Genomic DNA, 72,089 nt, shown 5'->3' on the forward strand with positions numbered 1-72,089 from the left:
TGCTCCTCATGGACCTAGGAGTCCGGAGGCGCGATGCTTCCTCCCTGTACGTGTGGATACCTCGGAGGTGCTGTATCTGGAGCACAAGGATGAACCGCACAAAGGGGACGGACGTACAGATGACCTTGCAACTACATGGCACTGCTATGATGCGTTCAACTACATTGAGTCACTTCCGTTGCACCTACGCGTCTAGTGGTAATCCCATGATCTATAACTAGCAGTAGATCCTGGTTTATGAGGTCAAATTTTTATTTTCCGGCTAGCGTAGCATCCTCATAACCCTTCAGGAACCTCCTCCATCGCGTGCTTGCCTCGGTTGTCCTCGTCAGCCATAGGGTTTGGTTCGATCTACGGAAAGGAGGAAGAAAACTGCTATAGGGTTTGTGAAGACGGAGAAGTGCGAAGAACAGAGGCGATTGTAGGTGTAGATGTGCTTGAAGCCAGAGCCCTTAGCCGGTGTTTATAGCCTTGGAGATGGGATGGTCAATGTCTCAGGATATGCAAAGGCAAGCCCAATTAATGGAATAGGGAGCACCGTTCTACCAGTACTGAGGGAAAATGCGGCGATTAATGACCGGGGAGAAATTTGAAAAGTTTTACCATGAGAGCCGTTTTAGATTTAATCGAGTCAGATTGAATCACAAGTCAAAATTGGCTAATCCGAAATGGCTATTCTACTGAGCCTTGAAGAGACACGCAATAGGCCAGATAACTGCTTACAAATTGGTACATGGAACATGAGTATAGGGCAAAAGAGGAGTCACTTAAAACATAGAAATTGTTTGCTAGCTTCTCCTATTACAAACTAAGGGCCGGAGAACACTTTGTTCACTATGTCTTCGGTCTAGGAAGCGAGGGCTACGGAGTTGGCGGTGTTGAAGAAATCATTGACCAGACGCTCATGGTCCTCAGGGTGTTCGGTGGCTGGGAAACCATGGGGAAGAAGTCAAAGCTCATGACCAGAGTGAGCTTGCGCAACAGCCAATGCCATGGCAGCACCATGATGAACACTATGAAGGGCAACTTCTCTGATGTGGTTTGGGATATCGTACAACCGAACCACCAGCACGACACCCCTGGCATTGACGAATCCTACCGCATACTTTGTAGCTGATCGAAGGCTTTCCAACTAGGCCAATAGGTCTAGAAAGATTCAAGGAAGGGATGATCAAGATCATGAAGACAACACTAAAAGAAACAGAGAATTGTGGTGGATATCTCACCCATAATTCTAGCCTCAACCTCGGCCAACCTCGCTTGAGTGGAGTTGGCCCCATGTTTTGAGATGATGAGAGTTTCCTACAGCGCATTCAGATGAAAGTCTATCCGCCCAAGATCACGGGTTGAATTCTCCTAGTGAAAAAGATGCTAGTGTGATGGCACAGCCTTGTCAAGGGCCTCTTCAGCAGGCCTCTTACTGCTCTCCATATCTTTTAGCCTATTAGAAAGCAAATCGCACCAAAGGCACAGAAGGTTTGGGACAAAGCAGGTTGTTTTTCGATCCACAACCATGGCTCGTATATATAGCCCAAGAGATGAGAAGATAGACTTCATCAGGAGTATGGAATTGAAGTCAGTTATGAAAATGGATCAACACTCCAGAAAATTCAGGGAACGGTTCATGGAAGCATAATAGATTTAGACTTATTGTTTCCCATAAATCATAGATACTGTAGGATTGATACAAAAAATTTACATTAACCAACGATCAACCCACTACGACTTCCTTGGATTGAAGGGAGTCTAGGTCCCCACAAGGCTGAAGGTCATCATGGACCAAGTCATATCAGCCCGCTAATAGAAGTAGCATCAGGGGAGAGAAAAGGCCACCGGCTAAAAAGATGCCCATATATCCAACCGATTTCTCGGCATGAGCACTTGATAGAGTGAACAAGGGGAAGGTGTCTACACATTTGAGCGCTTGCAAACACTAGAATAGCTCTACGCTGATGGTGAGAAAACTCAGGTGACATCACAAGAATTCTTCTAACCACAGCAGCTAATCCTCTTGCTCAACAAGGCACTGAAATGAGCGACACAATCGCCCTATGCACAAGAATTCTTCTAACCACTCAAGACCCTCATAGTAAGGAATTAGACCATAGAGGGTCTAGCATAGCCAAGGGCACTAGTGGAGGCAAGCAGAATGGAAACATAACTAAGCCATTGGGTTGCTCTCGCCAGGGTTGGATAAGCATTTATAGTCGGTTTGGAAGATTGAATCCAAGCGCCCGTGAAGCAATAGTGCTCTCATGAAGCTTTAAAATGTAGGCTTATAAGCAGGCAAGGGCATTGCTAGGCCCTAGATCAAGGTTCTCTACCCATGACTATGGACCCTTAGGAATTTGTAGGCTACGTTGAAGCCAGGCAGACCACCAGATCGTTCTAGCTTGCTGCATGTCCACCCAATGTGGCAAACATGTTTTCACGCCAATAGCTGCTCTGTTTTGGTGGCTCATTTCTCAACATGTATTTCTCAGAAGGCGTGCTCCCCTGAGATCGTAGAGATGTGGCCTCGCCTTACCTCCTACTATCGCTCGGCATCTGCTGGAATTCGGGTCCAACTGCCATGCGCATCCCCTACTATAAAAACAGAGGAAAAATAGGGGAGTCAGTACAGTTGCCTTGTAACCATGTGAACTCAACTTTCCTGCTCACCGCCTCCTCCCTAGGACCTCGTTCTTCAAGCTTGAACCATGTCAGTGGAGAAGCATCCAAGGGAGGAGATGATGTGCGGGACCTGTACGTGACCAGGTAGGCTCTCCGCATGGAGAACTAGGAGGTAGAGCGGCTACGGTCGTGCCTCTCCACTGTGAAGACAACACTTGCCAGAGCTGATAGGGAGACGGCCGTGGCTGAAGCCACAATGGGTTAAGCACAGGCATAGCTTGCTGGTAAGGCATTGTCATTACCATATCTTCTTGTTTTGTATGGCACCATACCTTATTAATTAGTACAATTTTCTTGTTCTTGCTCTTTCAGCCATCATGGAGCAGCTGAACACCACGTCCGTGCTGCCGCATGGGGCTAAACTTCCTTGAGCGCGTCCATGCTCTACTGGCAAGGATCCGGGAGGTAGTGATGCATGGCCTTCACCACGGGGCTACGTTAGCCCTGGCCGCCGCCCACCTCCATTTAGACATGGACTTGCATGCGGTGGAGTCGGGGTTCCCACCGGAGCTATCGGTCCAAAGGGCTTCATAGGATTTTTTTCCTATATGATTTGGATCCTTTGAAATTTGTGTTTCTCCTATGTTCCTAAGGAGCCATAAGTTTTTGAGTTTCTTTTATCCATTTCTTAGGATTCCATTTTGTAATGTTGGTGGGCCACGAACAGACGAGGAGATCTACCCGCACAAAAATTTGATTTTCGACGAAAATTTCACACCGCGCCGAGCAGTGCCGCCAACATGCATCGAAAATTAGATGTTTCTCTTTTGCCCTCCATGCAAAAATTAGGTTTACCATGCCATCGATTTTAGACAAGGGCATTTGTGGTACTGTGATGGCTACATAAAAGCACAAGGAGTCATTGTCTCTGCCTCCATCTCCATCCTCTAGCCACCACCGTCTCTCCTCCTGCTCCAAATTCTAGCCCCATGGCCTTCCTCTCCACTCTCTAGCCACCCCCCTCTACAACCCCTCTTCGAACCCTAGGCGCCATCGGCACAGCATCTCGACTCATCAATCCCCACTCTCCAGCCGCACCCTCTCTCATAGCTTTCCAAACCCTAGCCGGAGCTAGATCCCCTTTGATTCGTCGATAGCAGGTTAGCTGATGGTGGAAGGACCGTCTTGATGGTGGTTAGGCCAGATCTGGATCCCATACTTTGGCACCAGTCACGACCAACCGGATCCAAACCCTAGCTAGAGCCAGATCTGGTACCCCTTCGCTAACGCCAGTCGCACTAGTTCCACGACCACGATGACAAGATGGTTGTGCCAATGACGAAGTGTAGCTAGGGTACACAGAGGAAGAGATACCCAAATTTGTTTTATGATGTGTGCTGTATTATAGTGGTTCAACCTAGGATATGTAGATAGCGATGGGGTTGCATATTTTCTATAGTTGAGTGTAGCTGACATGTGCTTTATTGGATTAATGACTTTCGTATAAGCTGTAGTTACTAGTTAGGCACTTATTTGCATACTCTTGCTCTCTGTTATGTTGACATTTGCTAGAAGCTTTAGTTAATAAATACCTTTGTAATCTAGATGAATAGCCACTAATTGCTTTTGAACAAGAGCGGGAGGCACAAGTCACAAAAGAATCATAGGTAGATAGAAGAACCAGGGGTGGTTGTTGAGGGATTTGGTGATACAGATGAAACATATTTAGATTTACAAGATGAGCTAGTGGCCCTTGTAGTTGAGGTGCTTATTCTACCTTGTATTGAGTTCAAATGGGAGGGGCCAAAGGGTGTGAAAGCTCTAGTTTGGTTTTGGTGAATTGATGAAACCCATAGTGCTAACCTAGTTTATCAAAGTGGTCATGAGATAGGTAGCACATTCCAAGTGGTGAAGCAAATGAAGATCATGACATTATGGTGGTGATGCCATGGGGATGATCAAGTGCTTGGACTTGAAAAGAAGAAAGAGAAAAACAAAAGGCTCAAGGCAAAGGTATAAGTGGTAGGAGCCATTTTATTTCGGTGATCAAGACACTTAGCGAGTGTGATCACATTTAGGTTCGATAGTCGTACTATTAAGAGGGGTGAAAATCGTATTGAAATATGGTTATCAAAGTGCCACTAGATGCTCTAACTCATTGCATATGCATTTAGGATCTAGTGGAGTGCTAACACCCTTGAAAATGTTTGTGAAAATATGCTAACACACATGCACAAAGGTGATACACATTGTGTTTAGCACTTGGGAGCAAGGGTTTGAAACTTCTCCAGAGGAGTGTCTGCCCAAAGAGTGCGGACAGTCTCATGGTGTCACCGGTGCCCTATACAGAAAAGACTAGGTCTCACAGTGTGCACCGGACGTTGGCCTCAACTAGATCGGTGCGTACCGTCAGTGGAAGCAGTGAAGATACTGGCATCGGTCTTCGACCAGACGCTAGCTAACTATGTCTAGTCCCACTGACATGGCAGCGCACAGTGAAGATGCTAGCATCGGTCTTTGATCGAACGCTGGGTCACTACATGACCGGACGCTGGCTGACTACGTCCGGTCCCGCTAATGTGGCAGCGCACAGAGAAGACAGTGAGTGACCGGACGCTGGGCGAGTCTGGTAAGGCATAACCGGACGTGTCTAGTCATGAATTTCCACCTCTAGAAGCTTACTGGAAGTGACCGAACGCTGGGGTCCTACGTCCGGTCATGATCAACCGGACGTGTCCGGTCATGAGTGGAACCTTACTGGAAATGCTCAGACGCTGATGTTGGTGCGTCCGGTCACTTCGAGCAGCGCGTCCGGTCACAACTTAAGTGCACTGATGACCGTTGAGATCAGATGATCAGCATTTGAAGCAGGGGCCACGTCGGTGCATCGCATGATCGGATGCTAGGGTCCTACGTCCGATCGATCTACCGGAGCGTCCGGTCACCTCGAGCAGTGCCCAGTCAAGGGGTACAACGACTCTATTTCATGGGGGCTTCTATTTAAGCCCCATTGCGGACTCTAGCTCACTCTCTTGACCATTTGCATTGACATAGCAACCTTGTGAGCTTAGCCAAAGCCCTCCCACTCATCTCCATCATTGATTCATCATCTTTGTGAGATTGGGAGAGAATCCAAGTGCATTGCTTGAGTGTTTGTATCTAGAGGCACTTGGTGTTTGTGTTTTATTGCAGGATTCGCTTATTACTCTTGGTGGTTGCTGCCACCTAGATGGCTTGAAGCAGCGAGGATCATCGAGCGGAGGTTGGTGATTGTCTCCGGCTCCGATCCTGGTGATTGTGGGGGTTCTTGACCTTTCTCCGGCGGAGAGCGAAAAGGTACTCTAGTAAATTGCTCGTGGCTTGTGTGATCCTCATCTTGTGTTGGTTGTGCGACACCATATTGAGGGTTTGGCGGGTGATGCCAATCAGCTCATGCACCTCCAAGTGAGGGAATTGCCACAACGAGGACTAGCTTGCAAGCAAGCAAGTGAACCTCGGTAAAAAATTATTATGTCATCATTTGATTTCGAGGTGATTGGTATTCATTCTTGTGATTGATTGGTTCATTCCTTGACTCGGCGGTATAACCATCTTGCTCACTTTCTCTTTACATTACCGCAAACTAGTTGTCAAGCTCTTTAGTGTAGCTAGTCGTGAGAGCTTGTAGTTTGGTTAGTGTGGCTCTTTAGTTAGCCTTTGAGAGCACACTAACTTAGTGTAGGGACATAGCCATTATGTGGATAGAGACTATATAAACTAGAATTGTGGTAGGTGGCTTGCATTTTTAGTAGGCTAGCGCAACACTCGCTTCGCCTCATATTTGTCTAACCGGTTTGCTAAGTGTTGTTGTAGAAATTTTTAATAGGCTATTCACCCCCTCTAGCCATTAGGACCTTTCAGGGTGGGGTGTAGATAGCAATGCAATGCTTTGTTGTCTGGATAACAATGCAATTTGTACATGCTTCCTACTTAAATTTGTTTCTCCAATTTCAGCATCCGGTTCGAAGAAGCCATAGAGGAGGCTCCACTAGCAGAACAAAAGGCAGCGCTGATATCTGTCCTAGAGGAAGGTAGTCCAAGAGAGTGAAGTCAACACGACATGGACAGTTGACTCATGGATCTAAGAAGAACGAGCAAAACCGTGCAAAAGTGAAGTGCCACCAAGCTATAGGATCTCGCTCCTATGCTATATATCCACAATCATTTGTAAGTGATGGTTGTGTTTTATTGTTATTCTAGCCTTTGTATAAACAGAAACTTATGTGCACTGTTAATAGAAGCAATAGTGACTGGAGCCTAAGGCCCCCTTTGGAACGCATGATCGGAAAAACGTAGAAATAGGAAAAATACAGGAATATGATTGGAATGCATGTGAAAATAGAGGAATGAAAAATAGAGGAATTTTGTTACAAGGGGTGTTTGGTTTTGTACAGGAAAAAACATAGAAAACCAATACAATGAGGTTTCACTAGATGTTTGTGGGGTGTACGACCCTAGATACCCACGGCAGACCACATGGGTTGCGCTCCTAGGGGTGGCCCAGCCCATAAGAAGAAGCCTTGCGAGGCACGACTCTGCTCGGCGCCTTCCACAAGACATTGGGAAGATATTCTGAAGATATTACGAAATCTGTTAGGATATGTATGATCCCAAGATTCCTGTAATCAGTTATTACTTTCTGGTTATCTCTTAGATCTAACCAACTTGTAACCCTGCCTCCCAGACTATATAAGGCGGGCAGAGACCCCCTCTAAAATCATGGCATATCATATGACAGCTAATACAAACCAACAGACCACAGGAGTAGGGTATTACGTCATACTGATGGCCTGAACCTGTCTAACTCATGTGTCTCTATTGCCTTCTTGTTCTTGATCTCACGCTCCTCTATCGATCAATCTACCTTCATGGGATACCCCTCGGAGGACTGCCAACGATATTCTGTCAACAGTTAGCGCGCCAGGTAGGGGTGTGCGTGATGTTTCCTTGTCGAACAAGATGGCTTTTTCCGTAGGCTCTTCGTCCCTTTCGTAGCCTAGCTAGATCTTCATGGTCGGATCCATCTCGTGGGTCATCAACGCTGATGGAGTCGGAGAGCTCCTCGAGCCGGAGCAGATCGGTTCTACGCCGGCCACCCCTGCACCTGCAACTACAGATCCGATCTCGAAGGCAATTTCGAGGTCTCTTTTGGCAACAACTCGCTGTCCGCTTCCTCGCTACCAGAGGAGGCCGATCAACAACAATGATCTGATTGAATCCATTGATCGGGTCAAACTAAAGCTCGCCGATTGTCTCTCCGTCGTTGAATCGGCACTAGACACTTTGGTTCAACACCGACCACCCTCTGATCTAGATCTATCAGAGGGGCTTAGGAAACTGCAGGGGCTACGGCCCTACCCTTCAGATTCTCCAACGCCGCCGCTTACCAACACGCCCTAAGGGGCAAACTCGCCGACCAGGTCGCCGTCCAGCTCCCGTCGGCTGTCAACACGCTACACTTAGGCCGGAGCCCCGGGGCGCACCTCCAGACCATCCTGGAAGAAACTCCAGGCTCCGAGTCTCAGGGCTCTACGGAGACCCTCGCCGAAACCTTCTCCGATCAATTTCTTCTTCCACCCTTCCGGGGTAGTGCGATCTTCAACGTCAGCATCGACAGCCCTCCTCGGAATGGCGAAACCGAGGAGGAGCGCACTGCTTGGGAGAACCGAAACGTCAACCGTGCGTAGCGGCGAGAAAATGAGGCAGCCATCACGAGGGCCGAGGCTACTTAGAATAATCGGCTTGACTCTCAAGGAAGACCGCTCCCACTCTACCGCGACCTCAATGAAGAATTTCTCCTCGTCGACGGCCACGACGTCTTCAAGACTCCAAGCGCCAATTTGGCAGTAGCTGCTAACGAGCTCGCTCATTTCCCTCAAACTCCTGAGCTCACCAAGATCGTCGCCATGCTTAAAGCGGCTCACTGTCAGGTCAATGAGATCCGCGAGGATCAAAGACCTTCGTGCTCTATGAGCACGATTCACCGATCAGCTATGCCGAGGTCCAATCGCCGCCCCAGTCAAAGTCATTTCGCCGACCAGTCGATACCTCTCCAAGGGGGACCTAGGGGCCATCGCACCGAACACCATCAATAGCACGACTAGGAGGTCGAATAGGATGCTAGAGTACATCTTAGCAACCTTCGGGATGCGCGGCAGCGTATCGAGCAGCGTCGCTTTGATTCCATGAAGACGAAGTGCGTCACCGCCAGGATTACGAAAAGGAGTACGGCAACCTAGACTCAGCCCTCGAGCCTATCCCCGACCACAACACTGTAGACGATGGTGTCGACAACCCTAAAGGGCCTCTGGCTTTCACAAGGGCATTCCGAACGCTTCGATGGCCCCATGGTTTTAAGATCACCGAGGTCGAGCCCTACGAAGGAAGAATGAACCCAACTCAGTGGCTGCAAGCTTACGCCACTGCCATTCGTGCCACGGGAGGAGACACCAGCGTCATGGCAAATTATCTCCCCATCATGCTCACGCCACCCGCCATGAGTTGGTTCACCAGCCTTGCGCCGGACTCCATCAGCTCATGGGAAGAGTTGAAGAAAGTCTTCACCAACACCTATATGGCCACGTGTACTCGACCCAGCACGAAGCATGATCTCAGCCGCATCAACCAGAAGCCATCCGAGCTCCTCTGTAGCTACATCCAGCGTTTCTCCGAGATGAGGAACTCTATCCCCAACATCACGGAAGCTGAAGTCATCACCGCCTTTATCCGAGGACTCCACCATCGCGAGCTTCGCTCCAAATTCAATCGTAAGCCGCCGACCGGTATCGGTGAAATGATAACTACTACCAACCAGTACGCCGATGCAGAGGAAGCCGAGGTGCGCTTCAACGAGGATGTAGGCACTCAGCGACCACCTCACCGATACGATGATCGCCCCGACGACTGACATCACAGCGACTGTCGTCCCGACGACCGCAGCTATCATCATGATAGCGGCCGTGATCGAACAATAGGACATAGGCCTGGCCAAAATCGCCGTCGCCGGCCAGAACACATCTTCGCCGCCGTTAGTCAACCTCGCACCAAGCGTAACTACGACGAGTGGTACCAAAAGATCCTCAATGGCCCGTGCCCTCTTCACAAGAACGCCAAACACAAGATGAAGGACTACATTGGTCTGGTCAGGGAGTTCCAGGACAAGAGGCTCGATGACGACGCTAACGATGGAGCCGGAGGTCGTCGACCACCTAGGAACAACAACAACGCCTTTTAGGACCATGATAAGGTGGTCGCCACCATCTTTGGGGGCCTCGCCTCCACTGAGAGTCAAAGGGGATGGAAGCTTGCCGCTCGACGAGTGCTCGCCGTCGCTTCAAAAGAAACTACCGCCGACCCCAGCTATCGCCCATGGTCCGAGGTCCCCATCACCTTCAGCAGGGCCGATCAGTGGGTAGACATACCATATACAGGGCATTTCCCCCTTGTCCTCGACGTAACCGTCCAGAAGGTGCTCTTCAGAAAAGTCCTTGTTGATGGTGGCAGTGCTTTGAACCTACTCTTCGCCGAAGCCCTAAGGGAGTTGGGCCTTGCGATATCAGATCTCACACCCTCGGACTCCTCCTTCTGGGGTGTGGTATCTGGAAGGGCATCTAGACCACTTGGAGAGATCACCCTACCAGTACAGTTCGGCGCGGCAAGCAACTACCGCGTCGAGCATATCAACTTCTACGTCACCAACTTCAACACCGCCTAGCACGCCATACTTGGCCGGCCAGCTCTGGCCAAATTCATGGCCGTATCACACTATGCATATCTGGTGTTGAAGATGCCTTCGCCTGCATGAGTCCTAGCTCTACGGGCCAACCTTTCCGTTGCCTACGCCTGCGAAACAGAGAGTCTCGCTCTTGCCAAAGCCACCGACCTCTCCATCCAGATGGCTAGCGTGGTCACCAAAGCCAAGACAGTACCCGCCGATGACATGGAGATTCCAGAGCTAGAGCTTCTCCGCGCCTCCGCCAATGTTTTTTCCTTTGTTTTTCTTATGAAAGTTGAAGGATAGGAAACTTTCCTATGGTTTTCCTTCCCCCATTTCTTCCTGTGAACCCAAGGCCTCTATGGTGCTGATTCCATAGGATTACTGATTCCTATATTTTTTCTTTGAAAATCCTATGAACCAAAGGGGCCCTAAATTTGGCATCATCATTTAATTTTGAAGTTGCAATACCTATACATTGTGCTTATGTAATCCATATCTGTAACCTATTGTTTATTGCTTGAATTTTACAATATGTAATCCATATCAGTACCTGTGTGTTGTGCTTATGTAGAGGGTGTTTGGTTGAGGGCCATCGACCGCCATGCCACAAACTGTGGCTCGCCACGGGAATCGGAGCAGCTGTTTGGTTGCTGACTTAAATGAGGCTGCCATAGCTTTACTTAGTAAAGAATGAGCCACAAGAGTGTGGCGGATGAAAACCCCACCACCGCCACAACTCGCCACAACGTGGCTATGTGTGGCCAAGATCCAAACAGTCCCGTAATCCATATCAATATAAAACATGTGTTACTTGTTATGAGCTAATCTCCTAGGTTTTTAATTAAAGTCATCTTTCACTATCTGTAACCTAATATTTACTGCTAGAATTTCATAGGAAGCTATGGAAACTATGCTAGCAAGACATGTTGCTGATGGGCACGAACCAATGACAAGTGCTGATGTTGTTCCCACAATCCTTTGCCTCTCCCATGGCTAGGTCCACTCCTAGGTCAGCGGCAACACCCTTTTTTTGAAGAATGCTGGTATCCTAACAAGCTCCGCCAAAACAGAGACATCAACGGAGAGAATGCTTCGGGAACAACTTGTTGCTGAACAGGAAAGTTCCTCTAACCTCGTCGAACAAGTGGATGAACTGAAGAGAAAGATAGAAAAGACTGAAAGAGAGTTTGAGGAGTTCAAGGTACATCAATAGGAGGAGTACAATAAGCTACGTGAGGATATCATGCGCTTCAACTCTTTTTCTAGTAACTCATAGTCGTCAACTCTATTGGCTTGATGCAGTGAACATTTGTGGTTTGATATGGGTACTCGTGTGCTGGTTTGATGTGGTGAAACTATCATCGGGTTGCTGCTGATGTGTAAATAGTAATTTATTGTATTTGATTGTCATGCTGAATAATTATGTAGACATCGTCGAATAATTATGTAGTCAATCTGTGCAGCAGTGACGATCTTGAATTACTTTTACGATGAACTGATTGTTAGGCACGTGGTAGAACCTAGACATGCCACGTGATCAAATAAAAATGAGACACGTGGACGAACCAGTGCATGACACGTGAAATAGCCATGGCACGACACGTGAGGTAATAAAAATCCAACACGTGGAAGGAAGCCGTTCAGCCACGTGGCCGAATAAAAAAACAAAACATGGACGAATAGCACCGTGACACGTGGTCTAATATGAAACGGTTACGTGGACCAATACAAATACAACACATGGTCCAGTGAAGAAATGGCACGTGACCTAACCGCAACACAACATGTGTGCCAAAAGAAAATAGACATGTGGAACAACAGGGGCTCGACACGTGGTCTAATAAAAACCTGAAACTTACAAGAACCAGAGATAACCACGTTGTCCAATAACATGGTGACACGTACCCGAACCATCTCTAATGCAACCGGCTACAACAGGTACACGTGGAAAGCATCTCCAACAGAAGCAACTGCCAGCATGGCTGCCCCCCTGCTATGCATGCCAAAGCAGTTCTATGATGATCAGTTTTTGTCATAGATCTATCCAATTCAATGATGATTTTCTAGAATCGTCATAGAATTGCAAGAATGACATGACTTCCATGACGAACCGTTTTTTGTCATAAATTTGTCATAAAACTAAAATTATGACGAATTTAGCTCCTTCAGTGACGAAAACTGATCGCCATAGAAATGGATATTCCTAGTAGTGCCCCCACGTCCGACACAGTAGCACCACACCACACCTTACAATGATGTGGACACAAGACATGACGACAACCATGCCCGAACGTGCGCCACAAGACGGCATAGCTTGCAAGCCAAGTTAGCTAGGACCCTCCCTCAGGTTCACAACGCCTCGGTCGGAAGAACCTTCTTCTTTGTACCTGCCCTGACCCCGAGCTCTATATAAGTGCAACCAGGACACCATCCCGAGATATTCTCATTATGATTCATTCCACACACCACCGAACTCCTGAAGCTTTCCTTCAGGCAGTTCATCTCTTAGCTCTAGCTCTCCTACCTCTTTCACCATTCTTGCACTCCCCATTGTAAGAACTTCAGAGCATTTAAGCAAGGAACACGCACTCGATCATCTCTAGGACTGGACGTAGGGCTCCGGCCTGAACCAATATAAATCCTTGTGTCTTTTAGATGATACCATTGTCTTCCTAGAGCAGCGCGACAATCATATAAATTTACTAGTCCGGTTTACAAAACACCGACATGTTCTTTATCTTACCGACCACTAAAGTGCTGGTAGACGTATTCGCTGGTGAGGATGGCCTTGCCGCTCCATGGCACCATCGACGGCGGCCCGAGAACCTGATGATCCATGGTTGTACCCATTCAACGTTATCCACCGGGGATGGATAACCTGCGGTGTCCAACGGCATCGTTAGGTTCTACCAATCAAAATACTATTATACCCTTTGGATAAATATAGAAATCAATTCCTAACCCACTAAATTTTAGTTCCGCCCTGCGACTTAAGTTCCTCTCATTAGGTTCCTTTACATTTTTAACCATTAGATCTAGACGAACGAAAACCTCTCATTATTAGTAGGAATGATCTTGGAATCTAGTTTTTTAATAAATTTATTTGGAGATACAAATGTTGCGCGTATTTTTTATAAATCAAGTTAAACTTATAGCATATACACCAACAGCGACAGTTATTTAGAGATGAAGAAAATATATATGATAAAAGTTAGTACTATTGAGAAAGTTAGGTTAGAGGTAGCATTGGGGGCCTTGCGGGTGTCCTGAGGAGCGCAGCATGTGACGCTAAAATTGGCGCACAGCCTGCCTGCCGGTGGACGAACGAGTCCGCAAGCAAGCTGCTGGGTGGTTGGGTTGGTGCAGTCCCCGTCCGTTTCCCCGCTGCCCCCTTTTCCTGCGGCCTGCTCCCTCCCCGCCTCAGCTTCCCCGCCGGCGACCAGTCCGGCGACGGAGAACGCATGGCACCCATTAATCCATTATTGTTTAATAACGCGGAGTACTATAGTTTAGCTGCAATAATGGAGCGTAGATTATTGTCGCAGCCTTTGTTTAGTTGGAGAATTAACTAATCACGGGGCGGCAGGGAGAGGTAAAGCTACCCAGCTAATTGGCGCCGGTTATTCTAATGCCCTAAAGCTTCCCTGCACTTGACCTGTGACCAGGATCCACGTTCTCTGACGACTTGGGATCACTTTTTTTTATTGTAACAAACCGTCACAGCAACTTGCAAGGTGTGGTTAACTATAACTGCGGTAACTTTTCTAACCCAGATGCATGCTGCACTGCATACTGCAGGTGGTGAGCCGTCGGATCTCTTCACGCGATCAACGTGCACCGGTCGGTAGCACCTAGTACTCCTAGAAGACGTCACGTCAGGGTCGCCAAGATGGCCACATGCATAAACTCACATGACGAAAATTGATAAGTGCCTGGGCTTGCCTTGCTAAAAAGAACAGAGGACGAATATTAACTACTTGCCCTGTCTTAAATTATAAGTCATTTTAAAAATATTGAAGGTCCTAACATCTAAAGTTTGACCAAAATTATAGAAAAATTATAAAAATTTATAACATCAAATAAATATTACTATAAAAATATAATTAATAAAGAACCTAACGATACTAAGTTAGTATCATGAATGTTATTATTTTATCATATAAATTTGGTTAAACTTGGACACTTTGGGTTCACTTATAATTTGAGATGGACACTACTACAGATGAGACAGCAACCGACCGCTGCCAAAAACCAAACCTAAAGCCGTCGCTTTCGCTCTCGTTTTCTGCTCGGGAATCAATCGGCAGGGGGAAAGGAAACGCACGCGAAACACCGCGAGGCCGTTGTCGTGGGGTCGGGTCGACAGGGACGCGCCCGCTGCTGCGCCCACTTTGGCACTATCCCCTGTTCCCGTTGCTTTTTTTTTTCCTCCTCCTCCGTCCACTGTGACCCGCGCCTCGTATTCTCGACCACGTTAATTGCTGCTAGAGACCGTTTTCGTGGAATCGTATCGAATTGTCGATTGAAGGGTGTTTAGATGTGTCAGACACATAATTTTGTCCGACGGCGAGAATACACGTAACAAATCGGAAGGATCCGCTCGATGAAGCTGAAGATTCGCTTAGCTTCAGCACAAGGGTGGTCGATCCTGCGCACTTCTTTCGAGACGTGTCAGTCAATTTGACCCTACAATTAACAATGAGAGAAAGTTTATCAGTAATTAAGGGAGAAACATGCCGGTGTTGCCAAACAGCCCCAAATGTGCGGCTCTGAGAGTCGATATGAAAGAAGATCGACTAACTAACCGATTCCAGCATATTCATAAGAATAAATCGGTTAAAACTCATTGGGTTGTGTAAGAAGAATCAATTATCATTATGAATGTCGTTGTTTAAACAAATACTGGTCACTAGTAAAAAGATATTAACAGTAATTAGTTTATGCTAAGCCAATGACTACGAGTAACCGAACACCTTTATAAAAGAAATAGTTCATCATCATTCAACCATTTAATAGAAATAAATATAATGAACATATTAGATCTCATCTATTGCTATGACCAGTAGGGCATGAAACAGAATCATGCAGGCCATAGAAACAACAATAGACTCGACAACCCTAACTTATTACTAATATCAGTGGAGCATGAGGCAGAATCATGCAGATCGTAATACAATAATAAGATTATGGGGCTAACACATCTTTCAACCTATCGCTACTTCAACGATCTCATGATGCGAACTGTTCGTGAAAGCGCTCGATATCGGCTAAAACAGCCGATTCAGACATAGCGCACAGTTAAGGTCATGCCCTCTCAAGAACAGATCTACCAAATAACAATCCATACTCCACGGTGCTAACAATGGGAAGTGAGGCAGAATCACACAGGCCATGATAACGGGCCATGAAATAGTTTTCGCTAACCAATAGATCTACTCAAGATCAAACACGCCTTAACCGCACGCTATGCATGATCAAGATTGATGTAAAACAGCCGATAAAAATATAACTCATCGTTTAAAGTACAGATTAGATCAGTTTTAAATTAACAAACGATGGGTTAAAAAGGATATAAGGCCGATCTAGATCAATCCCAATCGGACGAAGTGATATTACTGTAATTAAATAAATAATAAAAGCAATAAGCAATATCGGTAACTTAATAAATCTATCTGAAGGAACGCCACCCTTAGATAGAGCCGATAACTTGACCTTGATCTAGTTTATGCAGTGGGGGTCGACTGAATCGATACAGCCATACTTGAACTAGGCAAGAATCGATAACTAACTTATACCAGAGTCGTAGTGGAGGTCGACCAGATCGATACAGCCGTACGAACAGAGCTATAAGCTATGGCGGTACTTACAACAAGCAGTGGAGGTCGACCAGATCGATGCAGCCGTACTTGCTGAAGAACTCACCAAGATCTACTCTACTCCTACTCCTAAGAGGTGGCCAGAGCCGAAAAAGTAAATGACTTGTATATTGGATTGATTGTGTCTTTTACAATAGTCGGGGTTTGGTATTTATACCCGGAACCTACGCATAACTCCTATCTAAGCACGACTCATCACAATCTTTGGCCCTACGAGAAAATATTCCTAATTTAAGATAACTTGGACTCTAATCTTTCCCTTTTTGTAAAGTTCAACATGTTTTCTCCTGGCGCCGATCGTAGCCCTTGTCGTCATCTGCTGGCGTTACCTGAAGAAAGCCGATACCAGTGTTGCATTCGAATCAGTTAATTTTGATCTGCACGCAATTGCTTGTTTGATGACATGATCTTGGGAGCTTTCAACTCCCTATGAGACTCCTTCTAAATTTTGGTGCAAACACATGTCCCCTAATTTTTGGATAAAAGTAATTTTATTCCAAAATTATCATGTTTGTATTTTTAATTGGTCCACAGTCACGAGTAGAGAATCTTGATCTGGGGTCTACTGTTTGTCGCCGCCTGTGTCAGCCCATAAGCCTATGCTTCAAAACTTTTATAGGAGCGTCACTACTTCACAGGTCACTTGGATTCACCTTCCCGGGCCGGCTATAAAATGTCTATCCGACTCTGGTGAGAGCAACTCAACAATCTAGCCATGTTTTTCTTCCATCTGCTCTCTCAAGTGCTTTTAGCTCCACCGGACCCTCTATGGTCTATTCTTTTGTTATGAAGATCTTGAGTGGTTAGAAGAATTCTTGTGCATAGGATGATTGTATTGCTCATTCTAGTGTCTTGTCTAGCAAAAGGATCAGCTATTGTGACTAGGAGAAGTCTTATGATATCACCTGTGTCTTCTCACCATGCTCGCAGAGCTATTCTAGTGTTTGTAAGGGCTAAAATGTATGGACACTTTTCCCTTGTTCGTTCCACCAAATACCCACCGGGAAAACCACATGCTTCTTTCCCATAGTTTCCCAGCCACCGAGGAATCAGCTGAGCATCTGTTGGGCGGCCTTTCCTCTTTTTCTTGCACAATTCTATCAACGGGCCAACGTGACTCAGTTCATGATGACCTTCAGCCTTGTGGGGATCCGGACTGCCTTCAATCCAAAGATGTCTTGGTGGGTCGGTTTCTGGTCAATGTAAATTCTTCGTATCTGCCCCACGATATTTTGTAACTCGATGAAGCAATAAGTCCGAAATTATTATCTCTTTGTTATCTGTCTCCTGAATTGCTGGAGTGTCGATCCATTTCTGTTCCTGATTTCAATTTTACACCCCGGCGAAGTCTATCTTCTTGCCTTCCCGGGCTATATATACGGGCTCGATAACTAACTTATACCAGAGTCATAGTGAAGGTTGACCGGATCGATGCAGCCGTACAAACAGATGTATAAGCCACGACGGTACTTACAACAAGCAGTGGAGGTCGACCGGATTGATGCAGCCATACTTGCTGAAGAACTCGCCGAGATCTACTCTACTCCTACTCCTAAGGGGTGGCCGAAGCCAAAAAAGTAAATGACTTGTATATTGAATTGATCGTGTCTTTTACAATAGCCGGGGTTTGGTATTTATACCCGGAACCTACGTATGACTCCTATCTAAGCACGACTCATCACAATCTTTGGCCCTACGAGAAAACATTCCTAATTTAAGATAACTTGGACTCTAATCTTTCCCTTTTTGTAGAGTCCAACATGTTTTCTCCTGACGTCGATCGTAGCCCTCGCCATCATCTGCTGGCGTTACCTGAAGAAAGCCGATACCAGTGCTGCATTCGAATCAGCTAATTTCGATCTGTACGCAATTGCTTCTTTGATGACATGACCTTGGGAGCTTTCAAACCCCCTACGAGACTCCTTCCAAATTTTGTTGTAAATAAGATGCTTTTGAAATCGCAAAACTTTTGTCTTTAATTTTCTCCGTAAAACTTTTTGCCATTCAAACTTTATATCTTGATGTTTAGATGCGTGATAAATGTTTAGCACTGTACCAAACAAGTTCAGTCTGCTTATGTCCCAAGGCATTTTTGCTCAGTTTCAGGCCTCTTAGGTAGCAAATGACAAAAGTTTAGCAGCCTAGGTTTTGTTCTTTTTTGCCTATGCTGTTTAGATCTATTTTGCCAAAAATAAACTAAAAGTGCTAAAATTTTGGTAAAAGATGGGAAATAAATAGGGCCTGAGTAAACAAAACTCTGTATATTTGGTATACGGAGTACGTACCAGGTACTTTGGGGAGACTGGACGAAATTTCGATGGGGGAGACTCTGTCTCTTGCCAGCATTTTCTCTATCTTGTCGACCAATGCTTGTCGCTGTTCCTGTCGCTGTTGGGCGGGCGCGGGAGGGAGGCGTGAGAGAAAAGAGGCGGGCACGCTTTGCCTTCCGCAACATGACGGCTGGCTTTCTTGGTGGTGGGGGACGCGGTTGCATGCCGGGTCGGCGAGGAACACGCTGATGCGCCCTACTAGTCAGCTAGACAGCCTAGTGAATTAGGCCTCGTCGCGCGGGCCTACCTGCCAGCGGGCACGAGTCGGCGCTCGTTTGAGCCTGAGGCAGCGGACGACGCCTGCCGCCTGCCGGAGTGCCGCTGCCCGGCCCTGGTACGCGTCGTCGAGCGCAGCGCCGTCGGGGGCCACCACCGGCCACGCATGCTGCGCCGTGCCGCCGTCACTGTTACCAGCCACCAGCGGCTACACGGCTCGTCGTAGTACAGTACTCCTACTCCGTACTCCTACTTGGAGTAACAGGGGTCAGTCGAGCCGTCGAGGAGTAGCCCCAGCCCCCCGTGCTCCTCTGGCTACATCTCAGAACACGAGGCTCAGGTCCAGTTTAGTTTCAAAAATTTTTGACAAAATTAGCATTTTTGTTGTTATTTGGTAAATAGTGTCCAATCATAATCTAATTAGGCTTAAAAGATTCGTCTCGTGAATTTCGTCTAAACTGTGTAATTAGTTTTATTTTTTATTTATATTTAATGCTTCATGCATACGTCAAAGATTCGATGTGACAAAAAATGTAAAAAATTTTGCAAAATTTTTTACAAACTAAACTGGGCCCCAGGCTGTGCGGCAAGCGCCGGGGATCCCGAGTACCCGACGGGACAACACGTAAAAGACAGGCCGGATTGGCGTGGCCTGCGTCGGCCCCTTCCGGGCACCGTCGGACGCAGGAGGTGACAGCACGAGACGGGGCGGGGGGCGGGGGGCGCGCCACGCTCGCCCGTACGGATACGTACCAGTCCCACACCGCTGGCCGGCCAGGAAAGATTCGCGCTCGCGACGTGGGGGCACCCTGCAGCAGCAGCCCGCGTACGGCAGTGCGTGCATCGGTCTGGGGGGTCCGGCCTCCGGGTGGGGGCCACCCGGAGCCAGCCACTCGCCCGTGAAAGCTTTTACTTCTACGGAAAGAACCGAGCAGCGCCAACCTGTTCCCAAGTAGCCACCCCGTACACCCACCCACCTCGCGCAGAGGCTTTGGCATTTCACACGTGATCCAAAACTGGTTTCGTATTTTTATCATCCCATCAAGCGGTTTCGTTCGTTTATCATTATGAAACTAGTATAACCCGCTAAAATATACTTTAGATAGTTTTAATTCATGGAAAAAAGAAGAAGACATGTCCTTCATGTTCTACCCTGCCTGCTTTCTCCTTATACGACAGTCACCGTTCCCCGTTCGTGGTCAAAACGGATCGACGCACAGGTGCCGCATCCCGCCTCTGCCCAGCCATCTAAGCGCCGCCACCGCCCCAGGCCATACAAGCGCCGCGATGGGTGCCGCGAGCCGGCCGTGGGAGGGCCGCGCAGCGCCCACAGGAAGTGCCACGAGCCGGCCACGGGAGGGCCTCGCGCGGCGTCAAACCAGCCCAGGCTCCCGGAGACCCGGACCCGAAGCAGAGGAACACCACCGACGCCCGCAGCTGCACGTCGAACCACGGACGCACGCCGACGCAGTCCACGAGGGGCTCCAAGGCCGTGAGGTGGTTGAACCGGACACCAATGCCTGACGCCGCACGCGCCGGACGTGCGCGCCACCTCGGATGCCGACTCTGGCGTCGGCGGCTGCACGACGAGGACGGTCACCGTGAACTCTCGGCCGAGGTGGTCGTCTCCACAGCCGGTGCCGTGGGCAACCAGGTGGTTCCCCGCTTCGATGAGCGACCTGAGGTGGCCAGAGCCGAGCGCATGGAGGAGCAGCACGTTGAGGCTCATCGTTCCACCCTCCTGTCCTGACAAAAAGCTCGACGGCTGCTCGCGCACAGGCACGCGGCAGCTCGAACAGCCCGACCCGACGGTGACTCGCATAACGCCGCTCGTGGGTCTGCTCCTTGCGCAGCCTCCTCCACCGGCGTCGTGCCCTCCGCCCCCGACGCCGGCAGCGGCCCTTGCTCCCCGCCCCACAGCGCCCATCACGGAGACCGACCTCCTGCTTTTCATGCTGCTCGTCCGACCCAGACCCGAAGCAGAGGAACACCATCGACGCCCGCGGCTGCACGTCGAACCACGGACGCACGCCGACGCAGTCCACGAGGGGCTCCAAGGCCGTGAGGTGGTTGAACCGGACACCAATGCCCGACGCCGCACGCGCCGGACGTGCGCGCCACCTCGGATGCCGACTCTGGCGTCGGCGGCTGTACGACGAGGACGGTCACCGTGAACTCTCGGCCGAGGTGGTCGTCTCCACAGCCGGTGCCGTGGGCAACCAGGTGGTTCCCCGCTTCGATGAGCGACCTGAGGTGGCCAGAGCCGAGCGCATGGAGGAGCAGCACGTTGAGGCTCATCGTTCCACCCTCCTGTCCTGACAAAAAGCTCGACGGCTGCTCGCGCACAGGCGCGCGGCAGCTCGAACAGCCCGACCCGACGGTGACTCGCACAACGCCGCTCGTGGGTCTGCTCCTTGCGCAGCCTCCTCCACCGGTGTCGTGCCCTCCACCCCTGACGCCGGCAGCGGCCCTTGCTCCCCGCCCCACAGCGCCCATCACGGAGACCGACCTCCTGTTTTTCATGCTGCTCGTCCGGGCCTCCTCCCTGCTGCGTCTCATTGGCGGTGTGCGGAGCAGCGCTGTGAGCATACGCGGCCGGACACGGCATGCGGTGAGAAAGCAGGCATGGGTAGAACCGGAACGATGTGCCTTCTTTTTTTTTTTTCTATGAATTAAAACTACTCGAAGTATATTTCAGTGGATTACACTAGTCTTATAATGATAAACGAGCGAAACCATAAAAATGCAAAACCATTTTTGGAGCCAAAATCAATTTTGGACCCAAAGTCTCCCGCAGTTTTGGAGGATGGGTGAAATGTCTCAGTCTCCCGCAGTTTTGGAGCACGGGTGAAATGCCAAAGTCTCCCGCGGGCAGGCCACCCATCCACTGATCCATCCAATTCCACTCGTCTCTCTCGGCGCCCTCACCCTCCACTCCGCTGCTGCCTCCTGCCTCCTCCTTGCCGCCGCGACCGCGACCGCCGCTCGCTGTCGAGGCCAGCCAGAGGAGAGGAGTACAGTCAAGTCCGCGGCCACCTCACCTGCCCAGGCTCAGACCTCCCCCCGCCTCCCTCAACGCAAGCCGCCTCGTCTCCTCCACGCCACACACGCCGCGCTCGCTCACCCCCGCCTTCCCTTCCCTTCGACCCTTCCCCGGCGACCCGGATCCCACCACGCCCGCGGCGCCAGCGAGCTCCCCCGACGAGTCGTCAGCCTCCCGGAGCTCAGCACGCAGGTGGGGCCAGTGAGCTGTGCAGAAGGTCTGGTCTGGTTGTGCGTGTTCCCGCGGCCGTCGTCGGGGCAGATCCATGGAGCTCAGCCGCCCGCAGCGCGGATAGTGCTGCACGTCTGCACCAGCGGGTAGCGAGGACTGCCCACCTCCTGCTGTTTGGTCTCGCTAGCCATTTTTGAGGCGTCTGGCTTGTAAGATATGGCCACGGCGATGGACGCGCCCAACCCTGGAGCGGCTGCTGGCTCAGGTTGGGATTCCTGTCTCTAGCAGTCTAGCTGAATTTCTCGTTCCTATACTATTGTCCTGTACTTGGAAGCTACAGTATGCCTTCTTTGGATTTGCTGCGGTTCCGCTAAATTGGCTTGTGCGAAACTACTGAGGCACTGGGGCCTGGATAGGGTCGAGTTCGTTGGGTGGACTTCGATAGTTGACTAATTTGTGTGGAAAACGTCGCAGAATTCTCGTAATTTCAGTTGGTATCGGTAAACGAAAATTCTAGGCGGGGACCAACAATTTTCCTAATTTGGCTTTCCAACTCTCGATGAATCGTGTAGATTTGTTCTCTGTCAAGTGTCGACAGAGCAGTTTCATATTTTGACCACGTTTTGTCACCAGTTCTCAAATGGGGAAAAGTTTGGATCAGGGACCTATCACAAACAGAAATGCTATACAACACACATGTTTTTTAGAAAAAAAAAAACACATGGATTCTTTTGTATCTCTCCCTCTCTTTCTCACCGGTGACCACCGACGACGGCGACGACGGCGACCGGCGAGCTCGCCCCGGCGCCCGCCATGGCGGCGGCGGATCTATGATTTGTCCTTCCATAAAAAAAAAACTGTGATATGTGGAAGCTGGATGCTGGAGGTAGAAGAAAGGTGGAGGCTGTAGGATTTTAGTCCTATGATGCAAAAAAATTTATGCGTTGAAACTGCATAAAACACATGGTTGCGTAGTAGACAACCTCATCACAAATCTAGATCTGTTACTTTGATTTTTAGTGTCTGCTATATGTGGCTAGTTTAGCACCAGTATTGTTGCCTCTGGAATGAGATATTTTTGATGTGGTGGATCCATGCGCTCCGGTTCAGTTTGCAACTTTGCATTCTTTGTAATGGTTCAGATAGCTCATGATTAGTATTTACAAAATCAGAACTATCTCATAGAATAGAGCAAAAGAACTATTTCTGTAGGTTCTGTATTTGCTCTGATGACCCATTGATGCAAATTAATTGCTTCTATTCAGGAGGAATGCCTAGTGACGCCCTGTACCGGGAGCTGTGGCATGCGTGTGCTGGGCCGTTGGTCACAGTACCTAGACAAGGCGAGCGCGTCTATTACTTCCCCCAGGGCCATATGGAGCAGGTATTCACTGGTTTGATCAATCTTGTATTTTGTGGTGCCTCCGTGTGCACATGCATTTGGGGTTTCTTTTCCTCAAATTGTTGATGATTTCTTTTATAGCTTGAGGCGTCTACACACCAGCAGCTTGATCAGTACTTACCGATGTTCAATCTACCACCCAAGATCCTATGCAGTGTCGTCAACGTGGAACTACGGGTCAGTGTGTTTTTTAGAATCTGTCTGGTGCAACCTCCTTGCATGTGTGTTTTGGGGGATTGGTTATTCTAGGTACTGAACTGAGAAATCTTATAATTGTGGTCAATCTTTTAAACTTTGCAATTCAGGCTGAAGCTGATTCAGATGAAGTTTATGCTCAAATTATGTTGCAACCAGAAGTTGATGTAAGTCTGCATAATTTTACTCTTGAGAATATTCTTTCATTTCTGTTTTTGGTTTGGTACTACTTCATTGCCTTTTTACATAATTACATGTGCATACATTGATTTGTTATTTTCCTAAATATGTTTGATCAGCAAAACGAACTCACCAGCCTGGACCCTGAACCACAAGAACCTGAAAAATGCACTGCCCATTCCTTCTGCAAGACACTGACAGCTTCAGATACGAGCACTCATGGCGGTTTTTCTGTTCCTCGGAGGCATGCTGAAGAATGTCTTCCTCAGCTGGTTAGCATCAAAGTCATTGTATGACTCAAAGAGATTTCTTGAGTAGCAGATATATTACTGCATGTAACCTTTTGTAGGACATGTCTCAGAATCCACCTTGCCAAGAACTGGTTGCCAAAGATCTCCATGGCACTGAATGGCATTTTCGGCACATTTTTCGAGGTGATTTGCACTCTTCACTATGCTTGAAAATTCCTTTTGTTGAAAAATAGCCTTTCTTAATTTGTATTTATATCTCTTAATTTTGATGTAATCTGCTCTAGCGTTGCATAAACACAGAGAAATATTCTGTAGTTCCATTTCCATTTTTTAGTCTCATGCCTGCCTTCCCATGTTTCTTTCAGGGCAACCCAAGAGGCATCTCCTTACCACTGGCTGGAGTGTCTTTGTTAGCTCAAAAAGATTGGTTGCTGGGGATGCATTTATCTTCATGAGGTACAATACCCTGACTCCCAGAGCATGATAACTGGAGAGCTTTGGTGCATTTTGCTCCTGTCACCCAGCTTTTGGTTTAATTGGGGATTGTTGGAATCCGGAATCCTAAGTAGGTTGTAGCCAAAGGAGGTGGGAGGCTGGGGCTTTGGTTCCTGGCAGCGGCAAGGCTGAGACGCAGTGCTGTCTCTCTGTGTGTGCGTGTGGAAAGGCAGGGGTGACAGGGAGGGAGCGGGAGAGATTATTCAGTCTCCATCTTGTCTTTATTAACAATAGAGTCTAGGCTTTAGCCAAATCCTAATGAACACTTGAACTAATCCAACTTGACTGAGCCTATCGTCTAGGGAGTCTGGTGGCCAGGCCTAGGCCCAGGTGCGTGCCCCTCTCAGCCAATGCATGCTGCGCCTGAACTAAATGACTGAGATCCTGTAGTCCTCAGCCACTGCATGCTGGTGACCAGGGCCAAGTCCAGGTGCCTCTCAGCCATGCATGCTGGTGACCAGGACCAGGTCCAGGTGCCTCTCAGCCACTAGTCCTGGGCATAACATCTACCATAACATCTCTCCCTCCCTCGACAAACATCTCGTCCTCGAGCTGAAACGTATACTACGCCTACCATAACATCTCTCCCCCCCTCGACAAACAGCTCGTCCTCGAGCTGAAACGTCGGGAACGCGTCGCGGAAGGTGTTGATAGGCTCCCATGTAGCCTCCACCTCAGGCAGTCCTGGTGGTGCCATGGTCAGCACCCTCATCCTGAGACTGAGAGTCATCGTTGTCGTAGTCGGTCACCTCCAAGTAGAAGAGGCGCTGGCACTTGTGGCCATGCTGGACGTCTGCTGCACCACCCGTCGCCGCGCTGCCGGCAGCGCCTCAGCTGCTTGCACTGCCTGCTCCGCTCCCTGGCTCCACCGTGCCCATACCGTCGTCTATCACCAGCCGAGCTCGCTGAACGTCGCCGGCAAGGCCTCTGCTACAACTGCGACGAGCAGTATGTGTGCATCCACAAGTGCTAGCGCCTCTTCTACTTGGAGGTGACTGACTACGACAACGGCGACTCTCAGGATGAGGGTGCCGATGATGTCACTGCCGGGACTGCCTGAGGCAGAGGCTACATGGGAGCCTGTCGACACCTTCTGCGACGTGTTCCTGACATTTCAGCTGTTTGTCGAGGGAGGGAGAGATGTTATGGTAGGCGTAGTGGCGTAGTATATACCAGTGGCTGAGAGGCGCCTGGACCTGGTCCTGGTCCTGGTCACCAGCATGCATGGCTGAGAGGTGCCTGGACTTGGCCCTGGTCACCAGCATGGCTGAGGAGTATAGGATCTCCGTCAATTAGTTCAGGCGCAGCATGCAGTGGCTGAGAGGGGCACGCACCTGGGCCTGGGCCTGGCCACCAGACGAGCTGGAGATTGAATAATCTCTCCCGCTTCCTCCCTGTCACCCCAGCCTTTCCACACGCCGTCTCAGCCTCGCCGTCACCGGGAACCGAAGCCCCGGCTTCCCACCTCCTTCGGCTACAACCTAGCAGGATCCCGGATTCCAACAGGGATGAACTTATATATTTCTGTACTCATTATGGATTATTTTTTACTAATTATTGTTCTGCTGAATGGCAGGGGTGAAAATGGTGAGCTACGGGTTGGTGTAAGGAGGCTCATGAGACAAGTAAATAGCATGCCGGCATCTGTCATATCAAGCCACAGCATGCACCTTGGAGTCTTGGCCACAGCCTCCCATGCCATCTCCACTGGAACCCTCTTTTCTGTTTTCTACAAACCAAGGTTTGATATTTTTTGTTTGCTTTATCTATACGCGTGTGTTTAGTTTGGTGAATTTGGGAATTTGGGCTACTGTAGCACTTTCGTTTTTATTTGGCAATTAGTGTTGAATCATGGACTAATTAGGCTCAAAACGTTCGTCTCGTAATTTCCAACCAAACTGTGCAATTAGTTTTTTTTTTTCATTTACATTTAATGCTCCATGCACGTATCGCAAGATTCGATGTGATGGTTACTGTAGCACTTTTTGGGAATTTGGGGTTGGAACTAAACACGCGCTACATTTGACTGCAGTACACTTATTAATGGATGTCCAACTGTTCTGTGTATTTGACTGTACTTTCTATTTGCTAATTTCACTCTGTTTCAAACTTCAAAGTCAGTTCTTTACTCTGCTTCAGTTGTAAACAAGCCTTTTGTTTGTAGCTAACTAGCTACTGCATCCATTGAGTGATGTCTTATCCCTTGCCCTTTTCGTTGCACCAAAGTTACCTACTACGGTTGTCCTAGTTAGCATTAATGATCTTGCCCGCTAAACTTTATGCTCCTTTTCTGTGTTCCCAGAACTAGCCGATCTGATTTTATTGTGAGTGTTAACAAGTACCTTGAAGCTAAGAAGCAGAAAATATCTGTTGGAATGAGGTTTAAGATGAGATTTGAAGGTGATGAGGCTCCTGATAGAAGGTATGGTTTGGACTTGCTTTCATTTAAACATTTTATTTATGCTGGGAGCAAATTAACATTTCTGTCTCTGATTACAGGTTCAGTGGAACAATTATTGGCATCGGCAGTTTGCCGGCAATGTCAAAATCTCTGTGGGCAGATTCTGACTGGAGATCTCTAAAGGTAATGACAATTTTTTTCTTTGTTAAATTAGTAGTGTGCTATCTGCAAATTGTGCAGAGTGATTCATTATATTTATTTTCTTTATCTTCTAAATGTTAACCTAAACTGTAATTTTTACCAGGTTCAATGGGATGAACCTTCATCCATTCTTCGTCCAGATAGAATCTCACCATGGGAAGTGGAGCCCCTGGGTGCAGCTAATCCACAATCCCCTCAACCTCCATTAAGGACTAAGCGTCCACGACCCCCAGCTTCACCTTGTATGGTTTCAGAACTGCCTTCGGGTTTTGGTAAGGAGTCCCTTAATACTTGTTATGAAATATGGTTCAGCTTCTAGAATGCTCAGTTCATGGATACCATAAGCATTCTTGGATATGAATACGATGTGCTCTCCTACTGTATCTGAGTTCTTGTGGCATTCATGTTAGGACTCTGGAAATCTCCAACTGAATCATCCCGTACACTCTCATTTTCGGAACCTCAACGGGCTCGAGAGTTATTTCCTTCAATCCCCACGTCAACCTTCTCATCTTCATCAAACGTCAGTTTCAATTCAAAGAATGAGCCATCCATGCTAACCAGCCAGTTCTACTGGTCAGCAAGGGATACAAGAGCTGACTCCTGTGCTGCTAGCACCAACACAGTCATAGTTGAAAAGAAGCAAGAGCCAAGTTCTGGTGGTTGCAGATTGTTTGGAATTGATATATGCTCAGCTGTGGTTACTGCTCCAGGTGTTGGTTATGAGCAGACTGCTGCCTCTGTAGAGTTGAACTCGGATAAGCTCTCACAGCCATCTGATGTCAACAATTCTGATGCCCCAGCAGCTAGCAGTGAGCGTTCACCTCTTGAATCCCAAAGCCGGCAAGTGAGGAGCTGCACCAAGGTGATTTTATATCACATTAGTTTTTTTCTCATTGGGTTCTATTCTTGCTTGTGGTTCACTGGGTAACTGATTAATGTTGTGCAAACAGGTAATTATGCATGGAATGGCAGTTGGAAGGGCTGTAGACCTGACAAAGCTTAGTGGCTACAGTGATCTTTGCCAGAAGTTGGAGGCGATGTTTGACATCCACGGGGAGCTAGGTTCCACACTCAAGAAATGGCGGGTCATTTTCACTGATGATGAGGATGACATGATGCTTGTTGGGGATGATCCTTGGGAGTAAGAACCCTTCATCTTTGTATGAAACAAGTACTTTTTTTTCCCCATTATTGAAGTCCTAATCCCTGTGCAATGCATCTTCCTTCAGTGAGTTTTGCAGAATGGTGAAAAAGATTTACATTTACACATATGGGGAGGCAAAGAAGCTGACATCCAAGTCAAAGTTACCTGCTAGCAGTGACAGCAGCAAGCTGAGCGCTGTAAACTCACTGTCTGAATGACTCTTTCAACAAAGACTGCAGAGTGCTAACGTCCCTCTAATTTTGTTGTTTCCACCATTGATTATGGGGGGTAAATGCCCATCATTGCTCTGTGGGCTGAAGTTGTGGTTGGCATTCAATCGCCTTGAGTTTTGGAGGCCTTTGGACTGCCATGCCAGCATGAGCCACCTGGAAGGGGCACTCTGGCATCTGCGTGCCATTTCCCATTTGTCTGTGCCGTTTGGTAGGAGTATCCAACTATCCATGGCTTATTTAGCAGGTCCCTGGTTCGAAGAAAGAACCGGTCAGCTGCAAGATGGACGGTGCCTTGCCTCTCCTTCAACTACTTAGCTAGTAGTTAGGACTATGTATGTAATGAATGTATATAGTGCCATTAAGATGCCCATGCCCTGGTATTGAGGTTCGGGCATTTGTACGCATCAATTGTGGTTCGGTAATTGTTATCTTTAGCAGCAACAAACCTGAGGGTGTAGGTGGTCAGGTGGGAGATGTATGTTTCTTTCAGCAACAATCTTTGCGGAAGTGATCTGTATATAGTCTATTGTTTAATAAACAATGTTGTGCAACTTGTGCTCCTAGCCTTGCACCATAGAGTGCCGTATTTCTTGTGCTGGCTGTTTGCTTGATGACTGTCTATTTTCGTGCATTTGGCTGTGCCTTTTGTTGTCTGAGGAGCGAGAACCAGGGGACCACTGGACCAGTCTGCAGTGTGCCCTGCCCCTCATCAGTCCAAAAAGAAGAGAGGCCTCAGTTGTGCTCTGTTTCAGAATATATTATATCAGAATCCAGAACCATTTTGATGAGAAACGTTGTGCCGTGTTCGATTTATTCATGTGGCAGCTGGTTACGCGTCAGGCTCCACAACAATGGTTCAAACTTATAACCGCTATTAATTTTTTTTAGCACACTTATAACCGCTAGTTGTGTATGTCTCTGGGGCCACTAATACCAGGAACGACAGGAAGGACACCCCAAACTACATGCCAACGGGCAGCGGGTGCGTGCTTACATCTGTCTCACACGTTTTCGTATGCTAGTTGCTTACTTCTAGTGCCGGTAGGGCCGCCCACAGCATCCCTTAGCAATGGTAAGCTATAGTAGCTTCGTGTAGTTTTACGGTTAAAAAAATATAGTAAGCTTTTTGTAGTTAACATATCCTGTAACTTTATTTCTGACTTGGTAAAACTATACTTACAGGTAAGAAATAACAAGTTTATCGAGATTCTTCCTATTAATGTGGGATGTTTAGTCCTCGCAAAAAAAAGGGGGATGTTTAGGCGCCTGCACATACTATTGACAGCTTGCTGCTGTTGCTTTAAACTCCAAGTAAATCATTTGATCTTCAATCTATTGTAGGTGGATCGTGTGAAAAATGTTGTCTCCGAAGGTGTCCGGGAGATCTGGTTGAGCAGCGAAGAGACTGGTGCTTATGGTAATCTCGATGTCCAATTCTTTCTGGGTCTTCTAATTGTAGATACATGTGGTAATTACATGTTAATTTACTTCTGGCTTGCAAAATTTTCAGGAGGGGATATCGGTACAAAATCCTCCTTTCAACACTTGTTCTGGAAAGCTTTTTAGCAGCAAACATACAACATGAATATTCTTTCTGTCTTTACTTGGATCTGACTCGGTGTATGATTGCACATCCCAGTCAATGAATCGTGAATACGCTTTTGGCGAGTTCAGAAAGGTAGTTGACACTCTGTGTGAGCTTGTCCCTGGAATGCAAATTGCTACAGATATATTATCTGTGGCTTCCCTGGTACGCTAAGCAAGTTCTCAGTTTAGCAATTCGCTCTTAGTTATTATTTATAAGTACATCTGAATGATATTTTATTAATTGAATGCCACAAAAGATGTTGCTGCTAATAGTTTGCACTGAACTGACATCCTATTTTCAGGTGAGACTGATGAAGATTTTTCTGAGACTGTTAACCTCGTGAAGGAATATCAATTCCCTCAAGTCCACATTTCACAATTTTACCCCAGACCAGGTAACTTGTTCTTTCAAAAGCCACAATGTTCCGTAAAACTACAAGTATTGATTGTCGATATTCTTTTCCTACATGTACATCTACAATGTTTTTTTTTGTAGGGACGCCTGCTGCTAGGATGAAGAAGGTACCCAGCAATGAAGTGAAAAAGCGGAGTCGTGAATTGACTTCAGTTTTCGAATCATTTTCACCATACCAAGGAATGGAAGGCAAATTAGAGAGGATCTGCAGCATGTTCGTTTCGTCGTAAACGATCATGGATTATTTACTGCTGGCTGGTTTGGTGTGAAAGAAAAATACTGTTCCAACTTATAATTCACGATCATATACGAGCAAGCGAACAGGCTGCTGGATCACCGAGATTGCGACTGATGGTGTTCACTTGGTAAGTGCTAAAGTGCATACCAATTCTTCGGCCTGTTCGCTTGATCGTGTTTGGCTTATAAGCTATGACTTATCAGCCAATGAACAGTATTTTTCTCTTACACCAAATCAGTAACAGTACTTTCAGCTATGGCTTGTCACTGATTGCTAATCATGTTCATGCCCAGTGCTGGTAATTGCTCCTGATAGCTTGTTAGGAACGTCAGCAAATGTGAAGATCACATCTGTTGGACGATGGTCTGTCTCTGGTGATGTGATAGAAGGATCTGTTGCAGTAGGAGAAGCACCGAAGCAAACTAGTGCCAAACTGCAGAAAGAAGACATAGGCCTTGTTTAAGTTTTTTCACTCTCTTTCCATCACATCAAATCTTTAAACATATACATGGAGTATTAAATGTAGATAAAAAAAATAACTAATTACACAGTTTGATTGTAAATTACGAGACGAATCTTTTGAGTCTAGTTAAGCCATGATTGAATAATAATTATCAAATACAAACAAAATGCTACATTTAAACAAGGCCATACACCTACAGGTGGCGGAAGCTGGTTTTGTGCCACTGACTCTTGTGGCGCCTGGGATGCTCCAATGAGGCACAACAGTGTGGGCCAGAACGATGTGAAGACACGTACGTCTCATGCCCCGCAGACCTGTGGTGATGTTACTCGTCAGGAGGCACTCCAGAGGGAACTACGAAAGAAAGCGACAGCGGTGCAGCACATTTACTAGGGAAGGAACAGCAGGTGAAAGTAGTAACTAGGAGAGGGGAGAGACTAAAGTTTAAAGACTAAACATGAGCCTAACTAGTACTAGGTTTAATAGATTCATCTGATAAATTAATCTCAATCTGTATGACTAATAAATTAGTCTCAATCTGTACAATTAATTTTGTAATTAATCTACGTTTAATACTCTAAATTAATGTCAAATATTCGATGTAATAGGGACTAAATTTTAGTAAATTTTGACACGATTGTGTGGTGCGGTTTGGCCGCCAGCTTTGCTGTAAGATAGCCCTGCCCGTAATCCGTACCAGCAAGATTTCATCGTCATCCTCCCCCTAGGCTAAGGCGGTGTTCGTAACTTGTACTGGTTGTTCTCGAACGTGTCGCTGATCAATTTTGGCGGTTTGTTTACTCGATCTGTCTGTATGTCGTTGCAAAATTGTGCCACTATACAAATACATGGTTGCAAACAAGTTTTCTCATAGCCTTCTGATGCTGCATCAAGGATCAGGGTTTGGTGAAAGTGAAGACATGATGTTTATTTGCTAGTGTGTTCGGAATAATTTGCACCGATACCCAAGCCTTGACTTCGTGTTAAATATTTAGACATTTTCATTATCAATTTAATCCAGAAATATAACATCAGCAGGTTCGTGACAACATATATATACATGTGTATATTTTTAATAAACGCTACAGCATGCAGACAAGACATACAGATGTATATAGTAAGAACACAAAGTGCGATAGTCATAGAGATAAGATTATACCTAGCGGAGGATCCCATGTCGAGGGCATCGGAGACTCCATTCGCACTAGTCGACATAGTGCGTTGCTCAAAGTCGCGGACCACAGTCGATGCAGGACAGTGTTCGCAGTGCAGTCCCACGAACGGATCTCCAGGAAGAAGACGGGTTCCACGAGGAAAAAGATGTCGAATGAGCAGTCGCGGAATCGCTCCCCAAAAACCTAATCGCCGCACACCCCGTGCAAGGTTCGTAGGTGGACGAGGGTTCCGGAGGCACTACTCTCCCGCTTCTCCACGCGCGCAGAGGTACGGGACGAGAAAGCCAGAGGGCTGCTGAGATGTGGTCTGTCTCGGAAGCGAATCAGGGAATCTGGACTAACGGAGGACTATAGATTATGGCTGCGATGGGAGGGGAGAAAGGCAGTGGAGAATCCCAGGAGACGGAGAAACGGAAGAGACGGTAACTGGCGCAATAAGGTCGCCTCCACCATCAAGGAGAGAAACTCCCGTGATTATGTGGATTAAGTGGCAAAACCTAGCCATGACCGCCCGCTCGCTCGCCGCCCGCCTGCCTGCCTCGCCACGGCCACAGCCTCGGCCCGCGCCCGCGCCCACGGCCCGGCCGCCGGCGGCGCGCGCGTGCGTGGCACCCCTTTGTCCTTTTCTCATCTTCTCAATTCAGATGGATAATTTCCACCCATATAAACTGAGTAAACGTTCAGTCAAAATCCTATACGGTGTTAAACCATACAACGTTTAATGTTACGTACCATAGAGTTTTATTTGATTTATTAAATATTATACGGGCCAAGCCCATAATATATCAACAATCCCCACCAAACTCTAGAGTTTGTAACAAAGTAGTATCAGAGCCACATTTCTTTTATATACCAGTGTTTCGATGGAGACTGTTAAGTTGAACTTCCATGTAGAGCAATAGTTTCACTCAGTCACAACTGAATAATGGACTAAGCCTTGAATTGACAGTTTTATGTGAGGTGAATGTCATTAAAGTCCTTAGCTGATACTAGGGTGCAAAAGGCATCCCCTCTAGTTGAAGCATATAAGTCATACTCTAGTGCCTTTTATGAGTATTTAGAGATCACCTAAATCTCATAGACTGTGACCAGCAGTCTGACTCATATAAGTGTGTTCCTCATAAGATGTTCTGTAGGACAATATCTTTGCTTTAGCAAGCCACTTGGAACACATTAAGGTGAAAGCCAACCTGCCTTACAGAAAGGAAAGATATACATCAGAAATGAGTCTTACTAAGAATCTTTCCTCATAATTTACTACTAGCTTGTTTCACCATCCTACTCATAGGATCTCCGATCACATAAAACATGTTACCACTATAGTAAATTTCATGTGGGTCTCAACCCCATCTCTCTCGATGCACTTTCTATCACATTACGTGATAGACCCTTAGTGAATTGATCTGCCAGATTGTTAGACGTGTGAACATAGTCCAACGCTATTACTCTAGAGTTTTTCAATTTTCTGACAGATTTTAGTCGTCTCTTAACATGCCTCGTTGACTTCATGTTATCCTTAGAACTCTTAACCTTCGTAATCATAGTCTGGTTATCGCAGTTTATAGAAATAGTCGGTATGGGGTTTTCAACAACCGATAAATCCAAAAGGAGATCACAAAGCCACTCGGCCTCAGAGCCAGCGGTGTCTAATGCTATGAGTTCTGCTTCCATTGTAGACTTCATTAAGATAGTCTGCTTGCAAGACTTCTAGGAAAGCACCACCTCCAAGCGAAAACATATATCCACTTGTGGCATAAAGCTCATCAGCATCAGAGATCCAGTTGGCATCACAATAGTCTTCCAACACCTTCGGGTGTCCGGTATAATGAATACCATAGCTCATAGTGCTCTTTAGATAGCGCATCACTCTCTCAAGAGCACGCTAGTGATCATCTCCCGGGTTTGACACAAACCGGCTCAGCTTGCACATAGCAAATGAGATGTCAGGCCTTGTTGCATTTGCAAGATACATGAGTGAACCAATGATCTGGGAATATCTTAACTGATCCCTTGCTATTCTCCGATTTTTCCTCAATAGCACACTCGGGTCATAAGGTGTAGGAGCAAGTGCACAGTCACTAAACCCAAAGCGACTCAACATATTTTCCATATAGTAGGATTGTAACAGAGTTACTCCACCATCACCTTCCCTCGGAAGCTTGATATTAAGAATAACATCAGCCTCTCCCAAATCTTTCATCTAAAAAATTTTAGATAAAAATTCTTTCACCTCCTCAATCACTTTGAGGCTGGATCCAAAGATCAGTATGTCATCAACATATAAGCACAAAATAAGTCCTTCACCCCCACCATACCGGTAATACACACATTTGTCAGCTTCATTCACAACAAAGCCAACATATGTTAAAGTTATGTCGAACTTCTCATGCCCTGCTTAGGATCTTGTTTTAGGCCATATAATAACTTTAATAATTTACACACCTTGCCTTCTTGACCATTTGCTACAAACCCATCCGGCTAATCCATATAGATCTCCTCCTCTAACTCTCCGTTTAGAAAAGTTGTCTTAACGTCCATTTGATGAACGATAAGACCATAAGAGGCTGCCAGGGAAAGCAAAACTCGAATGGTGGTCAATCGGGCAACCGGTGAATAAGTATCAAAGAAATCCTCACCTTCCTTTTGAGTATAACCCTTGGCCACAATTCTTGCCTTGTATCTCTCGATAGTACCATTAGACCTAAGCTTTTTCTTGAACACCCATTTGCACCCTATAGGCTTGCACCCATAAGAACGATCGATAATTTCCCAAGTTTCATTAGACATAACAGAATCCATCTCACTCCGTATTGCTTCCTTCTATAAGTCAGCATCGGGAGAGGAATATGCCTCTTCAATGGTCGTTGGTGTATCATCCACAAGGTACCCAATATAGTCATCACCAAAAGACTTTGCAGTCCTCTGTCTCTTACTTTTTCTAGTGACTATAGTATCATCCTCCACATGATTTTACATATAGGGTTCCTTAATTTGTTCTATCAGAGTAAAATTTTCATGCTCATGAAGAATTATAAATTCATGACCAGTCATGCTAGGTGTATTTTTCATGGGAAACTCATTCTCAAAAAATGTAGCATCTCTAGATTTTATGATTATATCAATAGCCATCTCAGGAACACTAGAATTTATAATTAAAAATCTATAACCCACGCTGTGAATAGCATAACCAAGAAAAACACAATCAATAGTTTTTGGTCTAAGCTTTTGCTTTTTGTTTATTGGCACATTCACCTTTGCCAAACAACTCCAAGTTCGCAGGTAAGAGAGATTTAATCTCTTCTTCTCCCATTCCTCAAATGGTGTAATTTCTTTGTTTTTTGTGGGCACTCTATTCAGGACATGACACGCTGTCAATATAGCCTCACCCCACCATTCCTTAGATAGTCCCGCAGTCTCTAACATACATTAACCAAATCAGTTAGAGTGCGGTTTTTTCTCTCTGCAATCCCATTGGACTATGGTGAGTATGGTGGCGTCATGTCATAAAAAATTTCATGCACCGCGCAAAACTCAAAAAATTCATTTGAGAAATATTTTCCCCCGCGATCGGACTGCAAACGCTTGATTTTCTTCTCAAGTTGATTTTCTACCTTAGCTTTATAGTTATAGAATTTAAAATAATGCAACGCTTCATCTTTAGTTTTTAATAAATACACGTAGCAAAATCTAGTACAATCATCTATAAATGTCATGAAGTATCGTCTACCACCTTTAGTCAATTCACCATCCATTTCGCATAAATCAGAATGAACGAGTTCTAATGGTGCCAAGTTCCTCGCCTCAGCAGCCTTGTGAGGCTTGCGCAGTTGCTTCGATTGCACACACACCTGACACTTAGAATCTTTGGCTAAGTTAAATTTCAGGATTCAATTCAGATTTGCAAGCCGCGTGAGAGCCAAAATTAATGTGACAAAATCATGAATGCCATATATTCAACTCATCCGAAACATTAACATTGTTCACTACTTTATTACACATATCATCAAGCAAAGATAAGCAGAATAAGCCTCCGCAATTATAACATTTTCCAACAAATGTTTCATGTCTCTACACAACACACTTATTGGACTCAAGCACAATTTTAAAGCCATCGCGACACATTAGAGAACCGCTAACAAGATTTTTCTTGATAGAGGAGACATGCTGCACGTTCTTTAATAGCATCGTCTTTCCCGAAGTAAACTTCAGAACGACCGTACCAGCACCAATAACACGCGCTTGTGAACCGTTTTCCATCAGCAAGGCTCTAGTCCTGCCGGCCTGATAGGAAGTAAACAAAGAAACATCAACATACACATGAATATTAGCACCGCTATCCATCCACTACTCAGGTGAAAGACAAACTGAAAGAACAAAAGGTAAAGAATTACCATACCCAGATGTTCCTCCTCCAGTCTCACTAATCACCACGTTTACTAATTTCTTTTTTTGCTTATATTTGCAGTCTGGGCACACACTTGCCCAATGCTCATCACTCCCGCAAACAAAGTAACCTCCACCTTTCTTGTTATTTTTCTTCTTAAACTGAACAGTCTGCTTAGGCTTTGCATTATTGTTCTTTTGCATGTTCTTCTTCTTTTTTTACGGGATGCAAATGAGTTTTTCTTCTGCACCATATTAGCAGCGGAAGACTCAACTTCTTTTCCATGGTTGTCTTTTGCTCTCGCCTTCTCCTCAACATCAAGAGATCCAATAAGTTCAGCCACGCTAAACTCTTGTCTCTTGTGTTTTAGAGAAGTAGCAAAATCCCTCCAAAAAAGTGACAACTTAGCGATTATACCGCTGGCCATAAACTTGTCGGGCAACAAACATGGGAAATGTTCTAGTTCCTTTGCTAGCGTCTGTATCTCATGAGCCTGTTCGACTACAGAACGGTTTCCAACCATTTTATAGTCATACAACTGCTCCATAAGATACAACTCACTACTAGCATCAGAAACTCCAAATTTTGCCTCGAGAGCATCCCACAATTCTTTGCCTGATATGCAAGATATGTAGTTTTTCTCATACTTAGGATGAAGTGCACTAATCACGGCGCCTCAAAATAGGTTATCGGCAGCCAAGAACTTTTGCTCCTCCTCAGGAGTAAATTGTTCAGGCTTCCCCTGTGCAGCGTGATAGCAATTCATCACAGTCAACCACAATACCATTTTGGCACGCCATATCATGAAATTCTTGCCATCAAAATTATTTGGCTTCAAAGCAGCAGCAAAACCACTGACATAAAATTATCTAAGATTAGGTTTTTTGAATGTTAGATATTTAGGCATTTTCATTTTTAATTTAATCCAGAAATATAACATCAGCAGGTTCGTGACAGCATATATGTGCATGTGTAGATCTCTAACAAACACTATAGCTTGCAGACAAGACATACAGATGGATACAGTAAGAACACAAAGTATGGTAGTTATAGAGATAAGATTATACCCAGCGGAGAGTCCCATGCCGAGGGCATCGAAGGCTCCATTCGCACTAGTCGACATAGTGCGTTGCTTGAAGTCGCGGACCATAGTCGATGCAAGACGGTGTTCGCAGTGCAGTCCCATGAACGAATCTCCAGGAAGAAGACGGGTTCCGCGAGGAAGAAGATGTCGAACGAGCAGTCGCGGAACACTCCCCAAAAACCTAATCGCCGCACACCCCGTGCAAGGTTCATCGGCAGACGAGGGTTCCGGAGGCACCTGCGCTCCCACTTCTCCGTGCGCGCAGAGGTATGAGATGGGGAAGCTAGAGGGCTGCTGAGATGTGGTCTGTCTCGGAAGCGAATCAGGAAATCTGGACTGACGGAGGATTACAGATTTATGGATGCGAGAAATGCAGCGGAGAATCTCATGAGACGGAGAAGCGGAAGAGACGGTAACTGACGCAATAAGTTTGCCTCCACCATTAAGGAGAGAAAACTTCCGTGATTACGTGGATTAAGTGGCAAAACCTGGCCACGCCTGCCCGCTCGCTCGTCTGCCTCGCCACGGCCCGGCCCACGCCCACGGCCTGGGTGGCGGCGGCGGGGCGCGCGCGTGTGGCACCCCTTTGTTCTTTTCTCAGCTTCTCAATTCAGATGAATAATTTTCAACCATATAAGCCGAGTAAACGTTCAGTCAAAATCCCATACGATGTTAAACCATACAACGTTTAATGCATGTACCGTATAATTTTATTTGATTTATTAAATATTATACAGGCCAAGCCCATAATATATCCAACACTTGGGCTGTGTGTCATCACTTTTTTTTGAAAGAAGACTGTCATTAGTTTTCTTTTGAAAGTAAACTGTGTGTCCTCACTCATCAGACAAAGATAACAGAAAAAGTGAGCAGGTACCAAATAAATAGGCCGGAGCACAAAAAAAGGAAACCAAAAAATATTGAGCAGGCACCACAAAAAATGGGAAAAATAAGCAAAATAAATGACGGACTTCGATCCTGTGAGCTGTGTTTTACGGGCCACCACGCTTCCGCTGCGCCTCTCCGATATGCATAAAGTGACATACAAATAGTGTTATAAATGGATACATTTTCAGAGATACGCTTCTTTGCATTTTTTTTGGGACAGACACAGATACGAACGGTCGATCCGTGAAAGGACTTGGAATGGGTACTCAGCGATGATATACGTCCATCCTCTGCACTGTAGGCCTGCGTCCGTAACAGAACCGCTCAATTTATACAAGATCAAGTACGGCTGTCTCCGCTAACACATTGACATGCGCATACTTTCACTCATATAAACCCGGTAGTCCGCCGAGTGTCCCGAAAAACCTCGGTAAATCAACATCACAACCAAGATCGCGGGATTAAGCAAATACACATCACATACACAGGGTTGCAGCGGAAATAAGATTACAAATGGGTTCACAATTAAAAGTACAAGTTTGGGTTTCAAAATCGATTAATGAAAACAACATAGCTTTCAAAAGATTACATTAATATATGTTCCAAATACATTGCTAGCATAAGTGACATCATCCGACAAAAGCATATAGATGAGAAGTAACTATAGAATCACCGAGCCACCGGCGGTTAGCCACTATCTTCACAGGCCGAGAACTTCACCTGCAACATGGTGGGATAAACCTTGAGTATGAGAAGGTACTCAGCTAGACTTACCCATCAAAACCAGAAATAACGGACACCAAGGGTCATGCAAGGCTTATGAGGTGGGCTAGCTTAACCCAGTTGCATAAAAGAGCTTATGAATATAGTGACCAATTTAAACTTAGCATCAAGTTTATCATCATTTACCTGTCCACTAGATTAGCACCTGTACTAGAGCACTCACTTATTAGGAGCAAACAATATTAACCATAGCAGGTATAATAAGGTTGTCATCATCATATCATCATTTCTGAACCATTATGTTATTTAGTGTATCTACTTTGGAGATAAGCCCGTCAAGTTCTCACTAACCGGTGAGAGACGGTGACTCGAATCGAATTACAACTCAGCTGAGGGGGTATTCCTAACTCTCACCCTGGCATACTTTGCAAGGGTAGCCGTGGGTCACCTTTGGTACAACTCAGGAACCAAATTCGCGGGTTCGATCAGCGCCAGCACTCTCAGGGATTACCCTTCTGCCAGGACGATCAGGACTTTTAAATCACCTGCCCTTGGACTCACGCCTACGGCTCCTTTTCGAGGCGTACTTTATACTTATCGACTCCCGGCCTGAGGTGAGCTACTCGGCTTCGTGGTCGGTCTCCGGACCCGGCCAACTAAGAGAGAGGCATGCGTTCAACATGAATAGGAAAGGCTCCAAGATTCGGTCCTTAAGCGACACAGACAGAGTCACTACAAACCGGCAAGCCTCCGCCCGGTCTTCATTTCAAATTAAGATAGGTTCTTTTCCACGATAACAAATATAGCCAACCGTGCCATATGTATATCCCTATATCTCGCAGGTGATAGAAAATCATCTGACTTCTACCGCGTTTAAGCATGGCTAAGCACTACACGAGCCTGAGCTACATAGGATTCAGGGTATCAATATCTGGACAAGGATTGGATAACCAATGCAGCAAGTGTTTGCATCCAACACCTAAACTTAATGCAACAATATATATATGTAACAATAATACTTTAACTGCATTTCAGAAATTAGGAGACTTAATATGCTCCAGGGCTTGCCTGGGATCCCACACTGAGTCAGTGTTAGTTAGACGACACTCGCTAAGTGAGCATCTCCCGTCCTAGCACTTGTCCAGTCCTTCCACCTTCGGGATAGGTTCACCATACACCGTCTTCGGGTTCGGCTCCAACATCATGTCCTTCATGTGGTTCATCTAGCGCACCTAGATGAGATGCAAGATGTAAGTGCATGAATATGAAGAATGGTAATACAAGAGGCATCACATAAACATTCAAGACAAACACAAGATGATGCAAGACATAGACACCAATAGCTATTTAACTAACATTACACAACTAACTATAGAGAGCAAGCACATCAAGCATGACACAAGTTTAACAAGGTCACAAGTATCATAACTTGACCATCAACAAGGGCATAAGCCACACTTAGCAACACATGGTGTAAACAACCACAACTAGCATATGTCTATTTCTGGACTGGAAATAACAGCTTCATGTTTAGATCATAACTAGAGTTATACAAATCCAATAGCCACGCAACAAGACATTCTGGAAAGCTTATGATGTCTACAATTCATTTTTAATCATCTTAGCATGATTCTCAAGTTAACTATGTCAAATATGCCCATTTATAGAAACTGGTCCACAATTAACAGAGAGCAATCAATTCTGTAACCCAACTTTAAATAGGCATAACTCACAAACCACAAGACCAAATACCACCAAATTTTAACATAAGCTAGATACAAGAATTATCTACAATTTTGTTATTATCACCAAAAGCTCATTCAAATCCTAACTAGATCAAATACTAGCATCTTTCAGATCTGCTCAGAATACAATCAAAACCTGACAGAAGACTTAAAAGTCATGTAACTCCTACACTATTAGGCCTGTGGCCTTATAAGTTGAACACAAGCAAGATCATGAAATTTACTACAACTTTTGTATTCACTATAACCATAGCAAACATCATTTACACCACGAAAATAATTGCACAAGCAAAATTGCAAATGCAACCCAACAGCAGTGGTACAGAAAACTGATAGGAACTTCAAAGAAGCATAACTGGAGTTCTAGACCTCCAACAAACATGAACCATAACTTTTTCAAAAGCTTAGGAAGTTACCTACAACTTTATTACTCTCATATTAAGATGATTCTATAGTTAGAAGGGTCAACTAATTCAATAATTGCATCTCTGTCCAAAACATAGACAAAAACTGACATGCCACTTTAAACATCTATAAATGGAGTTATACATGTAAAATAAATATGTTTCTAGACTTTTTAGAAATCTTATCAAATTCTAACCAACTTTGTTGTAAACACCTAAAGCTAATTCTACTATTAAGAAGGCCCCACAGTAAGAACAAGGAAACCCTCTCTGGGTTTGGGCAGAAACAGCCACAGAGATTTAAGCAAGTATAACTCAAGATCTACTTAACCAAAAATCATGATATTTAGCTTTTTGAAAAGCTTATGAAAAGTACTACAACTAATGTATTATCACCCAGACATGATTCACAACTTAACTGGGCCAATTAATTCAAACATGCAGACTTATTCAGGATAGGAGCAAAGCAATACAGGGAATTTGTCATTTTTATAACTCTTAAACCATCAAGCCTAAACTCCTGAAATTTTTACCAGACATCAAACATCACCAGAGTAACACTCCATAAAAATTTCACATTTATTTGAGCAACACCACTTCAGTTATGAAAAAGACAAGACATAGCTAGTATTAAGAACCTAACTGCATAGATCTATTAGTACAGCAAAATATTTAAACTAAAACATGTCATATTATAGATCTAATGCATATAAAATTTCACAAGGATTCCAAAAAGTCCTCATTTACTATTTTACGATTTTTATACTAATTATTATGAATTTTCAAAGTTCAGCACAAAAATCTGCCATTAAAAGATTAAACCAAAAAGAAAACGCTTTTGCATTGGGAACCCTGGACTTTACTCAAATCAACCAAGCCCATAAATGTAACTTCTTGTGTCTGGCTATTTTACAAAGTGAACACGTTAAAAAGTTTCTATTTACGATCAGACCCTCTTCTTCTTCAGGCGAGATACAGAGGAGCGCTGCTGCCGTCGGGACCGGCCAGCGGCTACACCGGCCGGCTGGGGAAAGGGCACCGCGGCAATGGGGACCGGCCAGCTCGGCCGTGGCCACGCCCTGGCCCGGTCTTGGCCAGCTGGGGCCTGCTGTGCCAGCCACGCATGCAGGGAGGGCTGCGCCTATGGCTGCCCACGGCGACGAGCGGTCGGCAGTGTTGGATTGAACGAGCATGTGTGCCATGGTGGAGAAGGGAGAAGGGAGCGATGGGGTGGAGCGAGCAGCAAGGCATGGCGCCGCAAAGGGGCCAGGCGGTGGTTGGGAGAAGCTCTGCCGCTTGGCAATGGCGGCCAAGGCCGTGGCGCCCGCGGCAGCAGAGCGGAGGAGGGCAAAGGCGTGCGCGAGGGAGTTCTAGAGAGAGCCAGTGGACGCGGAGAGCTTGGGCGCTCAGTTTGGAGGAGCAGGGCATGACACAGCGCGTGGCGCAGAGCTTGGACGCACGTCAGCCATGGCGGGGTGCGCTCCGGTGCATGGCTGCCACGACACCATTTCGTCGAACACGTGGCGCGCGCGATGGAGCCCGACTTGAAGTCCGTTTTCGGCATATTCCGTGCACATTCGGACCTTGGCGCCAGTAGCAAAGTTGCTCTACTCTGGATGCTCTACAAACTTGATTAAGGCTGCATGGTCATTGGAGCAGTAGATTAGCGGCTAATTAGCTCCTAAAATGCCACTGTCAATAACATAATAAGGATTAAGCCTTGCTCGGTTAGGACTCCAATTTGTTGGTCAAAACATGATCAAACTTGACCCAACTTTTTACATGCTCTTCTCTAATGAAATACCTCCAACTTCTATTTTTGGGTCAAAGCATGATGCTTAATAAAAACTCAAGAACGCGGCATGCCAACCTAATGACAATGAATTCCAGACTTGGAATAATTCTAAGTGCTGAAAGCAACATCAAATTCGATCTTGTGACCTCGATTTGACTTACTTCCAAGCTGATCTAGCTCTTAGTCCAAAAACAAAGTTTGTTCTACATGATATGGACTACAACTTTCATTTAAGGTCCAACCTCAAAACTGGTATAGAACCTACTGTTCTACTTTGACCAAAGTAGGATCACGATGAAGCTTAAATTATCCTTTTTGATCCATTGGAGCATTTTCTTGGCATTTGCCCAACATGAACCTTTCATGACTTTTGTTGTAGAGTTCATCTATAGTCATTTTGGAAAGGTTGCAAGGTTTGGTTGACATCTCATGTTCTCATTCACTTAATAGTGCAATTCAAGCACTTAGTAAAATCATTTCAACAAGGATATAACTTATCATTTCATGTGACTTTTTGATTCCAAACTTCATAAAACTTTTCCATGGATCAATATAGATGGATATTGATGCGAGACATATGAAACAAGTATATCCAGCATTACTCAAGCATACTTTTTAGAAAAGGCAACATGTAAGCAATGGTGCATGGTCCAAGTTTAAGTGGTGGCTCCTTTTCATATGTTTGACCTAACATCTCCATCACCACTTAACATGTCAAGGTTGAGCTTAAACCCATTGCTTAACTGGTGACAAACACCTGGGGTGTTACAGCCCTCCCCCCTTAAAGGAATCGCGTCCTGAGATTCGGTGCGAAAGAATTTTAAGGGAAGAGAAACTTGTCATCCAGTTTCCAACATCAGTGATAGCATTAGGCTACTTAACTTCAAAGTATCAGAGAGGCTAATTTGGTCATGACACTTTCTGATACTTGCTCTTCGTCGTAAGATGTCTGAAGAATTTCCTTCTTTGGCTTCCATAAAGCATTGTTACATTGGGAGGAATCCAAGATAGCACTGTCCTGCATACTTCATCCTTGATGTACGAAGAGTGATACAAGCGTAGACTAAATACTTGTAACATCTACTTCCCTAGTGGATATAGCATAGAACTTATGGACTTTGCACTGGATCACAGTCAGTTGACGGATATTCCTTGCAACGGTGCTATATTTGCTCCCAAGGTTTGAAAAGTAGTTCTCTACTAAAGTGGCTTGAGCACAACTTTTTGTAAAGGATGTGATCAAAGATGGGGTAAACATCCTTTGAGGGTATGAGAAGCTAGCTAACCAATATCCAAACTGGTTGTAGCAGTGCACTTACTCATATGTCAACTGATGGAAAGCTACACAATGTTCCATGTGTGCAGTGCTCTTTCTCTAATAATAGTACTGTATTACCTGAGTCAGTTGAGTGAGCGGTGAATGTGATGGCTGACTTTGTTGACTCAGCATTTTTGACGACCATTATTTAAGGGAATTCTCGTATCCAAGCGGCAGCAGTTATCTGAGTTGTATCTGAGGCAACCCCTTGGGTAAAACACATGGAAGATACCTTAGGCATGTCAGCATTGGAGAACCATTGATGCAGAAGGATGTTAGCGAGGCTTGGAGGATAACACAAGTTGCAAGTAATCACAAAACTAGGGACTAGTTCACTACCAAGTAGGTTAAGTACAATTTGCCTTCGTGGTGCAGTTGCACAGCAAGTTGGGTTAACTTGCATCGTAGCAAAACCAGCTTTCTTAACTATATTTTGACATCGAGGCTTCCATTCTTAGGCCAATCAATATCTCAAAACCATAATCCAAAAATCTATGGTTTGACACCTTTCCAATTACCTTCGAATTGCAAGGGCACAATTTGACTTCTAGAACACCTTGACTGCTTACGCATTGCTGATCTAAGAGAGCAAAGGCAAGGCACATAGGGTGCAATTAATCTTCTCAAGGTATGGAGGGTTGTCTAACAGCAATACACCTACAAGTTGTAATTTCTTGGCATGAATTACAAACACAACCGTCTAATGCAAAGGATGATCGCAGTCACAACAAAATTGCAGATTCTGTACTCTTTTGTTTTCTATTCATATCTCACAAACTACTGCTCCAATATGCACAAATTTTGGTGGGCATGTAGATCCATGGGCCTTCTAAATACTCACCAAAATTCAACTCAACCAGACACCGTTTGACCATCCAAACAATTCATCTACCAAAACTGCTGTGTTATGAAATGGCAGCAAACCGAGCCGACAAGATATCTCTCAAATCTGATGTTTTACTCAACCAATACTCAAACCAACTTAAGACATTGAAGGGTCCTAAGCAAGGAATGAGATCACCAAGTTTGGGGTCAATCCAACTTCGTTTGAGTCACTAATCGCCGGCTTGAAGATAACCGGTTTAGTGCCACAAAATCTGGACAGATTTCATGTTCTCCCTTTTCTTTGCTTCACACGTTGAGGTGAGTGTTTTGCACTCTCTAACCTTTCTCATAGCAGCAGCAGCCTTTCCCTAGCTGAGGATGGAGGCTAGAGTTTTTTTCCTCACATGCTTCTCTGGTAACACTTTCCGCCGTTGATCTAGACACCAACTTGACGATGCACAAGCATTGGACTTGTGGCTATGTTTTCGGGACACAAATCATTATTCCACATGTAGGGCACAAAGATGCTGACTGAAATTAGGGACGTGCTTTCGCTAGCTCCTTACGTAGCCGATACAATGTTTTGTACTATCTGTGTGATTGACACATAACAGATGGTCGCCATCGAAGTCAGCAGACAAGGGGTCACACTAGAGATTGTTGATCTTGACTGTGCGATCAGCATGCACATAATAATCAAGACTTGGATAGCCAGGTCATAATCATAATGTGATGTTCGATTCTTATCTGACTAACAACTTGTCCAACATTAATTGTTGTGTGCCTTTCTGATCCAACAGTGATGACATAAGTTGTTCACTAGGTGACGGACGTCAATACTAGGACAACCAAGTGGAGTCACTTGTCTACCACCTCTTGTAGTCTGTTAATGTTTATGTTGGTGACCAGTTCTTCAAAGGTTATCCTTTTTGTGACTTCAAAAGGAAGCTCTACTACTTTCGGTCTGATATATGGATCTTCGATAAGATATAGAGAGATAACCAAGGAAGAGCTCACGTGAAAATAACACATCGGTGCAGTTCGGCAATGGATCATGACTAGAAACCTCGATACCAGCGCGCACCCAGTAGCACAACCATGCGTCGGCCGCCCATAAGGAGGCCCTATGTTCCATCGCGGCACCATAGATCACTAATTGTGGCACCATTACTGAACATACAACCAAAGTGAAATTTCCTGTGGCACCAATTAGATTGTAAGAACAAGCATTGTGCAAAAGAGGGATAGCAAACAAGGATAGTCACAAGGTTAGGAATCAACAAGGAGGCGATCAGAAGATCAAAACACAGCGCAAAAGAACATAGCCTAATTGTCGAAGGCAACTATGCAGGAGACTCTTGCTTAATTTCCACAAACGCCTCGTGTCCACCAAAGTGATTACCGGATAAAGATTAACCTGAGATTTGGTCTTGTCAAGCAACAACATGAGATCAAGACTGATAAACATCCAGAGACTTGAAAGAGTTGGAGACAAAATACACGAGATTCGAGGGACAGAGCCATTGCACTGACTAGAGATTCAGTTGATAAAGCAACGACATGATCTGCAAGTAGAAGGTTCCAAAGCCAGGGCAGATAGCGATTATCGTTGCACCAGACTATCAGTAGGAGAAGGAGCAATGAGATCTAACAAGGATTTTGCAGCAAGGTCCTCCCTCACAGGAGCGGGACAACCATGAAATATGCAAGCATTTAAGGGAACTAAGCTTGGGCCTAAGGTCGAGCAAAGACATGGATAAAGGTCTTCGTAGCGCAACGTTCAAGGCTAGCAACCACATGTATAGGCTTAGGTTCCTAAGAGAGAACTTAATTGGAGACGACAACCATGAGATTATCAAAACTTGGACGCTGCTCCAGGATAGCGCTCTTCCACACTCATATGCTTACCGAGGACAAAAGGGTGACAACTATGGCACTACCTAGATAACGAGCATCCATACCACATCATAGTTTCAAGCAAGCATTTGAGAGACTCAATCAAATTAGCTTAAGCACAAATACTAAGCACAAGGCTCACACACATGTTATTCTAGCAGCTCTAAACATTGTTACCTTAGACCAACTATAAATTAATTTTAGTCATAAGAATCACAAGTACTTAAGTGAGGCCTAAAGCATTTGCAAAAGCTTATAAGAGCAACATACCCACCACTTGGCTAAACTAGAGGACATTTATAGGTTTAAGCATGTAACCACAATTATTTCTAGCAAAGCTAAGCACACACTTTTCTCAAGCACTTCCTATTCAAGCAACATGGAACCAGGCATTCTTGTTTAACTCCACACAAGGAAGATAGTGCAACACATCGATCACAAGTTACTTAGTACTAGAACAAAGGGAGGGAAGCATATTTATGCACAAGCACAATCATGATGCATGCTCATCCTATTCGTCCTCATGAAATTGCCAGCCTAAGGTGGCAATCACGTTCTATGTCAGTGGCATAACACGTACTCTCTCGATATATAGCTAGTTGTCAGCTACATTCAATCTACGCATTCGTGGTTAGCGTACCTGCCGGCAAATTCATTGCAGCCCATCCCACAAGATATAAATACGCACACAATGAAAGCAGTAAACTAAGATACTCTCCATATATACATCCCCAGATATATATACTTCGGTATCCATAGCTACCCAACAGATATACCCATAATTAAGTACCTTCATATATACATGTGTGTAACATGTAAATATTCCAGTAACCAAAGCTAACTCTCCCCTAGACCGATAGTTGGACGGTCATGCTCTCACAACTCACACTTACCTGGGCGTAGAGTCAATTGATCCATACATTACCATTCAACGAATGGCATCCATACAATAGCACGCCATATGGACGATGAAAGTAAAAATCCCCATGTTAGTACTTAGATAGTCACCTAATAGTCCTTAACTGGGCATAAAGGAGGATGTCGCTAGCATAGTTTTGCAAATAAGTTTTGACAAATTTGCCTATAGCTAAAGTTTTAGTCAAAATAGGCTTTTTTTAAAACCAAAACTTTGTTTTTAAAACAATGTACATGACAGTATTATGCTTAATCTTGCTCTGATGCCAGCTATAACAGAACCGCCCATTTTATACAAGATCAAGTACGGCTGTCCCCGCTAACACATTGACATGCGCATACTTTCACTCATATAAACCCGGTAGTCCGCCGAGTGTCTCGAAAGACCTCAGTAAATCAACATCACAACCAAGATCGTGGGATTAAGCAAATACACATCACATACACAGGGTTGCAGCGGAAATAAGATTACAAATGGGTTCACAATTAAAAGTACAAGTTTGGGTTTCAAAATCGATTAGTGAAAACAACATAGCTTTCAAAAGATTACATTAATATATATTCCAAATACATTGCTAGCATAAGTGACATCATCCGACAAAAGCATATAGATGAGAAGTAACTATAGAATCATCGAGCCACTAGCGGTTAGCCACCATCTTCACAGGGCGAGAACTTCACCTGCAACATGGTGGGATAAACCCTGAGTACGAGAAGGTACTCAGCTAGACTTACCCGTTAAAACCAGAAATAACGGACACCAAGGGTCATGCAAGGCTTATGAGGTGGGCTAGCTTGACACAATTGCATAAAAGAGCTTATGAATATAGTGACCAATTTAAACTTAGCATCAAGTTTGTCATCATTTACCTGTCCACTAGATTAGCACCTGTACTAGAGCACTCACTTATTAGGAGCAAACAATATTAACCATACCAGGTATAATAAGGCTGTCATCATCATATCATCATTTCTGAACCATTATGTTATTTAGTGTATCTACTTTGGAGATAAGCCCGTCAAGTTCTCACTAACCGGTGAGAGACGGCGACTCGAATCGAATTACAACTCAGCTGAGGGGGTATTCCTAACTCTCACCCTGGCATACTTTGCAAGGGTAGCCGTGGGTCACCTTTGGTACAACTCAGGAACCAAATTCGCGGGTTCGATCAACGCTAGCACTCTCAGGGATTACCCTTCTGCCAGGACGATCAGGACTTTTAAATCACCTGCCCTTGGACTCACGCCTACGGCTCCCTTCCGAGGCGTACTTTATACTTATCGACTCCCGGCCTGAGGTGAGCTACTCGGCTTCGTGGTCGGTCTCTGGACCCGGCCAACTAAGAGAGAGGCATGCGTTCAACATGAACAGGAAAGGCTCCAAGATTTTGGTCCTTAAGCGACACAAACGGAGTCACTACAAACCGGCAAGCCTCCGCCCGGTCTTCATTTCAAATTAAGACAGGTTCTGTTCCACGATAGCAAATATAGCCAACCGTGCCATATGTATATCCCTATATCTCGCAGGTGACAGGAAATCACCTGACTTCTACCGCGTTTAAGCATGGCTAAGCACTACACGAGCCTGAGCTACATAGGATTCAGGGTATCAATATCTAGACAAGGATTGGATAACCAATGCAGCAAGTGTTTGCATCCAACACCTAAACTTAATGCAACAATATATATATGTAACAATAATACTTTAACTGCATTTCAAAAATTAGGAGGCTTAATATGCTCCGGGGCTTGCCTGGGATCCCACACTGAGTCAGTGTTAGTTAGACGACACTCGCTAAGTGAGCATCTCCCGTCCTAGCACTTGTCCAGTCCTTCCACCTTTGGGATAGGTCCACCATACACCGTCTTCAGGTTTGGCTCCAACATCACGTCCTTCATGTGGTTCATCTAGCGCACCTAGATGAGATGCAAGACGCAAGTGCACGAATATGAAGAATGGTAATACAAGAGGCATCACATAAACATTCAAGACAAACACAAGATTATGCAAGACATAGACACCAATAGCTATTTAACTAACATCATACAACTAACTATAGAGATCAAGCACATCAAGTATGACACAAGTTTAACATGGTCACAAGTATCATAACTTGACCATCAACAAGGGCATAAGCCACACTTAGCAACACATGGTGTAAACAACCACAACTAGCATATGTCTATTTCTGGACTGGAAACAACAGCTTCATGTTTGGATCATAACTAGAGTTATACAAATCCAATAGCCATGCAACAAGACATTATAGAAATCTTATGAAATTGTCTACAATTCATTTTTAATCATCTTAGCATGATTCTCAAGTTAACTACGTCAAATATACCCATTTACAGAAACTGGTCCACAATTGACAGAGAGCAATCAATTCTGTAACCCAACTTTAAACAGGCATAACTCACAAACCACAAGACCAAATACCACCAAATTTTAACAGAAGCTAGATACAAGAATTATATACAACTTTTTTATTATCACCAAAAGCTCATTCAAATCCTAACTAGATCAAATACTAGCATCTTTCATATCTGCTCAGAATACAATCAAAACCTGACAGAAGACTTAAAAGTCATGTAACTCCTACACTATCAGGACTATGACCTTATAAGTTGAACACAAGCAAGATCATGAAATTTACTACAACTTTTGTATTCACTACAACCATAGCAAACATCATTTACACCATGAAAATAATTGCACAAGCAAAACTGCAAATGCAACCCAACAGCAGTGGTACAGAAAACTGATAGGAACTTCAGAGAAGCATAACTGGAGTTCTAGACCTCCAACAAACATGAACCATAACTTTTTGAAAATATTAGGAAGTTACGTACAACTTTGTTATTCTCATATTAAGATGATTCTATAGTTAGAAGGGTCAATTAATTCAATAATTGCATCTCTGTCCAAAACATAGACAGAAACTGACATGCCACTTTAAACAGCTATAAATGGAGTTATACATGTCCAATAAATGTGTTTATAGACTTTTTAGAAAGCTTATCAAATTCTAAACAACTTTGTTGTAAACACCTAAAGCTAATTCTACTATTAAGAAAGCCCCACAGTAAGAACAAGGAAACCCTCTCTGGGTTTGGGCAGAAACAGCCACAGAGATTTAAGCAAGTATAACTAAAGATCTACTTAACCAAAAATCATGATATTTAGCTTTTTGAAAAGCTTATGAAAAGTACTACAACTAACGTATTATCACCCAGACATGATTCACAACTTAACTGGGCCAATTAATTCAAACATGCAGATTTATTTAGGATAGGAGCAAAGCAATATAGGGAATTTGTCATTTTTATAACTCTTAAACCATCAAGCCTAAACTCCTGAAATTTTTACCAGACATCAAACATCACCAGAGTAACACTCCATAAAAATTTCACATTTATTTGAGCACCACAACTTCAGTTATGAAAAAGACAAGGCGTGCCCGAGGGAGTTCTAGAGAGAGCCAGTGGATGCGGAGAGCTCGGGCGCTCAGTTTGGAGGAGCAGGGCATGACGCAGCGCATGGCGCAGAGCTTGGACGCGCGTCAGCCATGGCGTGGCGCGCTCCAGTGCATGGCTGCCACGACGCCATTTCGTCGAACACGTGGCGCGCGCGATGGAGCCCGACTTGAAGTCCGTTTTCGGCATATTCCGTGCACATTCGGACCTTGGCGCCAGTAGCAAAGTTGCTCTACTCTGGATGCTCTACAAACTTGATTAAGGCTGCATGGTCATTGGAGCAGTAGATTAGCGGCTAATTAGCTCCTAAAATGTCACTGTCAACAACATAATAAGGATTAAGCCTTGCTCGGTTAGGACTCCAATTTGTTGGTCAAAACATGATCAAACTTGACCCAACTTTTTACATGCTCTTCTCTAATGAAATACCTCCAACTTCTATTTTTGGGTCAAAGCATGATGCTTAATAAAAACTCAAGAACACGGCATGCCAACCTAATGACAATGAATTCCAGACTTGGAATAATTCTAAGTGCTGAAAACAACAGCAAATTCGATCTTGTGACCTCGATTTGACTTACTTCCAAGCTGATCTAGCTCTTAGTCCAAAAACAAAGTTTTTTCTACATGATATGGACTACAACTTTCATTTAAGGTCCAACCTCAAAACTGGTATAGAACCTGTTGTTCTACTTTGACCAAAGTAGGGTCACGATGAAGCTTAAATTATCCTTTTTGATCCATTGGAGCATTTTCTTGGCATTTGCCCAACATGAACCTTTCATGACTTTTATTGTAGAGTTCATCTAGAGTCATTTTGGCAAGGTTGCAAGGTTTGGTTGACATCTCATGTTCTCATTCACTTAATAGTGCAATTCAAGCACTTAGTAAAATCATTCCAACAAGGATATAACTTATCATTTCATGTGACTTTTTGATTCCAAACTTTATAAAACTTTTCCATGGATCAATATAGATGGATATTGATGCGAGACACATGAAACAAGTATATCCAGCATTACTCAAGCATACTTTTTAGAAAAAGGCAACATGTAAGCAATGGTGCATGGTCCAAGTTTAAGTGGTGGCTCCTTTTCATATGTTTGACCTAACATCTCCATCACCACTTAACATGTCAAGGTTGAGCTTAAACCCATTGCTTAACTGGTGACAAACACCTGGTGTGTTACAGCGTCTACGGGCTGGGCGCGGCTAGTCCGCCACCGATCCCAACACCGTCGTCGACGGTGAAGAGTAGCTGTGCACACAGCCGCACAAGCGACCAGGAGATCAAGCCCCCCGCCGAACTACGGCAATGTAGGCGTCTTGCTTGGTCTCTAGGAGATACTTACGTACCCCTTGCCCTTGTGTACGTAGACACAGCGTCGATCACTTCCTTGGTCCTTGCCAAGTTGTTGCCATGTGCGCGGGACAGTGCGTTCATACATCGTGTATACCGTGGACAAGCGTATCCTACAAACAAGTGGAAGTGGCACGTAAGTGCACCATGTCAGCTCGTGTTTGGCCGTTTTTAATTTGGGCAACAAAGATAACTGAAAAATAGGCAAAGTGAGCAGTCACAAAAGAGACAGGCGGAAGCACACAAAAAAAAAAGAAAAAAAAAGAAAACTCAAACAGAAAAAGCGAGCAGGTACCAAGCAAACTGACTGAAGCACAAAAGATCCAAAAAAAAAATCACTAATGCTCCACCATGGGTGTCCGTTCCGGGTCAGTCAGTCCAGACGCGGCTAGCTGGGCTGCGGACCGGCCCACAGGCCCGCTCCCTTTACCGGCATACACGGTTTCTTCAAAAAAAATAAAAAAGAAGAAAAGAGAACGACATCTTATCTTCCCATTCGCATAGGCTCCGCACCGTCCGTCCTTCGGTCGCTTATGCACGAGCTCTGCTAGCACTCACATCCGCACTAGCGCCGCCGCCATCCGCATACGTCGAGCGTCGCCGCCAGCTGCCTACGCACGAGCTCCACCGGCCACGCTACGCTACCCGCCCATGGTGCGGGAGACGCTTGGTCGGTGGCCGGGAAGACCTCCGCCTGCGCCTGCCCACCTCGCTGCTGTCGGGTGTGGAGCTCACCCGCGTGCAGCACACAGCAGCCCGGGCGGAGCCTGCCCACGCACATCTCGCGCTCGCCTACTCAGTTCACCGTGGCCGAGGCGAAAGTCGTCCGCGTGCAGCCCGCGACAGCCGGGATAGAACGCCACACGCAGATGAGGATCCATTCTCCCATGTAGCAATGAGATGTTGTGCCAAAACTGCATGTTGCAAGCGTCTATTTCAAGTGTTTTAAATATTTCAGAGTCATGTTGCAAATATTTTATATCGATGTTGCAAAAGTAGATTGGGATGTTGCATATGTTGCAATGGTGTTTTCAAGTGTATGTCCTAAATGTTTCATTTGTTTGAGACATATGTTTAAATTGTTTATCTGGATGTTGCAAAAGTAGATCTAAATGTTGCATATATATATTGCAAGCGTATGTTTTAAGTGTTCAGGTGTTTCGTACGTATGCTGCAAGTATTTTATCTGTTGCATATGTTTTACAATGGCTACATACGTGTTTTCATGGTGTTCTAAATGTATGTTGCAAGTGTTTCAAACGTATGTTGCAAGTGTTTCATCTAGATGTTGCAAAAGTAGATCTTGGTCCTGCACATGTTGTAGTAGGACCCATTTGTAGGAGCCACCTGCTGCAGCAGCTAGACGCGCCTGCATGCGAGTGGCCGTGGAGGGGGTGTCACGATGTAGGCGTGGGACACAAAGCGCGCAGGCCACGGTGCGGGCGCGAGTCACGGTGTGAGCGCGGGACACAAAGCGGTGCGGCCCCCAATTTAAAGCAGGCGCAGCAAGCGCAGCAGTCATGGACGTCCTTAGGCTAACCCCGTCCGGACGTCCTGGCGTGCTAGACGTTCAAAAAAAAAAGTGGTCACCAGAGTGTACACCCCAACCCCTATGGGTTACCTCCGGCCTGAAGCACAGTGGAAACGCACTGGAACTGAACATGACTTCGTCCAACAAGTAGCCTGAACCCTGAAGCGCCGCCAATGGCATGAGGTTTCCTCTTGGCGGCAACGGGCGCTGCAAGCCCTGAGAAGTGCGAATGCCATCGGGAGAAACGCGTAGGGAAGGGACGCCATAATCGTGGGGAGACGAGAGGGTTCTGGGTTCATAGATTGTGTCCCAAGGTTGAGTGCGGTCGACATGTTCACGAGATGTATATGCATAGAAGGGCAGCTGCTGACACTGGGTGAAGCACCGAAATTATGGTCAGAAAAAAAACTGACATTGATGATTGATTAGTTAACAACATGGACTTGGATCGGGAGAATGAGGATCTCCTATCAAGGACTAACTGATCTAAAGCTAAAAGGATCAGGTTACCTTTTTGTCCAGAGGAAACAAAATACCACATATAATTGACGGAGGCCTTCAGTCCTGCAGTACTGCAAAATAACATTTGTAGAGAAACGTCAAAATTATCCCCGTTGCACATAAATTGTGGACAGCCCCACCGACTCACCGGATGAAAGAAAGATAATAATAACCTATTTCTACAAACTAGCAACTAAAAACAACCATAGTTCATCTAGAAAGGACTAATTAATATACTAATTTGTAGCAAGCCACAGGACACACACTACTACCGTCAGTATTTATAGGAGCAGGCGATAGTTTGTAGAGGCGGTTTTACCAGCCATCCCTACCGCACCGTCTCTACAAATCAAAGGTTTATAGGGGCGGTTTGCAAATCAATTTGTAAAGGCAACTGGTGTCACCCGCCGCCTCTATAATTTCGATTTGTAGGACGTTGAAACGCCCCTATAGTAAATTTTTCCGCCAAAAATTTGAAAATGCAAATATGGCCAGAACATATATACATAAACATATACAATATATAATTCACAAAGACATTATATCAACGACTAATTCACAAGAAGATATATACATTACAAACCCATAATAATTTAGATTACTTCATTATAAACACATAATAATTTAAATTTGTTCATTACAAAACTTAATAATTTAGATCAGTTCATTATTACAACCAACAGTAATTGAAATTCCTAGAACTTTCCAACATCGTACCACATACTCAGAGAAGTGCAGACCATTCATTTCATATGCCAAAATGTCACTGATGTAGCGTAATGTATTTACTAGTGCACTCTCCCTTACTTCACAAGATCGTTCACAAGATCTACTGACGATGATCAGCATTGATCGAGAACCTTCCCTCCTGGTCACAAGAATTGTTTTTTGGATTCCCTCTGAAGTGAGAACAAGGCCAACATATTTCCATTTATAACGACCCAATTGATACATGGCCTGGTATATAATGGCTTCAAAGCTACAACTTGCATATGTTACATCATTCTCCTGAATCTGTAAGTGTTGGGAAAAAAATATGGTTATCAGAACCATGCATATATATAGACATAACAATTAATCTAGATATAAGTTAAAAGACTAACCACATCATTTATGTTGTCCTCAGCAACAAAACAGTCCAATATCGTGGTGGAGGCCCACATTCAAAGCTTCAATCCTCATGGAGGAGTATGTAGGAATATTATACCCAATATTTTGAAGCGTCCTTAAACATTCTTGCACAACATATTTTTGCGCGCTAATGTCGTGAGGTTGACCACTGCCCGTCCTATCGATGTATAAAACCATACCTTGTTGGTTACCTAGCCTAGCAAGAATAGAAAAGCCAATTCAGACATTGCTTGAGTCCACCATCTATAGAGAATGTACCCACATTGATGTAATCAACCCGACATTTTAGAGTGTCTCTCTGAACCATGGTATATGATGAATTGTCTACATTTAAGAATGATATATATCAGAACAAAATATGAGGTGTCTTTAAAACATGGTACTTACTATGCTTGGATATGGGTGTTGTGCCATCCCCAATGTTGGTTGGAAGCCCAGATCAAATGCATAATTGTTTGGCCGATCCGGCGAAGGGAGTTCGACCATCTCTTCTCTTAAATTTATGTCAAGGAAAACAATTATAGTAGAGGAGGATAGAAGAGGAGAGGAGTAGGAGCAGAGAACAGGAGAGAAGAATAATAGAAGTAGTAGGACTAAGAGAGGAGGGTCTATAAAACAACAACTGCCTGCCAATGGAGAGTAGTAGTAGTAGGACAACAACAGTAGTATTAATAGTAGGACAACAACAGCAGTAGTATTAATACATAGAGTTGCATTACAACTAAAATATAGTTATCAACATACAATTAGTGTTATCCAAACTAATAGGCCTCAGACACCATAATTAAATCATCATACAATTGTGTTATCCAACTACATCTAATTGTGTTATCATAGGCCTAAGTATTGCAGTTGCATTGGCAGCAATAGTAGTAGAAGGAGAGGAGAGGAGAGTAGTAGAAGTAGTAGAGTAGTAGAATGGTGAATTGGGCATGTCAAGATTTAAGAATTAGGTCACAAATTAATTCGATATAACAACAATAGATCACAAAATGAGTAAAACTAGAAGCCTCAGAAACATGTCAATCATCATTTGATTATGAATTTGGAGCATAAAGACATCATAATAGAGAAGTGCGAGAAGGTAATGTATGGGTGGCTGGTAATGATGTCAAGTTCCTCACACGTTCTTGATCATCAGCTCATATTCTAAAAAATGTATGGAGTTGGACAATTTCATCATTGGCAAAAACAGAGGAGAGGAGAGTTGCCAAAAAAAATGCAACTGGTGCTTGCCAAAAAAATAGAGCAGCTGCTGCCAAACATAGAGTAGAGAGAAGCAACTAGTGCTTGCCAAATAAATAGAGCAACCGCTGCCTGCCCAAAAAAATATAGCACCTGCTGCTTGCCAAACATATAGGAAAGAAGAGGAGAGTAGGAGTAGTACAAGTAGAGGAGAGAGGAGAGAAGTAGTAGAAGTAGTAGGATAGGATAGGAGATGAGAGAAGTAGTAGAAGTAGTAGTAGTAGTAGAGATGAGGAGAGGTGAGAAGTAGTAGAAGTATTAGTAGTAGAGAGGAGAGAAGTAGATAGAAGTGAGAAGAGGAGAGGGGAGGAGAGTAGGCCAAAAAAGCATCAGCTATTGGGATATAAAGTCATAGAAACAGCAGCAGCTGTTGCAAAGGATATGAGAGCAAAGAAGAGAAAAAAATAGCAAGTTAACTAAGGATATAACACATAGTAATGCATAGTACCCGGGATATAACACATAGGGATCATGTTCACACTTAACTGAAAATTCAGCACAAGGAAGCATTGCTGCACAAATAAGCTAATTAATATTTAATACACAGAAAGGTGGCTAATGAGCTAACCCAACTTAAATGTCTGACTCAAAATTTTAATTTCATGACTGACTCAAAATAATTTGAACTAGGCATCAGCATAGCAGTAACATGACTGACTGAAAATTTTAATTTCAAGATTGCAAGATACACATGCTTAGACCTGATAGTTTAGCAACCATTCGGAAAGATTACCAATACTGCACAAGCACATACATTTAGTTGAGATAAAAAATAATTTGAACTAGGCATTTCTATTTTAGATATTGACCTTCCATGTACTCAAGATATTAACCACAGTAACATTCAATTATCCACTAGTGTCGAAACAGTTGATACATTTGAGGCAACAACATGCAACAAGCTCATATTCATCCTCTCATTGTGATCTAACTATGAAAAAGAATGCTCTGTTCTAACTGTGATATATTCATCCACCACAAACATGCAAATAATCAACAAATTCATGCTGAGGAGCATGCTCTGTTCTTCCTCAGTGGAGAAAGAATGGTGGACCAAGGGTTGGGGCATACCTGCAGAAGACGCGGGGGATCAAGGGGTGGTGGGCACGGGGCGGGGAAGCACACGCCGACGTCGGATGCACAACCACCGGGGTAGGCCTGTAAGGGATGGCGGTGATGGCGCAGCGGGCTGGGGCCCTCAATCCCAAGCCGTAGGGGACCGGTGGAGCTCGAGGTCAGAGAAGGCACCCGCGTCGGAAGTCAATGTCATAGACGGGGAGAGCGACGCTGGAGTGCACGACGACCAAGGAAGGGGCGTGCGACCGTCGCAGAGGGAGGGAGGGAGCACGAGACCGCCGCCGCCTCAAACCCTAGCTGACGGGGATCTGACCATCGGGGAGAGAGGAAGCGCCGCCATCGCCTCAAACCCTAGCCGGCAGGGATGTCAGCCAGGGAGGGACCGCTAGAGAGGGAGGTAGGGAGCGCACGACCGCCACCGCCTCAAACCCTTGGCAGTTGGGATCTGACCGCCAGGGAGAGAGGAAGCGCCGCCGCCGCCGCCACAAACCCTAGCCGATGGGAATGTCATCCAGGGATGGACCACCAGGGATGGAGGAGGGAACGCGCGGCCGGAGGCGAGGGAGCAGCGGCGCCAAAAAATCCTGCAGCGTAACGGCGCCCAAATAGAGAATAGCGTCCAGGACTTAGCCAATTTTCTAGCTCGCACACCCCTTTCCTTATATACGGGGACCGATTTATAGGGGCGGTTGAAGTTATGAGCCGCCTCTACAAATAATTTTGTAGGGGCGATTCCTGATCCAGCCACTCCTATAAATATTTTACAATTTATTCAATTGTTATTTCTGTATATTGTATATTATAAAAATACAAAGTAAATTAATATGATATTTTTTATTATTCTATATATGTATAAATATGTATTTATATATTAACAACTTGCTGATATATATATATATATATATATATATATATATATATAATTCCATATTTTCATCTTTACAAAAAATTAAAAACATATTTTTAAATTTGAAAATTTGGAATTCGAAACTTCGAATAGAATTTTAGGACACTAAATGACCAAAAATAAAAATATTGTAAATATCAAAGTTGTATAACTCATTAAGATGTACAACTTTTATTTTGGTCATCTTTTCAAGTGACAAATTTTGAACAATTCAAATTTTGAATTTGAAAAAACTACAACTTGAAACTAGATTTTGAAACACTAAATAATCTCAGCGGAAAAAGTGATGAATATAAAAGTTGTTGAGCTCATCAAGATCTACAACTTTTATTTTGGTCATCTTATCATGTGACAAATTTTCAACAATTCAAATTTTGAATTTAAAAAAACTACAACTTGAAACCAAATTTTGGAACACTTAATGATTTCAGCTGAAAAAGTGATGAATACCAAAGATGTAGAAATCATCAAGGTCTATAACTTTTATTTTGGTTATTTTGTTCATTTAACAAAGTGTTAGCAAACATTGTTTACAAATTGACATATCCGTCATCTAGTTTCATAAACTATGTGTGAGATTCATGAATTTGTGACCAATGTTTGGTAACACTTTGTCAAATGAAGAAATGACCAAAATAAATGTTGTAGATCATGATGAGTTCTACATCTTTCGTATTCATCACTTTTTTAGCTGAAATCATTAAGTGTTTCAAAATATGGTTTGAAGTTGTCATTTTTTAAAGTTGAAAATTTAAATTACTCAAACTTTGTCATATGAAAAGATTGAGAAAAGCAACACAATAACTTCATAGAGCATGATTTTAAAAAATTTTAGAAAAAATCATCACATTTAGAGTTAATATGAGGGAGAAAGACTAGTATGAAGTTTTAGCTAGAGATTAAAAAGAGAAATCATAATTATTCATGATGAAAGTGTGATTTCATGAACAATTGTGATTTTTCTTTTTAATCTCTGGCTAAAACTTCTAAATAGTCTTTCTCCCTCATACTAACCCCAAATAGGATAATTTTCTTTCTAAACTTTTATGAAATCTTTCTCTATTAAATTTATATCAGTCATCTTTTTATGTGACATATTTTGAACAATTCAAATTTTAAATTTAAAAAAACTACAAATTGAAACCAGATTTTGAAACACTAAATGATTTCAGTTGAAAAGTGATGAATATAAAAGTTATTGAACTCATCAAGATCTACAACTTTTATTTTGGTCAATTCTTTATTTGACAAAGTGCTAGTCACATACATGCATAAATGTAGTCTTACACACATACATAAATATTGTCTCACACGCATACATAAATATAGTCACACACACATAAATATAGTCGCACACACATAAATAAATGAAGTCTCACAGATACACACACTTACACAAACACTCCATGTTGAACAACTAGCTAGCCCGTAACAACTTTCCCCTTGACACATTTTCGTTCCTATGGCAATATATCTTTGTGCAGGTTATTTTCCACAACACTGATCTTCTTAGGAAAATATGTGAATAGCTTCATTTCAACGTAGTCATTGTACTCATCAACATCGTCCATGCTATCAACTCTGATAATGTGCTGTTTCTAGGAGGCAACCACGTGCTTTGTCTTCTTCTTTGTGGGGAGGTTACTTTGTGGGTCAGGTAAATAGAAAATTTGTGCGACATATGAAGCGAGCACCCAAGGGTCATCTTGGTAGCCTAGATTCTCGAGGTCCACGACTGTCAACCCGATCTCATTCACTTGGTGTTGCTTGATCTAGCTGCATCGAAACAGGGCCACCGTTATATTCATTGCATAGTCAAGTTCCCATATATCTTCAATGATGCTAAAGAATTAGATCTTTTGCCCCATTCCATCGAGAGATTCTATTCGAACACTGCTGTTTTGGTTCACACATGTAGTATCCTTTGTGTGGGTATAGTATGTGTACCCATTGATCTCGTAAGCTTTCCAAGATGTCACTTGTCTTGATGGCCCTGCCGCCAACCTACTAATGGTAATATCATCTATGGTTTCTCCAGTCGGTTTTGGTGCTTCAACCATGTAGTTAATCATTGCTTGTGCTATTTTATAACCCACTCATTTGTACAGCCATTTCTCTCTTCACTAATGAGAGCCAAGTGTTCAACAATGTATGGTTGCATCAGTTCTGTACTCTACAAGATATTGTAATGCGCTCGACTCACTTCTTTTTAATCATGGTCGATGAACACTTTTCTTCCATTGGTGCCCTTCCTAGCTAGCCTACCCTTGTGATGAGAATCAGGTTTACCAATCCCTCTCTATACTTTTAGGTACCCTTGACAGCACTTGATGACTTCTTTAGTACTGTAACCCTCTATCATGGAGTCCTCCGGGTATGCTCCATTATGCACATATCGGCTTAGAACCGACATGAACCTCTTGTAGGACCACATTTCATGCAAGTAGCAAGGGCCTAGGGCCTCTATCTGATGAACCATGTGAATCATGAGATTGGCATTATATCAAAAAGTGGGAGGTAAACACATCTCTAGTCAGTTTTGGGTCTTCACCACGAAATCATGTAGGTCACTCAGCTCTTTCCTGCCAATCGTCTTCTGTGAGATGTTTGTATAGAAGTAGCACATACGGGCGATGGCCATTTTCAAGAACTTTGGCTTTATAGCCCTGATTGCAATGGGTAGGAACACTGTCAGCATCACATGAGAATCATGAGCCTTGAAGTTTTTTTACTGATAGGTCCTTCATCGACACTAGCCTCTTCATGTTCGATGAAAACCCAGTCGAAACTTTGATCTCCCTAAGGAAAGTGCATATCGCTCTCCTCTCTTCTAGGATCAGGTTGAAGCTAGGCACGGGCAGAGTATATTTTCTATTACCCTCAGGTACTAGGTGAAGATCTACCTTCACATTTAGCTACACCATGTCTTTCTATGATTTTAGACCATCCTTTGTCTTGTCTATGTCCATCAAGGTAGCAATGAGACTCTCAAAGATATTCTTCTGCACGTGCATAGCATCAATGGCATGGGGGACCTCCAAGTTCGGCCAATAAGGCAGATACTAAAAGAAGATCGACTGTTTCTTGAAAGGTACATCGGTGACAGGAGGTGTGCTTCTATCCTTCTTTGTCCTATCCATATTCTTCTTTCCGAGGACGACACTTATGTTTTTCACCATTTCGAACATGTGCTGCCCATTTTTATGTCTCTCTGGAGGGGGTTAATTCTTCGGCTTACTATCATAATATCTAAAGTATATCTTGCTATGGCATTTGTGATTTGTCTTTAAGAAGCGTCGGTACCTTAGGTAAACTATCTTCTTGGATGCATCCAGGTACAACCATGTAGTACCATCCAAGTAGACTAAGCATCCCATCTTCCCTTTGATCTATCTAGACAAAGTAAACAACGCGGGGCAATAATTGGTAGTAACAAAGATCTTGGCTCTACATATGAAGTCCTCCTTTTGGAACACATCATACATCGGCTTCCCATACCTCTATAGCCTCTCCATTTCTTGCATCAAAGGCTTGAGGAACAGATCTATATCAATGCATGCTTGTTTTGGACCCAAAATGAGAATAGCGAGGAGAAGGTACTTTCTCTTCTGACATAGCTATGTTGGGATGTTGTACATGGTCAAGATCACTAGCCATGTGCTGTGGTCGTTGGTCCTCTCATTGAAGGGATTCATTCCATCTGTGCTCAAGCCAAATCGTATATTCCTTGGGGCAACATTGAATTCTTTGTGCTTGTCATCGAAGCATTGCCACTGAGTACCATCGGCCAGGTGTGCAATCACATCATCAACCACCTTATGCTCATAATCCCACCATGTCATTAGTGTGGCTTCCTTAGGGTTTAGGAACATATGCCTCAAGAGGTCGACCACTGGCAGGTACCACATTACTAAGGGAGGAATTCTTCTCTGCTTTGCATCGTTGCCTAATGGAGTGTCCTCTAGGGTTTGAGAATCTTGTACCACCTTTTTCCCATCCTTCTTTCTCTTGTTCCCCGTGGAGGCTTAATCGCCATCATAAAGGTCATTGTTCTTGTACCGACTGGCCCCACACCTAGGACATTTATCTAGTGACTTGAACATGTCGCCACGAAAAAGGATACAGTGGTTGGGGCATGCATGGATTTTTCAACCCCCATTATCAATGGACTTATAACCTTCTTCGCTTGGTATGTGTTGGCGGGAATTGAGTTTGGCTGTGGACGCAACCATGACAGGAGACGCAATAGATCATTGAAACTATAGTCTAACCAGTCATACTTAGCCTTCAGGATGAGTAGCTCAAGCACAAAACATAGCATTGTCTAGTGTGTCAGACAATCCTTTTCAACACCATACACAATCTCCTTCGATGCTTTTTTCACCCTTTCATAATTTTCTAGACCTTTTGGGTTCTTTAGTAAAATATCTGATCCAATGGCTCGAATCATTTTTTTCCAAATGATCAAAATCATTTGCATCCCCGACACATGCTCCACCATCATTATTGGCACCACCTTCATCGTTACCATCCCAACCACTAGCATCACCACCTTGTTCATTGCCAAACTCAGGATCCATTTGTGCATCAAGCTCTACTGAATATTGGGACATGGATTCTAGGGTTTCGCCGTCGTCTTCCTCCTCATCCTCGTCATTAACAACAACCGTTTCACAGTGATGAATCCACACTGTGTAGTCCTCAACAAATCCTCGCATAATCAAATGTGATATGATGATAGTCACATCTGTCCCTGGCATACGGTTCTTGCAATCTTTACAGGAACAAATAATTGTATCCTTATTCTCTGTCAACGCTATTGCATGCTTCTTTGCGGCTTCAATAAATTTATTCACCTCTTCACGAAAACCTACCATGAACCTTAACGAACCATACATCTAAGAGTTCATGTACTCCATCTTTTACAACAACAACCAAAGAAAATACATTAAAGGACTACTTATTCAGACATATATATATATATAATGGAAATAAATTAATAATTACTTAAGAATGATTGTATATACTTTAGATATATATAAATATAAATCAAATCTAATTACATGAAGCATATCAAACATACCATGGTAGAGGATAAATAGTTAATGGCATATTTTCCATAAATAATTAAAAATACATATTTGTTGATTACAAAAAATAATTTTAAAGACAATAATTAGTAACAATTAATATTTTACCCAATATCTTTCATACAAACCCTATTCCAATTTCATCAAACATAAATTTACAAAAACAAAATTAATAAAAAAACTTAACCCTAGATCTAGATCTAGATGCACATCAAACATCCATAAAACTAACTATTTTTTTCACTAAAATCAAGAAACATCAACCAAATAAGGTTATGATCTTATTCCCCTATGTAATTCACTCTAGTACCTTCAAAACTTGGGTCTAATTTGCTTCATAAGTAGTTCAAGCACCATAGAAGAGAGAGAAAAGCAAAACTCTAATTACTCACTAACCGACCATTAAAACTTTAAATTTTTTTGGAATAGCATTTTCTTACATTCTATAACCTCTCTACCAAAGGATTTGAGACCAAAACCTTTCCCCCTTAGTAGAACTATTTTTGGGAGGTGCCCAAGGCCTCCCAAGCCTTTTTCCTTAGGTAATAGTGAGTGACCCGAGGAAGAAGAAGGAGCCTTTTATACGTGGAGCATTTGTAGGGGTGACTGGTGATTGAGCCGCCCCTATAAATCACAATAGTGAGGGCGGCTAGTGAGTGAGCCGCCTCTACAAATCAACCCATTTGTAAGGGCGGCTCGTATCACCAGCCGCCCCTACTGTGCCATATGTAGGGACGGCTAGTCTCATGGGTCCCGAGTACGCCCACTATAGGGGCGGCTCCATCCCTAACCATCCCTACAAAAAATTGAGCCTTTGCTTCAAACATTTTCTATAGTAGTGACATTCAACAATTTCACCTAACTATTAAATCAAAACATGACATATAGTTGACAGAGCGAGCCACAGGACGCGAGAGGGGGGATAGAGAAAATAAACAAGGACCCTACGGTACACATTTAATGTTTTCATCTGACTATTAAATCAAAACACCACATATATTTTTTTAATTACACAAGTACAAATGGAGATGCTCAACGCGTACGCACACTCACCCCTATGCATACATGAAATGATCCTGATTTTCTAGAAGGGAAATCCACAAATTTGAAGTATAACGTGATAGTCCCAGGTGATCATCCCATCATATTATCAAATAACAGTCGATATCACAGTCATACATCGAATACCTCTCTCAAGAAAGTACAAATAGCAAGGTTTAATCATTATTACATCACCACTTGGTGGAATCACTCAGAGCATGCAGCATCCAGAACTACATCAAGTAGAAGGGCAGCGGACGTTGACTCCATCTTCTCAACCAAACTTGAGCATAGGATCAAGACCTCTAATCCTCCCAATCGTCTCCCTGGTAGTCGTACTCGGGCTCAGAACCTGTCAAACAATTATTAGTATGATTTGTGTTGGCCACTGGCTCCCACCCTAAGCTTTGCGTTTGCTTTGTGGTAGTGGAATGCAAGGGTAGAGCAAAAGATCTATTTGTGGCTGTAGTCTACTATGCGAGTATGTCAAGTTTTAATAATAATAATTCATCAAGTAACCTATCTCATCCACACGTTCTCCCATCCTATAACATACATCTCACACTCTATAGGCGACAAGGACGACTCCTGCTCGCACCTTGCCTCATCGACCCAAGCCAAAAACCAACACAAGAACCTAGGGGGAGAGAAGAAAGGACTCCACTCACTAATCAAGGGAAGCGTAGGTCATAGGAGTATCCATATCTGAGGACACAGCTATACGTATAGATTGATCAACTCTGCAGAGCGTGTACACCTGGAACCACAAGATCACCATCATTGGCGGTGCTCTGCCTAGGCTGATACCGACTACCTCCCAACCGGTATGGTGCCACCCTATCACTAAGCCCTGGGCCACCCTAGAGTCCACCGGCATGCTGAGATTGTGAGACATAGTACCAGGCCCCAAAGGTCACTACAATGTCTTAGGAGCGTGTGGGCCATATGCCCGTACCTTCCTACACTATCCACTTCCAACCTAGCAGTAGTGGCACCATCCTAGCTAGTTGGGTAACCATCCCCTACCTATTCAGGAGCGAGTGGTGTGTATGTGGGGTCCTATGATCTGTTTCTCTCGACATACCAGTTCTTAGAGGGATCGAACATGATATCTTCTTAATAGGGGATAACCAACACCCCATGCCTCGATGGCACCTCCATCCTGGGGCTTCATCCCACAAAGACAGTCCGCCCTAGGATCTCCTCATCTCATATGCACCCACCATAGGTTCCACTCAAAGGGGATGCCTAGGTCACACCCCTCTGGCAAGACTTGTCTAATGACTCATCGTAAGATCCTGCCCAATAGACTCAACCCTCACCACACACCCAAAATGCATGCTAAGATCTCCCTCGTTGTTACCATATTACCAGCACCTAGTGCCTTAACCACTCACATACAATCCTCCACCAAGCATCACATTACAGATATAATGCGTAGTAGAAGCAGTAGCCAGAAAGTAAGCGAGCGTCTAATCTAACAACGGGTGTGCAGGGGTATATGTTGTGACAAGGTAATGGCTCACAAGCAATTCTACCATGCAACCTATCACAGATCATTTGCATAAAAGTAAAGCACTAGCATCTACATTGTAGCATGTCTAATAGGATTCTACGAGGTTGGGTGGGACGTGGCACCTGGCAGGTCATCTCCAAGCTCCTCAGTGTAGTCGGGGTCGTGCTCCTCATCCTATGGCTCCTCTGAGTCTATCAAACGAGACATATAGCCGCAATAAGCGACTCCTATAGACGATCACAAGAAGCAACATAAATTCAAAATATCCAAATGCACTCAAACACAAGCTCATTTTTAGAAAATTTTGGGCACTGGTTTCATATTTTTCTGAGGTCATATGAATTTTCTATAAATTTTCTGAGTTTAAATTATTTTCCCAAAAAGAAAAATAAGAATTTTGAATAGTGAAGGACACGTGTCAGCACGTGATTGGACACGGGAAATACGGTCACTGACATGTGGGACCCGAGGTCAACAGTGACTAACAGGTGGGGCCTGGTCAACGGTCATCATTGACTTGGCTTGACTAGGCCCAATGGGCCAGGTCATTGCCGGTCTGGGCCAGGCTGGGCCCGAACACGTGTCACGCTAACAGGTGGCCACGTGGCATAGACGGGCCATTACTGGGCTCAGGTCTATGAGGCTGGTCCATGGTGGACAGCGCCATATGGGTCTATGGACTGCAGGCTCAGTCCGTGGTGGATCGCGTCCACTTCTCCCTCTCCTCTCTCTGGCTCACACTGCGCCGGGTGCAGGTAGGTCCACGCAAAGGGCGCGGCTACCTCCCTCTCTCTCACGGTGGCACTGTCACCGGTGGTGAGCTCGGTCATTCTCGTGTTGTGGTGGCTCAGAGGGTATCTAAGGGGGTCCACGACATCGTGAGGTCACAGAGAAGTTCACGGCGGGCTAAGGACGGTGTCTTGGAGACTCGGGCGCCCGACGTAGGCGTCATGGTGCATGGCGGTGACACGGTTCTATGGCAAGGGCACTAGAGGTGTTGGCACAGCCTGAGCGGGGCTATACAGCTTCCGGGTACTCCAACGAACACGACAAAGGCGTCAAGGCGAGGCAAAAGGGCTTGGGTGAGGCTGGCCGTGGTAGCCATGTCATTGCGGCGGCAGTGGGCTACAGCAAGGTGGCCATGCGCTCAATTGAGCACAAAGACAGTTCCTTTTCTCCAATTGGGGTCACGAGAAGGCCATGAAACTAGTCGGCAGGTCCATAAGCCATGGCGGAGTCCGTACCGTGGCAAGGCGTGCGACGAAGCTCTGGTGAGCTCACGGCCATGGCGAACTAGGGCAAGGTGCGGGCTTTGCGCTCATCCATCTACATGGTGAGGTGCGCGGGGTCAAGGCAATGCTCGACGGCCTAGTCTCGCCTCGTGAGGCGACTAGAGTTGATCGGGATGGCTATGACAAGGCGGCGGCACGAGTGCGTAGCCACATCTGCATCACAAGGCGACCATCAGCTCTAGGGCTTCTCTTCTCCTCCCATCTAGCGCGTGACATATCCCTCGGTGAGGCAAAGCTCACCGGGGCGCTCGTTCTACCTCTATCGGCCGGATGCGGGCAGAACAGCTCCGCCATGGCTGTGCTCTGTCCATGGCGAGTGCGTGCGGTGCTTGTGTAAGGCTTCGGCATTTCTGAGCTCTAATGACTCTCCAGGTCGGCTCTTGGCCTATGCACGTGCGTGCATACATGTCGGTGTGCGTGACTACCAAAGGAGTGGCCTTTGGGTCTCCCTAGTTGGAAGACCACATCAGCGGCCATGATGCAATGCAAGGGCATGCAGAGGGGTTCAATGGGCGCTCACCGTGGGCTTGGGGAAGGTAGGATGGTGGTGCGGTGGTGAGGCGAAGACGTGACAGGGTGGTGCAGTGCTGTGCCGAGCAGCTACGCTAACGTAGCAGATCGAGCGGCGTCTCTGGCTCTAGCAGTGTCTCCGCAGCGGCAATCCGCTCCGACGGGTGGCGTTGCTTCCCCCCTTCCTCCTTCTCCTTGCTTCTCTGGCTCAGCGTGGCTAGTGAAACCGCTAGCGGCAGTGGGGTAGATGGGAGAGGGGTAGGGCACTAGAGAGAGGGTTTTAAACCCTGAGCTCACACATGGCGGGCGGCGGACGGTGAACGGTGGGGAAGGTAGAAAGGACACGTGTAGGGTGATCTGGAGCTCCTGGCTAGGGTTCTGGGGTTCGGCGGGAGTGCGGGGGTGGTTGGCGCCTCCAATTTGGAGCAGCGGCCGGTCAAGGGCGTGGGTACAGTGTTGGCAGGGGGCGACAGATGTGTGGGCCATGGCGACGACGTCGCCTCATCATGACACGAGCTAGGGCAGGTGGTGTGGCATGGATTGGCGATGTGGCGTGCATCCACGCGCGTACGAGCTTGGGGCTAGGGCACGGATGGCTGGCGCAGCAAGCAGCGGGCGTGGTTCTCTACTCTGCTTTGTCTAAAGCAAAGAGGAGAGCAGGGGTAGGGGATGATAGGCAGGGTCCACCTGGCGGCGGCAGCGGGTGAAGGCGGGCGCGGCTTGTCACGACGTGGGCTGCTGGCTGGGCCGGCTCGGCCTCGCACAGACACGATGATAGGCGGCGTGGGCCGACGGGGCTGGGCTTGCTCCTGCAGCTGGACTTCTTTCCCCTTTTCTATTTTCTTCGTTTTTCTAATTCCTTTTCTATTTCTATTTCTATTTCTATTTCCACACTACTCCTATGCATGTATATATGTTTTGACAACATATATACATCCTAGTGGGGTCCTCCAGAGGCCATCTAGGGTCCTGGGGTCCAAGCCAAGGGTTGGCAACTCACACACAAAATTTATTTATAAAGGTTGGATTGATTTTATTACATCACATAGACTCATGTAGAAGCAACTCACAAGTTGAATTAAATGCAAAATACTCAACCACGCTAACTTGGTTCTACTTGTGCAACTATATGGGTGGTTTCTTAGTATGCAAACTCACAATGCATGGGTTTTGTTAGAAAAAAAATTTAAGTTCAGTTTTTTTTTGGTATTGGAAAACCTGGGTTGTTACAATACACGTACGCAAACGCTACCCCTATATGAGCACTTCCATAAAACTGTGCCGGTACATCTCGAGATTGACGAAGTCACCACATGTGTCTTATTGTTGATGGGAACGTCGCCTAGCACTGAAAGCACAACGCCGTTAAATTCTATAATAAATCCATAAAAATACGAGCACCCATGTCAAGTCGTGGGCTTTAACCCGGGTGAGCAGATTTCACCACGAAGAACCTAACGAACTGAGCTAAGCTCAGTTTGCCAAAACACCACATATAACCAACTAACAATTAATTCTAACAACCAGTCAGCTGATAACTAGTTTGAGACAATCCGAACCGACTCAGGAAGACTGGAGCCACACACGCTAGAGAGGAGAGTAAAGGAACATAGAAGCCCTAACCTCGTGGCACAACGGTGTGGCTGAGTCTCCGTGTCACAGCGCCACAGCGGTGGCTGCAGGAGTGGACCTACCTTGAGATAATATAGTGCGTAATTTTTTTTTTTGGAAACTGGTGCTACGACACACATTTATTTAGTTGATTATCTCTATTCTCTATCTTTATCTTTATACAATTAAAACATTTGGACTGTTAACGTCCACCTGGCAGGACTACGTTTTGCCCCGGTCGATGTCTCGCCCAACTTTCACTGTGTGCCTGCAATCCACGTCTCTCTGGCTTTCACCCCGTGCCCTCACGCGATCTGCGCCCCTCACTGATTCAAATTCCCCGCACACTCTGTTTGTTTCCTTAAAAAATAGCGCCCAAAAACACGGAGTGCATCTTCTATACGGCAACAAGAATCAATCGCGGACTCCTTCCTCGCACGCGAGACGCACGTCCCTGGTCGCCGCACGAAGATGATCGTCGCACGCCCCATGCCCCTGCACAATTGCCATGCCTCTACTTCCTCTCTCCTTTACGCCCCCTGCCCCTACCCCTCCGGTTCCCACCAGGATTATTTTCCACACGGTTCTCTTTGCGAACATCACATGCTTCCTTTCCATCGCACGCCCGCATCCTTCACGGCATCCCGACCATGGGCCATATACGGCAGCGCACACGGTCCACCACACCCCAGAAGGCGGCGCGCACGGTCCTCTCCGGCAGCAGCGGCGACGATGACTACTTGCTCTTTCCCCTGGCAACGCCACGATCAGATGGCCCGATGCCATGATACGAAGGCCAAGCGCTCGGATCCCATGTACAGACACCCCCATCTAGCGAGGGCGGCAGACCTCCGCGTTCTCAGCACCCCGCTTGACAAGCTCATCTCCATGAACCATGCCAGATCCCTGCCCCACGACATCAGTGATCAGGCATGCCTTTAGGGCATAGGAGGGTGGCGCGGTCGGCGGTGGCTCTATGGGTGAGCGCCAGTGCCGACGGCCATCGGGACGCCACGTTTGGGGGTGCCCAACCGAGCGGCGAGCTCACCTGCAACGACAGCAGTGGTGACAAAAATAACAGGTTTCTCTCAAGGAAGCGGGGAGGCGTTGTGCCTAGGTTCTTGGATGATGGCCACCAGTGGCGGATACACGATGCGGGATAGGGGGGGCTAAAACAATGAAGATGTTGATTTGCATGAAGATTTAATGGTGAAATCAAGCTTTTGCTACAGTAATTAGGCTTGATATCAAGCCATTAGGGGGGGCTGGAGCCCCCCCAGCCCCCCCTTTGGATCCGCCACTGATGGCCACCAGAAGGTGTTGGTTCTTCCCTGCTGGCGCCGCATGCTAGGTGTGATAGAAATTCTAGAACTTATAGGTGCAGATTAGTGGGTAATACTTAGCTTAGACGGGAGACTTAATGATGTACCTCGCC

At 45.1% G+C, this 72,089-nt stretch overlaps 1 protein-coding gene and 1 pseudogene across 1 annotated transcript; both read left to right on the forward strand.

Annotated features, from left to right (window-relative positions):
• Positions 1-21,655: 21,655 nt before the first annotated feature.
• Positions 21,656-29,073, forward strand: LOC136495305 (auxin response factor 9-like). The gene is made up of 14 exons (XM_066491264.1): positions 21,656-22,270; positions 23,271-23,389; positions 23,489-23,584; positions 23,713-23,769; positions 23,902-24,054; positions 24,132-24,216; positions 24,399-24,489; positions 26,105-26,269; positions 26,831-26,950; positions 27,028-27,112; positions 27,234-27,402; positions 27,541-27,995; positions 28,084-28,274; positions 28,363-29,073. The coding sequence occupies exons 1-14, from the start codon at positions 22,222-22,224 to the stop codon at positions 28,493-28,495; spliced, it is 1,968 nt and encodes a 655-aa protein (XP_066347361.1). The 5' UTR covers positions 21,656-22,221; the 3' UTR covers positions 28,496-29,073.
• A 406-nt stretch (positions 29,074-29,479) lies between these two features.
• Positions 29,480-30,927, forward strand: LOC136495306 (uncharacterized; annotated as a pseudogene).
• Positions 30,928-72,089: the final 41,162 nt, after the last annotated feature.

This window comes from Miscanthus floridulus, chromosome 12 (assembly GCF_019320115.1).
Source record: "Miscanthus floridulus cultivar M001 chromosome 12, ASM1932011v1, whole genome shotgun sequence".
In the NCBI taxonomy this organism is placed as follows: Eukaryota; Viridiplantae; Streptophyta; class Magnoliopsida; order Poales; family Poaceae; genus Miscanthus; species Miscanthus floridulus.

Bases quoted from the DNA above. Each gene is read 5' to 3' on its own strand.
- LOC136495305 (XM_066491264.1), top strand. From the start codon at position 22,222: ATGGCCACGGCGATGGACGCGCCCAACCCTGGAGCGGCTGCTGGCTCA. The intron at 23,390-23,488 runs GTATTCACTGGT...TTTCTTTTATAG, and splicing joins CCCAGGGCCATATGGAGCAG to CTTGAGGCGTCTACACACCA. The intron at 26,270-26,830 runs GTTTGATATTTT...CTGTGTTCCCAG, and splicing joins TCTGTTTTCTACAAACCAAG to AACTAGCCGATCTGATTTTA.